Source organism: Nicotiana tabacum, unplaced genomic scaffold, assembly GCF_000715075.1.
Source record: "Nicotiana tabacum cultivar K326 unplaced genomic scaffold, ASM71507v2 Un00374, whole genome shotgun sequence".
Lineage (NCBI taxonomy): Eukaryota > Viridiplantae > Streptophyta > Magnoliopsida > Solanales > Solanaceae > Nicotiana > Nicotiana tabacum.
The window spans coordinates 1-58,040 of record NW_027438611.1 but is presented as its reverse complement, the minus strand read 5'-3'; the positions used below and the strand labels follow the sequence as shown (position 1 = coordinate 58,040).

The 58,040-nt window shown below is 40.7% G+C and overlaps 2 pseudogenes; one reads left to right on the top strand and one right to left on the bottom strand.

Moving 5' to 3' along the window:
- Positions 1–39,341: 39,341 nt before the first annotated feature.
- Positions 39,342–40,855, bottom strand: LOC142179114 (acetyl-CoA-benzylalcohol acetyltransferase-like; annotated as a pseudogene).
- Positions 40,856–42,441: 1,586 nt separating this feature from the next.
- Positions 42,442–43,397, top strand: LOC107804366 (epi-neemfruitin B synthase L1AT-like; annotated as a pseudogene).
- Positions 43,398–58,040: the final 14,643 nt, after the last annotated feature.

Sequence of the window (58,040 nt, the reverse complement as noted above, 5' to 3'; positions counted from 1 at the left end):
AAAGTATGACATTATGTGTTCAGAGTCCCTTAGTCGCAATTTGGTACGCCAGGTTAGGTGAGGCACGGGGTGCTTGTCTCGCTCCTAGGTTCGGGGCGTGACACATCTCTTCTCTCTCCCGGATTGGAATACGCTTCAATATCTTAGAAACTAACACCACCTGCTGGTATGCGATGTCCATCTCTAGTTCTCCGGCCATACTGAATCTGATACTAGGATGGAGCCCTTAATAAATCGACGAACCCGCTCTCGAACAGTAGCAACCAAGGCTGGTGCATGCCTAGCCAAATAACTAAATCAGACCGCATACTCTGACCCGGTTATAGAACCCTGGCACAACTGCTCAAACTCCATGCACCATGCATCTCTGAGTCTCTGAGGAACCAACTCAAAACATATCTGAAAACTGAGTCCAAGTGAGTGAAGCTGTCTCAACCGGACTATCCAAATCGTATGCTCGCCACCACTGGTAGGCCTCTCCTCTAAGCTGTAATGACATGAAAGAAACTCCACTTGAATCCAAAATACCCATAGTACGGAGGATACAATGACATTCCTCAAGAAAGCCCTAAGCATCCTCTGAAGCCAAACCGTTGAAAATGGGAGGGTGGTACTTCTTGTACCTCTCGAGCCTGTGCTGCTCCCTTTCTGAAACTGCTTCCCTAACCTCGGGCCGAACTGGAACAACTGGATGTACTGGTATAACCTCTATGGAATGGTCCACCTGGGACCGTGATTCTAGGGTACGGGCGGTGAGAGTTTGTGCTCCTCCCCCGGCCTGAGATGTGGCAGGAGCAAGTAGAATCAACCCTGCCTGAGCTAGACTGCCAAACATGCTCAAAAACTAAGCAAGAGTCTCCTGAGGTGCATGGGTAGTAATAGGCATCTCAGGTGCCTGCTCTCCAACTAGAGCTACTGATGGCTCATTTACAATAGCTCGTGCAGGTGTTCTGGCTGCACCACGTAGTTTTCCTCGGCCTCTACCCTGGCCCAGTCCTCTTGCGGCTCCAACAGGGGGCGCGAGTGTATGATCATCAGATCCAGTTGTGCGTGTCCTCACCATATGTGAGACAATAAAAAGACAATGGTTTAGAACTTCGAAGTCAACAAATGTGCATGATAAGGAATCAAAAAAGTGAATATTTTCCTAACAGTTCCATAGCTTCCCAAGATAAGTACAGATGTCTTTGTGCCGATCCACGAGACTCTACTAAACCTGCTTGTGACTCATAACACCTATGAACCTAGAGCTCTGATACCAACTTGTCACGATCCCAATTTCCCTTCGTAGGATGTCGTGATGGCACTTAGTCTCCAAGACTAGGTAAGCATATCAATTATGTGGAATACAAAACTGAAACTCAAATCTCAAAATATAAAATAAATCAAACCGCGATTCAGATAGTTACAACTCCCAAAACCCGGTAGAAATAAGTCACAAGCTTCTAAGAATTTATTCTAAGTGTCTCTATACATCATAGTCTAAAGAGAGTAAGGAAAACAACATAATAAGGATAGAATGGGACTCCGAGGTCTACGGATGCTGGCAGATATACCTTGAAGTCTCCGTGTATGGCTAGTTCACTGATGCCTGGTCTGATACAAAGTACCTGGATCTACACAAAAAGATGTGGAAAAGCTTAGTATGAGTACACCATAGCGGTACCCAGTAAGTTCCAAACCTAACCTCAGTAAAGTAGTGACGAGGTCAGGTCAGGCCTTACTAGAATAATAAAAGACAGAGTGAAAGGTTTAACAATATAATAATAATAATAACAATGGGAATGAATCAAGTAAGTAGTATGTCGCAATTTAACTATACAAAATAAGGGCAAATAACACATCGCAGAAGGAAAATAAAAATTTACAACTTGAAGGAAAACACCAAAAATAACCAAAGGCAATGCAACCATAAAGAAATATCAACAAGAGCACTCACGATGTACCGCCTCGTAGTCCCAAATCATAAATAAATTCACAATATCTCATTTCCTTATATCACCGCGGGAGCCTTCACATTTAATTTTAAAGAAAATATTTTTTTTCCCGGAATAACATCCCGCGTTTTAGCCACCCTTATCACACCGCGTGACTTCTAGTATTTCCCCTACTGTAACGACCTGGCCGGTCGTTTTAAGAGTAATAGCCCTGATCCCCTATATACTGCTTTCCCCGTATCTATTTCAGCTTATGTGACTTGCTGGGAGGTTTTGTTTTGGTGTTTGGGGTGTTTTGGGGTACTTAGTCCCTAAATAGAGGCTTAAGCCTTATGATTTTGACCGTAGCCGGAACTATATGAAGATGACACCAAAATGGAGTTTTGTCAGTTACGTTAGCTCTTTTGGGTGATTTTGGACTTAGGGTTGTGTCCGGATTATGTTTTGGAGATCTATAGCTCATTTAGGCGTGAAATGGCGAAAGTTAAATTTTTGGAGATATTGACCGGTAGTGAACTTTTTGATATCGGGGTCGGAATCCAACTATGGAAGGTAGAGTAGGTCCGCAATTTTGAATATGACTTGTGCGCAAAATTAGAGGTCAATCGGACGTGGTTTGATAGGTTTCAGCATCAATTGTAGAAATTGAAAGTTTCAAGTTCATTAAGTTTGAATCGGAGGGTGATTCGTGTTTTTAGCGTTGTTTGATGTGCTTTAAGGGCTCAACTAAGTTTGTATGGTGTTATAGGACTGGTTGGTATGTTTGGTTGAGGTCCCGGAAGCCTCGGGTGTGTTTCGGATGCTTAATGGATTGAATTTGGACTTACGCAAATAGCTGAAGTTTTTGGTTCCTGGTGTTTTCGCACTTGCGGTGGAGTGACCACAGATGCGGACTCGCACGTGCAAGAGGAGGATCGCAGATGCGGGCTAGAGGAGTTTGGCCTGGGGTCATAGGTGTGACATGAAGTCCGCAGGAGCGGAGTCGCTTCTGCGGAAGCTTGAACACAGAAACGGAGAGGACTGGGAGGTTTGGGATTGCAGGAGCAGAAGGGTCTCCGCAGAAGCAAGATCGCAGGTGCGATCCCTTGTCCGTAGAAGTGGAAACCTTGGACATAAGTGGAATCCTCACCTACGATGATTTTTCCATAGGTGCGGCATCACATGTGCGACTGGTGGTCCACAGATGCGGGAATGCCTGGGCAGAACCCGTTTAAGCGAGGCTTCGAGATTTTTGGCCAGTTTGTTCATTTTGAGCTTGGGTTTGGCGATTTCTTGAGAGCATTTTCGAGGGATTTCTTGAGGTAAGTCCCTTGTACTTATTTTTGATCAATAATCTTGCTTCCCCATTTATTTTCCCACCTAGTTAGTGTGTATTTAAGGTGGAAATTGGGAGTTGGAGGCTAGGGATTTGAAGAGTTTGATTTTGGGTTTTGAGTGGCCATTTGAGGTCGGATTTTGATAAATTTGGTATGGTTGGACTCGTGAGTGAATGGGCTTTCAGATTTTATAATTTTTTCCTGATTCCAAGATGTGGGCCCGGGTCAAAATTTAAGGACGGATTTCGAAATTTTTGTTAAAGTCAAGATTTCATTAATTAGATTAGTCTATTATAGTTGTATTTATGATATTCAATTGTTTTTTGCTAGACTTGGGCTATTCAAAGACAGATATTCATGGAAAGAGCATTGCTATCGATTGAGTGACCTTGGTTCGAGGTAAGTGGCTTGCCTAACCTTGTGTGGGGGAAATCCCCTTAGGACTTGGTACTATTGTGATATGTGAGCGCTATGTACATGAGGTGACGAGTACGTACACGGGCTATTTGTTGAAAACCCCGATTTATTTTTCTGAGTAGTAACCTGTTTTTCCTTTAATTTGAGTTATACCGTTGAAATGAGTATTAGTCTGTTTTCATTCTTAATTGAGCAAATTCCAATGTGTGTAGTTATCCTGCTTAGTCTAATATCGCATGTCTACGTGCTTTAACTGCTTATTTGAACTCTGTGAAGCATGCCTAGTTGATTTCCTGTTTTCCTTGTCCTTTATCAGTATTGACTGTAGAAATCTTGCTGTTAATTATTGTATTTACCGGTTTGAGCTGTGTGTTTACTTTTGAGACTATGAGGCAGTTCCTCGGGAGTTCTCCCTGCATATTTACTTTTGAGACTACGAGGCGGTTTCTCCCTGCATATTTACTGTTGAGACTACGAGGAGGTTTCTCGGGAGTTCTCCCTGCACATTTACTTTTGAGAATACAAGGCGGTACCTCGGGAGTTCTCCCTGTATATTTACTTTTTAGACTATGAGGTGGTTCCTCGGGAGTTCTCCCTGCACATTTACTTTTGAGACTACGAGAGGGTTCCTCAGGAGTTCTCCCTGCATATATACTTTTGAGACTACGAGGCGGTTCCTCGGGAGTTCTCCCTGCATATTTACTTTTGAGACTACAAGGTTGTACCTCGGGAGTTCTCCCTGTATATTTACTTTTGTTACTACGAGACGGTATCTCGAGAGCGCCCCTGTTGTTATATCATTTTGCGGTGTCGTTATTGCTTTGTGAATACTTGTTGTTGTCTTCTCCGTTTTACTTTATTTTTTTTATAGCATATGTCTTATTATTATATCCCCATAGGGCCTGGATCTGACCTAGTCACTACTCCACCGAGGTTAGGCTTGGCACTTACTGGGTACGGTTGTGGTGTACTCATGCTACTCTTCTGAACATGTTTTGTGTGCAGATCCAGGTACTTCTTATCAGCCCCGCTACGAGCTGAGAGTGCTTGCTGCTGTACGGAGACTTCAAGGTATATCTGTCGCGTCCGCAGACCTCAGAGTCCCCCTCTATTCCCTCATATGTCATTTACCTTCCTTACTTCTTTTATTAGACTCTGGTGTATAGAGATACTAGTTTTCTCCTGTAGCTTGTGACTTATGATGTTTCGGGTTTTGGGAATACTGTGTATTATTAGAGTGTTGGTTATTGTAAATGCCGAGCAACATTATTATCAGTTATTTAGTTATCTGTTACAGTTAGTTGTTAAGTTTTGTTTCCATTTTTGTTATTTTCGCATCTTTGTTAGGCTTACCTAGTCGTAGAGAGTAGGTGCCGTCACGACATCTTACGGAGGGAGAATTGTGTCGTGACACGTTGGTATTAGAGCAATAGGTTCATAGGTGTCGTGAGTCACAAGCAAGTTTAGTAGAGTCTCATGGATCGGTACAGAGATATCTATATTTATCTTCGGGAGGCTATGGAATTGTTAGGAAAGATTACACTTCTTTAATTCCTTGTCGTGCGAAATTGTTGACTTAAAAATTTTTAAACTTCTATATTCTATTCTCTCACAAACGGGTCTGATGACCAGGCACCCACACCCCCTACTAGAGCCGCGAGTGGAAGGGGCCGGGGTAGAGGACGAGAACGTCCACGCGGTGCAGCTAGAGCACCCGCACGAGCTGTTACAGAGGAGCCCCCAGTAGCTCCAGCTGGAGGGCAGACACCTGAGATACCTGTTGCTGCACCAGCCCTCCAGGAGACTCTAGCCCAGTTTCTGAGCATGTTCAGCACCTTAGCTCAGGCTGGATTGATTCCACTTGTTCCTGCCACATATCAGGCTGGGGGAGGAGCACAGACTCCTGTCACCGATACTCCAGAGCAGCGGGTTCAGGCCGACCTGGTTCTAGAGATTTTACCGATGCAGCCGGTAGCTCCAGTTTAGCCTGAGGTTAGGGCAATAGTTTCTGAGGCGGAGAAGCTCATACTTGAGAGGTATAAGATGTACCACCCACCTACCTTTAGCAGATTGGCTACAGATGATGCTCAGGGTTTTCTGGAGGAGTGTCATCATATTCTCCGTACTATGGGCATAGCGGAGACGAGTGGGGTTTCTTTAACCACCTTCCACCTTAGAGGAGCAGCCTATCAGTGGTGGCGTGCTTATGAGTTGAGTAGTCCGGATGAGGCAGCTTCACTTCCATGGACCCAATTCTCGGACATGTTTTTGAGAGGGTATGTACCTCAGAACCTCAGGGACTCATAGTGCACGGAGTTTGAGCAGCTGCGCCAGAGTACTATGATTGTGCCAGAATATGCAGTCCGCTTCAGTGATTTGGCCCGACATGCATCGACCTTGGTTGCCACAGTTCGAGAGAGGGTTCGTCGGTTTATTGAGGGACTCTACCGCAGTATCTGGATCAGTATGGACAGGGAGTTGGAGACGGATATTTCTTATCAGCAGGTTGTGAGTATTGCCAGGAAATTGGAGGGCATGCTTGCCCGGGATAGAGAGGAGAGAGAGACCAAGAGGTCTCGAGAGACTGGTTCTTCTTCTTGTGCTCGTTCCGGTCCCTTCTAGGCCCCAGGAGCCTTATTATGCACTGCCAGTATCTAGTGCACCTCCTGCACGGGGTGCTTTTAGCGACCAGTCCAGCAGACCTGGCCCGAGCCAGTCACGCCCTCTGAGAGCTTATTTTGTGTGTGGCGACACCCGGCCATATGGTGAGGGATTGCCCCAGATTTAGAAGGGGTGCACCTCCACAGACTTCTCAGCTACATCGTGCTCCACCGGGTCCTCAGGCTATGATTCCAGTACCCGCTACTGCCCCACCTACTCAGCCAGCTCGATGTGGAGGTCGGGGAGGTCGAGGTCACCCTAGAAGGGGAGGCCAAGCTAGATATTATGCTCTTTCTTCTCGTACAAAGGTAGTTGCTTCCGACTCTCTCATTATAGGTATTGTCTTGGTCTGTCATAGAGATGCATCAGTATTATTTGACCCAGGCTCTACATATTCCTATGTGTCCTCTTATTTTGTCCCGTATTTGGGCGTATCTCGGGATTCTTGGTAGACTCTTGTGGGAGATTCTCTTGTTGTGGACCGCGTGTATCGGTCGTGTTTGATTGCTCTTAGTGGTTTTTAGACCAGAGCCAATTTGTTATTGCTTAGCATGGTAGACTTTGATATTATTTTGGGCATGGACTGGTTGTCGCCCCATTATGCTATTCTTGATTGTCACGCTAAGACTGTGACGCTGGATTTGCCAGGATTACCATGATTAGAGTTGAGAGGTACCTTAGAGTATACTCCCAGTAGAGTTATTTCATTTCTTAAAGCTCCACGAATAGTTGAGAAGGGGTGTGACGCGTATCTAGCTTATGTGAGAGATGTCAATATTGATACCCCTACAGTTGAGTCAGTTCCAGTAATGAGGGACTTTCCTGATGTGTTTCCAGCTGATCTTCCATGCATGCCGCCGCACAGAGATATTTATTTTGGCATTGATTTATTGTCGGGCACTCAGCCCATCTCTATTCCTCTGTATCGTATGGCTCCTCCTGAGTTGAAGGAGTTGAAGGAACAGTTACAAGAATTGCTTGATAAGGGCTTCATTCGGCCCAGTGTGTCACCTTGGGGTGCTCCTGTCTTATTTGTGAAGAAGAAAGATGGCTCTATACGGATGTGTATTGATTACCGCTAGCTGAACAAAGTCACAGTGAAGAACATGTATCCTTTGCCTCGTATTGATGACCTATTCGATCAGTTACAGTGTGCCAGCGTGTTTTCTAAGATTGACTTACGTTTAGGCTATCATCAGTTAAAGATTCGGGAGCCAGATATCCCAAAGACTGCTTTCAGGACTCGGTATGGGCACTACGAGTTTCTTGTGATGTCATTTGGACTGACCAATGCCCTAGCAACATTTATGCACTTGATGCACAGTGTGTTCCGGCCCTATCTTGACTCATTCATCATTGTTTTTACTGATGACATTTTGGTGTACTCCCGGACTCGGGAGGATCATGAGCAGCACCTGATGACTGTGCTTCAGACCCTGAGAGAAAAGAAGTTATATGTAAAATTCTCAAAGTGTGAGTTTTGGCTAGACACCGTGGCATTCTTGGGTCATGTAGTATCGAGTGATAGGATCCAGGTGAATCCAAAAGGGATTGTAGAGGGATTCTCATCCATTACAGCACCTATGACCAGGCTGACCCAAAAGGGTGCTCCGTTCAGGTGGATAGAGGAGTGTGAGGAGAGCTTTATGCAGCTCAAGACAACTTTGACTACAACCCCAGTATTGATATTGCCTTCAGGTTCGGGGTCTTATACAGTATATTGTGATGCGTCGCGAATTGGTCTCAACGCGGTGTTGATGCAGGACAGTAGGGTGATTGCCTACGTGTCCAGATAGCTGAAGGTATATGAAAAGAACTATCGTGTCCCCGACCTTGAGTTAGCAGCCATTGTTCATGCCTTGAAGATTTGGCTGCACTATTTATACGGTGTTCCTTGTGAGATCTTCACCCATCACCGGAGTTTGCAGCATCTGTTCAAGCATAAGGATCTTAATTTGTGTTAGAGGAGGTGGTTAGAGCTGCTTAAAGATTATGATATCACCATTTTGTACCACCCCAGGAAGGCCAATGAGGTGGTCGATGCTTTGAGTCGCCGGGCAGAGAGTTTGGGGAGTTTGGCATATCTACCAGCAGCAGAGAGGCCATTGGCATTGGATGTTCGGGCCTTAGCCATCCAGTTTATGAGATTGGATATTTCTGATCCAAGTCGAGTATTGGCTTGTGTGATCTCTCGGTCTTCTCTTTATGATCGTATCAGGGAGCGTCAGTATGATGACCCCCATCTGCTTGTCCTTAAGGATACGGTCCAGCACGGTGATGCTAAGGAGGTCACTATTGGGGATGATGGTGCATTGAAGATGCAGGGCAGTTCGCGGTACTCCATTCATCCGGGTGTCGCGAAGATGTATCAGGACTTGAGGCAGCATCACTGATGGAGGAGGATGAGGATGAGGAAAGACATAGTGGAGTATGTGGCTCACTATCTAAATTGCCAGCAGGGCCAGGTGGATCGCTTCAGAAGATAGAGATTCCAGAGTGGAAGTGAGAGCGGATCACTATGGATTTCATTGTTGGGCTCCCACGGACTCAACTCATTTCATTCCTGTGATGACTACCTATTTTTCGAAGAAGTTGGCTGGAATTTATATCCGCGAGATTGTCAGGCTTCATGGCGTACCGGTATCCATCATCTTTGACTGGGGGTACGTAATTTACATCACGGTTCTGGAGGGCTGTGCAGCAAGAGTTGGGTACTCGGGTTGAGCTAGGCACATTATTTCACCCATACACAGACAGACAATCTGAGGGCACTATTCAGATAATGGAGGATATGCTCCGCGCTTGTGTGATAGATTTTGGGGGTGCTTGGGATCAGTTCGTGCCACTTGCAGATTTTGCCTACAATAACAGTTATCAGACGAGCATTCAGATGGCACTGTATGAGGCTCTGTATGGTAGGCATTTTCGGTCTCCGGATTGTGTTTTGGAGATCTGTAGCTCATTTAGGCTTGTAATGGCGATAGTCGATTTTTTGGAGATTTTGACCGGTAGTGAACTTTTGGATATCGGGGTCGAAATCTGATTCCGGAAGTTACATTAGGTCCGTAATGTTGAATATGAATTGTGTGCAAAATTTGGGGTCAATCGGACGTGGTTTGATAGGTTTCAGCATCGGTTGTAGAAATTGGAAGTTTCAAGTTCATTAAGTTTGAATCGGAGGGTGATTCGTATTTTTAGCATTGTTTGATGTGATTTAAGGGCTACACTAAGTTCGTATAATGTTATAGGACTGGTTGGTATGTTTGGTTGAGGTCCCGGAGGCCTCGGGTGTGTTTCGGATGCTTAACGGATTGAATTTGGACTTATGCAAATAGCTGAAGTTTCTGGTTCCTGGTGTTTTTGCAGGACTCGCATGTGCGAGAGGAGGATCGCAGATGCGGGCTGGAGGACTTTGGAATTTGTCGCAGGTGCAATATGAAGGCCGCAGGAGCAAAGTCATTTCTGCGGAAGCTTGAACGCTGAAGTGGAGAGGCTTGGGAGGTTTGGAATCGCAGGAGCAGAAGGGTCTCCGCAGAAGCGAGATCACAAGTGCGATCCCTAGTCCGCAGAAGCGAAAACCATGGGCATAAGTGGAATCCGCAACTGCGATGATTTTTCCACAGGTGCGGCGTCGCATGTGTGACTGGTGGTCCGCAAATGCGGGAATACCTGGGCAGAACCTTTTCAAGCGAGGCTTCGAGATTTTTGGCCATTTTCTTCATTTTGAGCTCGGGTTTGGCAATTTCTTGAGAGCATTTTCGAGGGATTTCTTGAGGTAAGTACCTTGTACTTATTTTTGATCAATAATCTTGCTTCCTCATTTATTTTCCCACCTAGTTAGTGTGTATTTAAGGTGGAAATTGGGAGTTGGAGGCTAGGGATTTGAAGAGATTGATTTTTCGTTTTGAGTGGTCATTTGAGGTCGGATTTTGATAAATTTGGTATGGTTGGACTCGTGAGTGAATGGACATTCGGATTTTGTGATTTTTTTCCAGATTCCTGGATATGGGCTCGGGTCGACTTTTTAGGACAGATTTCGGAATTTTTGTTAAAGTCTTGATTTCATTAATTAGATTAGTCTATTATAGTTGTATTTATGATATGCAATTGTTTTTGGCTAGACTTGGGCCATTCGGAGTTGGATATTCGTGGAAAGAGCATTGCTATCGATTGATTGAGCTTGGTTCGGGGTAAGTGGCTTGCCTAACCTTGTGGAGGGGAGTGGGGGTGGGGGTGGGGAGGAAAACCCCTTAGGATTTGGTACTATTGTGATATGTGAGCGCCATGTACGTGAGGTGACGAGTACGTTCACGGGCTATTTGTTGAAAACCCTGATTTATTTTACTAAGTAGTAACCTGTTTTTCCTTTAATTTGAGTTATACCGTTGAAATGAGTATTAGTCTATTTTCATTCTTAATTTAGCAAATTCCAATATGTGTAGTTATCATGCTTAGTCTAATATTGCATGTCTACGTGGATTAACTGCTTTTTTGCACTCTGTGAAGCATGCCTAGTTGATTTCCTGTTTTCCTTGTCCTTTATCAGTAATGACTGAAGAAATCTTACTGTTAACTGTTGTAGTTATCGGTTTGAGCTGTGTGTTTACTTTTGAGACTACGAGGCGGTTCCTCAGGAGTTCTCCCTGCACATTTACTTTTGAGACTACGAGGCGGTTCCTCGGGAGTTCTCCCTGCACATTTACTTTTGAGACTACGAGACGGTTCCTCGGGAGTTCTCCCTACACATTTACTTTTGAGACTACGAGGCGGTTCCTCGGGAGTTCTCCCTGCATATTTACTTCTGAGACTACGAGGCGGTACCTCGGGAGTTCTCCCTGTATATTTACTTTTGGGACTATGAGACGGTATCTCGGGAGCACCCTTGTTGTTATATCATTTTGCGGTGTCGTTATTGCTTTGTGAATACTTGCTGTTGTCTTCTCTGTTTTACTTCTTTTTTTATAGCATCTGTCTTATTATTATATGCCAGTAGGGCTCGGACCTGACCTTGTCACTACTCTACCGAGGTTAGTCTTGGCACTTACTGGGTACCGTTGTGGTGTACTCATGCTACTCTTCTGCATATATTTTGTGTGCAGATCCAGGTATTTCTTATCAGCCCTGCTACTAGCTGAGAGTGATTGTTGCTGTACAGAGACTTCAAAGTATATCTGTCGCGTCTACAGACCTCAGAGTCCCCCTCTACTCCCTCATATCTCATTTACCTTCCTTACTTCTTTTATTAGACTCTGGTGTATAGAGATACTAGTTTCCTCCTGTAGCTTGTGACTTATGATGTTCCGGGTTTTGGGAATACTGTGTATTATTAGAGTGTTGGTTATTGTAAATGTCGAGCGACATTAATATCAGTTATTTAGTTATCTGTTACAGTTAGTTGTTAAGTTTTGTTTCCATTTTTGTTATTTTCGCATCTTTGTTAGGCTTACCTAGTCGTAGAGACTAGATGTCGTCACGACATCTTACGGAGGGAGAATTGGGTCGTGACACCTACTAGCCACGTGTATCAAGCCACCCTTATCTCACCGCATATGTTTCAACATCCAGACCTTATACCACCGCATGCGTATCTGTTTCACAATATATCATAATTTACACCTCAAGTGCCCAAATATTTCAACTTGGCAAAATAAATAAAAAACAACATTATTTCAACATTAATGAGCTCACGGCTCAATTACAATGAATACAAAAAGCTCACAAAATATTCGGAAGTGAATAACTCAATAAAAATAATATTTCACAAATTTAACACCTTGCCTCAATACCAAATTTTTAATGTCAAATTCTTCATATTAATAATAATTCAATTATGAAATTCAACTTTCAAATGATGAGCACATAATAAAAGAAACAAAGTTTTAACTAAACAGGTAAAATAATTAGCAGGAAAATGTTAGGAAAATTTAAAATAGAAAAATAGATCAATGATGATGAATATAACCGGATAAAATAATTTAATTAATGTGTAACAGAGATCTATAAAATTTAAAACTAGAGTTTTTCCACATTTATCCCATGTAGACACACGTTACCTCGTGTACAAGACTTTCAACACGTCACAATTATCATATCAATACCAATCCTAAGGGGAATTTCCTCCACACAAGGTTAGACAAGTCACTTACCTCGACTTTTGTAATTCTTTACTCTGCTATGCCTTTGCCTCGTGAATTGGCTTCTGAAATCCTCGTTTCTCGTCATAATTAATTCAATTTAATCAATACAAATAAATGAAATTGATTCCATATGAAAATATAAATTTTCCAACAAAATCTGAAATTTAACTCAAAAATTGCCCGTGGGGCCCACGTCTCGGAACCCGACAAAAGTTATAAAATATGAACGCCCATTCGACCACGAGTTCAACCATACATATTTACTAGATTAGGATATCAACTTGACCCTTAAATCTTTAGATTTAACCAAGAGGGTTTCCAAAATTTTCCAACTTAATTCACCAATTAAATGTTAAAAACTACCATAGGTTCGGGTGCTTTAACCAAAATTGAGTTAAGAACACTGATCCCTATATTTTCCTTGAAAATCTCCCGAAAAGCGCCTCTCCGCGAGCTCCAAAATTGAGTTAAGAACACTTACCCCGTTGTTTTCCTTGAAAATGCCACCAAAAATTGATCTGTTAACCCTCTGAAACTCACCCGAGGCCCCTGGTACTTCAACCAAATACACCAACAAGTCCTAAAAAATCATACGAACTTAGTCAAAGCCTCAAATCACATCAAACAACCCTAAAATCACAAATCATACCTCAATTCAAGCCTAATAAAACTAAGAAATTCCAACTTCTACATTCGATGCCGAAACCAATCAAATCAAGTCTGATTGACCCCAAATTTTGCACACAAATAAATGACATAATGGACCTATTCAAATTTTCAAAATTGGATTCCGACCCCGATATCAAAAAGTCAACTCCCCGGTCAAACTTTCAAACTTAAATTTCTATTTTAGGCATTTCAAGCCTAATTTAACTACATACTTCCAAATAATTTTCCGAACACGCTCCTTAGTCCAAAATTACCATACAAAGCTATTGGAATCATCAAAATTCTATTCCGAGGTCGTTTACACATAAGTCAACATCCGGTCAACCTTTTCAACTTATGCTTTCAACCTTGAGACTAAGTGGGCGTTTGGACATAAGAATTGTAAAATTTAAAAAAAAAGTAAAAATGGTATTTGAAAATTAGAGTTGTGTTTTAACATGAATATAATTTTGGGTTGTTTTTGAAGTTTTGTGAGTAATCTAAGTGAAAATTTTTAAAAATAGCTTTTTGGAGTTTTTCAAAATTTTGAAAACTTCCAAAAGGCATCTTCAAGTGAAAATTGAATATTTTTTGAACAAAACGCTGATTTCGGAAAAAAGTGAAAGGGAAATATTTCTTATGTCTAAACGGGCTCTAAGTGTCTCAATTCATTCCAAAATCTCTCCGGACTTGAACCGACTACCCCGACAAGTCACATAATAGCTATAAAGTACAAAATGAGCAGTAAATGGAGGAACGATGCCACAACTCTCAAAACGACTGGCCGGGTCGTTACAGAAAATATACTCATTACATGTTTCTTATGTATAGGAACAAACTTATGCGGAAAAGGATCAAATAGGAGAAAAATTGGTGAAAAAAAAGATGAAGAGAAAAGTCCTGGAAAACCAAGTGAGGTTCACTTCGCTAGACCGGGACCAGAGCAGAAGATACCAGAAAAGTCCCGGACAGCGAAGCGAGGTTAACTTTGACAGACCAGGACCGGAGTAGAAAAATCAGCTTTTCCAATCTGAATTAAGAGAAGGAAAATTCTCCCCATACAAACCCTAGTCGCTATAAATACATCCTGAAACGTGCTTTTAAGGGTGAGCCACTATTTTGGGCAAGAGCACACTTGGAGTAAGGAGAAGGATTCAACTTCATGTTTTTCCCTCTTTCTTCCTCTATTTCCATTATTGGTTTTGAATTCTAGTATTGTAGTTTTGCATACTATTATGAATAGCTAATTTGTTATCTAGGGTTTTGATAGAACATGTTGGATGATGAATTCTTGTTATGTTTTTATATAATTGAGCTGGTGGATTTCTCTACTTGTTCAACTACGTGTTTGTTGATGTTGATTGAATGGCTATCAATTGATTGTGCCTATTTAGTGAGTACTGCTCGAGAGAGAGTATGCATGTAGGTAGTTTTTGAATAACATCACTCCTAACGTATGTGAGAGATCAATACAGAGATTTTAAAGGCGAGATTAGAGATAACAAAACCTTGGTGCGATAGTAGAGAGCGGTGAATTACTGCCAACTAGCTTAGTTCGAGAGAATACGTCTAGTAAATTGTAGTAGTTGTTAGAGAGAGAGCTACAACACCCAAAGTACTCACGATCGGTAGAGAATACTTAGGCAAAATTATAGAAGACTTAGCGGAAAGGATTCCGACAATTGGGAAAAGCATAACTCTAGACCTCCATAATCTTTAATCCAACACTTAGTATCTTTAGTTGTTAATTCGTTACTTTAATTTGTTAGTTAGTTAGACATAAGAATCTTTATATTTATAACTTAGAAATTATTTGATCTTTTCATCTTAGTGATCGAGAACAGTTGTAGCTAAGCCTTAGTTCTCTGTGGGATTTGACTCCGGACATTTAGACCGGATTATATTTGCAGCGACCGCTTATCCTTTTTAGGACTAGAGTTGGGCGTGATCAAATTTTGGCGCCGTTGCCGGGGAACTAACGGTGTAGATGTAGGTGTACATATTTCTAGATTTAAAGTTTTAACTTTTTTTTTTTTTATTATTTGATTTTTTTAATTTTTAGTTTTACTTGTTTATTTGAGAAACATGGCATCTTAGAATTATGTGAGTTTCGATGTTGGTAATTCTACTATTGATCTTCCTAATGCTTATTATGGAAGAAACCACCCATGGCAAAATTATCAAAATATTTCCGAGAGTGAGTTATGTGCACCAACTCAATCTTATGTGTGGAATGTGTGGTGGTCAAGATGGTCACTTTTATGGTTATGCTTATATTTCTTATCTTCCCCCAACCCATTACTTTGATGGTCTTTCTTTTTCTTGTGAAGTTAATAGGAACAAAGAACTCAGGAATGATGACCTAAAAGAGATCAAGGATACGCTAAGGTGCCTTGTGGAACAAAATAATTAAAAACAATTGCACATACAAATGCAATATTCTACTATTCGCAACTTGGAGGCACAAGCGAGTCAACTTGTTAAAGCATTTAATGCTCAACAAGCCAATATTGTGGATAGTAGCCAAGAAGAGCATGAATTAGATACCGAAATTGAGGTGCTAATAGAGGAGTTCAGAGTAGAACACTAACAATCTATCCAACTAGAATTTGAGGATGCCGATGATGAAGAAGTAATACTAGAGTCAGCCAAGGACATTGAAGATACAAATTTAGTTGACTCTAGTGTGATTTGAGTTGAGAGGTCAAAAATCATGAAGTTCATGTATTTGAGCGCGTTGGACCTCATTCCAAATACTTCTCTACATTATGTTCAGATGGTGAAATGGGAATGGATCCTTGCGAGCATAAAAAGGAGTCTAGGCAAGAGGTAGATAAGCCTTATATTTTGAAATTTTCAAGGTCGTCTAGGAAAGGTGACACTCTTCGTTCGAGAGCCAAAAAGTGCATGAGACTTTATTTAATTTTTAGCTCGCAAGAATTTGTACCTCTAATGACCCGGATGATTGTTTTGAGTATTGCAGGCATGTTCCCCCATTTAATGCTTAATGTATGCTTTACAATTATTATATGACTTGTCGGGGTGATTAATTCGGGTCCGGTGAGGTTCTGGAATGAATTGGATCATATATTTCCAAGGTTTAAAACTTAAGCCGAAATAGTTGACCGGATGTGGATTTATGTGTAAACGACCCCGGAATAGAGTTTTTATGATTCCAATAGCTTCGTATGGTGATTTTGGACTTAGGATCGTGTCCGGAAAATTATTTGGAAGTCCGTATCTAAATTAGGCTTGAAATGGCTGAAATAGAAATTAAAGTTTGGAAGTTTGACCAGGGAGTTGACTTTTTGGTATCGGGGTCAGAATCTGATTCTGGAAATTGGAATAGGTCTGTTATGTCATTTGTGACTTGTGTGCAAAATTTGAGGTCAATCGGACTTGATTTGATAGGTTTTGGCATCGAATGTAGATGTTAGAATTTCTTAGTTTCAATAGGGTTGAATTGGGGTATGATTCGTAGTTTTAGCGTTGTTTGATGCGATTTGAGGTTTCGACTATGTTCGTATGATGTTTTAAGGCTTGTTGGTGTTTTTGGTTGAGGTCCCGGGGGCCTCAGGTGAGTTTCGAATGGTTAACGGATCAATTTTGGACTTGGTGATTTGCTAGAATTGTTTTGGTGCACAGGTCTGGTTTTCTTCTACGCGATCGCATGAGAAGGTCCGCGATAGCGTAGGTTTAGCTGGGCAGTAGATTTTTTGTGCTATGCGATCACGTGGGGATATCCGCGATCGCGTAGGGTTAATTGGGGGCTGCTGAGTTTTTGTTCTATGCAATCGCGTGGGGATGACCGCGATCGCGTAGCTAGGAAGAGGAAATGCATCACGAACGCGTGGATCAAGCCGAGTTCGCGAAGAGGAGGTGAGGTAGCTGGGTTCGCGGACGTTGTTCTATTTGAACGCATTGTCTATACGCGATCGCGTACACTTGGGAAGCCTGTGCTCCGTGTTCGCGGGTGGCTTTGTGCGATCGCATAGAGGAGTTTTGGGGGGAGTTAATTTTGTATTTCATTATAGCGGGACTTGGTCCGCGATCGCATAGAAGAAATGACTGGGCAGAGAGTTTAAGTTCTGAAAATCCCATTTTCCATTTTTGACGAATTGGAGCTCGGGAAGAGGCAATTTTCGGGAGACTTTCAAGGGAAACAATGGGGTATGTGTTCTTAACTCAATATTAGTCGAATTACCCAAAACCATGATTGTTTTTAACATTTAATTGGTGAATTAAGTTGGAAAATTTAGAAAAACCCTCTTGGTTTAATTTGAAGATTTGAGGGTCGAGTTGATGTCGGAATTTGAAGTTTATACGGTTGGACTCGTGGTTGAATGGGAGTTCATATTTTGTAACTTTTGTCGAGTTCCGAGACGTGGGCCCCACGAGCGATCTTTGAGTGCAATTCGGATTTTGTTGGAAAAATAGAATTTTCATATGGAATTAATTCCTATAATTTGTATTGGCTGAATCGAATTATTGTGACTAGATTCGAGGCGTTTGGAGGCTGATTTGCGAGACAAAGGCATTGCAGAATAAAGAACTACACGGTTTGAGATAAGTAACAATTCTAAATTTAGTTCTGAAGGTATAAAACCCTGGATTATGTGTTATGTGATTGGTTTTGAGGTGACGCACATGCTAGATGATGTGCGTGTGGGCGTGCACCATAGGAATTGTGACTTGATAAAATTCCATGGAACTGTATAGTTGAATACTATGTTGTTATCCGTACATTTCCCATGTATTAGAGAAATCAAACTATAAATCATATTTAACCATACGTTGACACTGTGGGACCCACAGAGGTCGTGTACATGTTGAATTATCTGCTAATTGTTATTTTTAACTCATTCATGATTTTACTTGCATATTATATCCTAGTCTCTATTGTTCATTAATGATGTATTATATCATTGCTGTTTGGGCTGCTTATCATTATTTCTGAGAGCCCGAGAGACTAGAGAGATTGATAACTGAGTGAGTATGAGGGCCTGATTGTGTGGATATTTATGGGATCGGGCTGCACGTCGTAACATGTTTCATTGTTATATGCCATGATTGGCTTGTTATAGCGCTTGGGCTGAAGGAGCCCCTCCGGAATCTGTACACACCCCCAATGAGTGCAGGTACCTACTGAGTGCGAGTGCTGAGTGCTGAGTAATTGAGAAGAATGAGTGAGTGTGAGGAAAGAGTGATTGTGAAGTTGGAGTGAATGGGAAGACTGAGTGATAGTTGCTTTGAGAGGATGCGTTGATTTCATTATTGCTGCACTTCAGCTGTCATATATCACTGTTTTGGAAATTTTTGAAAGACATTATCTTCTGTTCCAATAGAATTTGATATGAAATTATTGTTTGAGTTTTAAATGTTGAACTTGAAAGCATGCCTTCCCTCTTATGTTGGAAATTACTGTAATTGGACTTAGCTGTAAAGCTCGTCACTACTTTCAGTTCTTTATTTAGTTTTTTTACTTGCTGAATTGGTTGTACTCATACTACACCATGCATTTTGTGTGCAGATCCAAGTGTTCCCGGACACAGTGGGTGTTGATTTCTTCACACAGCTGATTTTCCGGAGATTCTGAGGTAGCTGCTTCACATCTGCAGACCTGGACTCTCTTCCTTTCAATTTTTGTACTGTTCTATATTTTCAAACAATGTTTTTATCAGTTAGACTTTGTTACCATTTAGATGCTCATGTACTCAGTGACATTGGGATTTGGGAGTGTATTTATATCCACTATTTGTGATATTTTCTCTTAAACTTAATTATTATATTTTCAGTATTTAAAATAAAATTGTGGGTTATTGAAGTTGTCGGCTTGCCTAGTATTGAGATAAGCGCCATCACGACATGTGTGATTTTTGGGTCGTGACAGTACCTCCCTAAGAGCATAATCATAAGCTTGAAGGAAAACTTGGGGTTCAATCCATAAGCTCGAGGTGGAGGCAAAAAGTGATTCGCGTCGTGCCGCGACATTAAATCAAGCACTTGCTGGGAGGGAACCCATCTTTATTGCTTTCTTTTATTTTTATTTTTATTTTTATTTTTATTTTTTATTATTGTATTATTCTTGTAGTGTTGTTTTTTTAAATTTATTTCTCTAGGAGAATGGGAAACAAGGCCATTGGAAGAAAGCATAAGCAAGTGAGATGGTTAGAACTAAGTGTGGGGTGCCGCATAAAGAATTAAGTCTGGGAGAAGTCTGGGTAGCCTACCAGGGAGTTTCTTTTACTCTCTTATATTTATGGGTGTGCATTGGAGACAATGCATAATTTTAAGTGTGGGGGTGAAGTGACTGTTTGGGTATTCCTATGCTATTTTGGTTGTGTTGTTTTATGTGTGTTGAAAAAAAATAAAAAAATAAAAAATTAGGTAGAAATAATCCCTTTTGTTTTTTCTTATGGCCACGGTTCTTTTCCAAGGGATGACTTTTGAACTGGGTAGTAATTGTTTTCTTGTAGCTAGAATTTTCAAAACGTTTTGGGCTTTTCCTGACGATGAACTTTCTAGACAGTTTTCTTGAGGGTTTAAAGTCCAAAGAAAAAAAAGGATTTTCATTTTTTTTTTTCATTTTGAAATGATAATGGAATAGGGAGAACTTGAGTATCTATGCTTTTTGACATATTTTATATTGGGGCTTAGAGGTGGAGCATATGAACTAAGTACTTTCTTTATGATCTTTGTAATTACATGCCTTGAAAATATGTGTGGCTTTCTTTTGACACCGAGGCTCATCTTTTGACTCTTATGATTAATTCTCATGTACTTCAATTTTATGATGACTGTACTAGTTGCTTTAACTTGAGAGTCAGGTCCAAGCCGTCCTTAGTGAGTCGTGTGCATTGTGTGAGGTGAGATTGGTGTATTTCTATGACATCCTTGCTAGCCTAGAACTTTCCTCAAAACGAAATGATTAAGTCTTGTAAGTTTGGGAAGTGATATAGGCTTTCATTGATTGACCATTTGTCACGAACCAAAAATCACGCCTGTCGTGATGGTGTCTATGTCAATACTAGGCAAGCTGACAACACCAATAACCCATAATTTCTTTTAAATACTGAAAACATAATAATTAAGTTTAAGAGAAAATCCCACAAATACTGGAAATAAATACACTCCCAAAACCCGGTGTCACTGAGTACATGAGCATCTATACATCACTAGTCTGAAAAATACGGTCTATAATAGTATGAGACCAAATACAGTAAACAAACGATAGGGAAGGAGAGACAAGGTCTGCAAAACACGGCAGCTACCTTGGAATCTCCAGAAAATCAACTGTGCGAAGGAATCAACACCCACTGTGTTCGGGATCACCTGGATCTGCACACGAAGTACAGGGTGTAGTATGAGTACAACCAACTCAGTAAGTAACAATACTAAATAAGAACTAAATATAGTGACGAGTTTCACCGATAAGTCCAAATACAGTACTTTCCAACATAAAAAGGTAGGCATGCTTTCAAGTTCAACATTTAAAACTCCACAGTAATTTTATATCAATTTTGACTAAAACAAAAAAAATGTCTTTCAGAAATTTCTAAAATAGTGATATATGACAGCTGGAATGCAGCAATAATGAAATCAATGCATTCTCTCAGAGCAACAGTCACTCAGTCCTCCCATTCACTCCAACCTCACAATCACTCTTTTCTCACAGTCACTCTTTCCTCTCAATCACTCAACACTCTCCACTCGTACTCAGTAGGTACCTGCGCTCACTGGGGGTGTGTACAGACTACGGAGGGGCTCCTTCATCCCAAGCGCTATATTAAGCCAATCATTGCATAAATTAATAAAATATGATGCGGCATGAAACCCGATCCCATAAATATCCTCACAATTAGGCCCTCAGCCTCACTCAGTCATCAACCTCTCCAGTCTCCCGGGCTCTCGAAAATCATGATAAGCCGCCCAAACATCAATGATATGATGCATCAATAATGAATAATAGAGACTGGGATGTAATATGCAAGCAAAACCGTGACTGAGTACAAAAAAGTAATTTAACAGATGATTCAATATGTACACGACCTTTGTGCGTCCCACCAGTGTCAACACATGGTTTGATCATGATTTATAGTTCAATTTTCTAGTACATGAAAAAATGTACGGATATCAACAGATTATTCAACTACACAATTCCATGAAATTGACTAAGTCACAATACCTACGGTGCATGCCCACACGCCTGTCACCTAGCATGTGCGTCACCTCAAACCGTCTAATTCTTTATTCTGCAATGCCTTTGCCTCGCGAATCGGCCTCCAAATGCCTCGAATCTAGCCACAAATGATTCGATTCAGTCAAAACAAATTATAGGAATCAATTCCATATGAAAATACTAATTTTCAAACAAAATACGAAATTGCACTCAAATGTTGCCCGTAGGGCCCACATCTCGGAACCCGACAAAAATTACAAACTATGAACGCCCATCCAACCACAAGTCCAATCATACAAATTTCACCAAATTCCGACATCAACTCGACCCTCAAATCTTCAATTAAATTCTTTGAAGATTTCTACTATTTTCAGCCCAACCTTTACCCATTTGAACTCAACAATCTTTCTACAAACCTTATTGGTACGTGTATGTATAAATAATACTCTTACACTCAAGAATCATACTCTCAATCACCCATCTTTACCCAAACTCGAAATTGAAGACTAGGGTTAGAAATTCTTACCTCTTTGAAGCCCTAGCAAGATCCTTGTGAAATCTTCAAACCTTGAACAAGAATTGATGGACAAATGGCTAGGTCTTCACTTTCTCTCTCTAAGATGCTCTCACCTCTCTCTAAAATATTAGATGAAACCCTTTAAAATGACCCCTAATAGTATTTTATAAGAACGGGGCCGGGTTTATAAAACAAGAGAAATGAAGCTCCGAAACACACTCTGCGGTCGCATATGCGATCGCATAATGCTCCTGCGGCCCACGAAATGGCTTCTCGGAACTGGGAACTCGTGGGCTCCTGCGGCCCGCATAATGCTCCTCCTGCGGCCCGCAAATTTCTCAAATACGTAAGCCTAGTTCGGCACCATGAAACCTTAATTTCCTTAGCAAAATTTTTCTAGGGTCGTTACACATAAGTCAACATCCAGTCAACCTTTTCAACTTAAGTTCTAAACCTTGGAACTAAGTGTTCCCAATCATTCCAAAACCTCACCAGACCTGAACCAATTACCCCCGGCAAGTCGAATAATAACCGTACAGCACAATTTGAGCAGTAAATGGGGAGACGATGTTGTAATACTCGAAACGACAGGCCGGGTTGTTACATTCTCCCCCTCTTAAACAAATGTTCGTCCTCAAACAGGTTTAGAATTATACCTAGAGTCTCAAACAGGTATGGATATTTGCTCTGCATCTCCCACTCAGTCTCCCAAGTAGCTTCTATGATTGGCTGGCCTCTCCACTACACTTTAACTGAAATTATGTTCTTTGATCTTAGCTCTCGAACCTGCCGGTCTAAAATGGCCACCGGCTCCATATCATAAGTCAAATTACCATCCAACTGCACTGTGCTGAAATTCAAAACTTGAGACGGATCCCCGACATACTTCCGAAGAATAGATACATGAAACATTGGATGAACACCCGATAGATTAGGTGGCAAGGCAAGGTCATAAGCCACCTCTCCAATCTTCTTAAGTACCTCGAACAGCCCAGTATACCGAGGGATCATATTACCCTTCTTCCCGAACCTTAACACACCCTTCATGGGCGAAATCTTGAGCAGAACCTTCTCCCTAACCATGTAAGCAACATCACATACCTTCCTATTGGCATAACTCTTCTATCTAGACTGCGCCGTGCGAAGTCGCTCCTGAATCAATTTAATCTTCTCCAAAGCCTCCTAAATTAAATAAGTACCCAATAGCCTAGCCTCACCCGCCTCAAACCAACCCACCGGAGACCAACACGGGTCTCTCATATAAAGCCTCATACCGAGCCATCTAAATGCTCGATTGGTAGATGTTATTGTAAGCAAACTCTACCAGTGGCATAAATTGATCCCAAGAACCCCTAAAATAAATGACACAAACGCGTAGCATATCCTCCTGTCACGACCCAAATCTCCCTCTGTATGATGTCGTGATGGCACCTAGTCTTAAGAGACTAGGTAAGCCTAACATTTACTGAAATAATAACAATATTAATTAACGACTGACAAATACGAAATATGAATCTCTATACAATACTTACAATCCCAAAACTCGGTAGTACAAGTCATAAGCTCTACTGAGTTACTAGAAAGCCTATAAATACAACTGCTTTCAAATAGAGACAAAACAGTGCAAGTACAATATCAGAAGGTGACTCCGAAGCCTGCGAACGCAGTAACAGGTTTATTTTGAGACTCCACAGCAAGATCTGTACTGCTAGCGATCGATCAACTGACTCCACATTACCTAGCTCTGCACAAAAATATGCAGAAGTGTAGTATGAGTATATCACAGTCGGTACCTAGTAAGTATCAATACTAACCTCGGTAGAGTAGTGACAAGGTACAGTCAAGACACTCACTAGTCAAATAACCTGTGCAATATAGCATACAAAATAATAGGGAACAAATAGCAGTGATAGCAACAATAACCAACTAGTGATATAAACAGCAAGGCAGCAAGAACACCATAATTATTACTCAGATGATAAGAAACACAAGAACAACCAATTAAACAAGCCCTTCAAATATAAATCTTTCACATATAATTCTTTCGAATAAATACCCTACGAATATATTTCTTCAAATAAATAATCCTTATGTAAAAATCATAAAATACGGGTCTCAGCCCCCTTTCATATTCTCATGGTACCTCGTGCCAATATTTCTATCACAAGAAGACGGACAACTCTCGTGCCAAATATATCAATACATAAAATCTGCACGATCAATTTATTTTCAATAAAGTAAGATTACAATTTTTAAACCAAGTAAATATTCAACAAAGAAATGAGTTTATTTTTGAAATAGTTTGAGTAAGGAAAGTGACATTTCAGTTTAACAAAAAGCATAAGATAAGCTACTAATTTGGATATAAAACTTATTAAATTAAAACATAATAGTAATTCTTTTATTTAAAGCAACTCAATCATTAAGAACAAGTACAAACCAGAAATACAAATCTTCAGAGTCTCGTACGAAAAAGCCAAAGCAAACATAATACTACAATAAATACAAAACACTTAATATTAAGTCAAATAATACATCACGGAGAATACAAGAATTTACGTATTATAGAAAAATAAAATAACCAAAGGCAAGTGCAGCCATAGAGAAATATCAACAAAAGGGTACTCCCGAAGTACCGCCTCGTAGTCCCAAATCATGAATAAAATTTCAACAACAATGCTTCCAGGCCATCACACGTCATCACAAATCAATCCCCGACATAGCCCACCTTGTCTCGCCACGTGCGCAATAATAAAGTAAATGTCCGCCTTATCTCGTCGCACACGCATAATAATATTCCCACCTTGTCTCGCCACATGCGCAAACCCACAAATATATATATAGCCCACATTATCACGCCGCATGTGCATATATCAATAGTAATAATAGCAGAACATAAACCTCAGGCAAACACCCGAACAAACCTCCCTACAATATCACGACATCTCATTAATTGCACCACAAGTGCTTAAATATTACAACTTGCCACAGAAATCAACATCACATTATTTTCCACAATAAAGAACCCATTGCTCGACCATAATGTGCACAAAATCTTAACGAAAATATCTGGGAGTGAACCACTCAACAGAATAATATTTCAAAATGTAACACTTTGCCTCCTTTTAAAATTATTAAATAAATTATTTGCAAATGAAAAATCCATAATGAAATTATCTCCAGAAAATATCAACTCAACAAAAACACGATATTCATATAACAATCAAGGTGGCAATCACATCAAATCATCATATAAAAACAAATTCGACAACAAGGATTGAGGCACTGCAAATAGAGGATTTAACAAATGCCAACAATTATCCATTTTACTACATAAAATACTTAAGACTTTAAACCAATAAGATTTTCACATATAAGCCCCAGTACATACTCGTTACCTCGCGTACACGGTTCTTTTTTATTTTTCACATTTCACAAATGGCACTGAAGACTCGATGCCTAAGGGGTAATTCCCCCACTCAAGGTTAGGCAAGATACTTACCTTTTTGAAGTTATGCCGATATTCCAAAATTGCCTTCTTGCTTGAATTGACCTGCAGATAGCTCAAATCTATCCAAATTAATTGTATAACTTCATTAAAATTCATCGAAATTAATTTCGGATAATAAACCGTCGACTTAAAATTTTATTCTGAAAAGTCAACCAAAAGTCAACGCGGGGCCCCGCCGCTCGAAACTTGACAGAATTTTCACGGAATACGAAAATCTATTCCGATACAAGTTCAACTATACCAATTTTATCGAATTCCAATAACAAATCGTCCTCCAAATCTTAATTTTCTTTTTTGAAAAGTTTAACAAAAATGCCAATTTCCTCCATTAAAACTCGAATTAAATGATGAATATAATAATCGATTCATGAAATATAATTACTTTCGGATATAGAACACTTACCCCAGTCGAAGTCGTGAAGAAATCCTCAAAATCGCCCAAAAACCGATCTCCAAAAATCCCAATCGAAAATAAAATAACAGATTTTCAATCCTTAAGTTTCTGCCCAGGTTCGGATTTGCGGACAAATTGTTCGCAATTATGAGTGAACAGTGTTTTTGCAATTGCGAATGAACAGTGTTTTTGCAATTACGATAAATGGTTTGCAATTGCGAATGAACAGTACCTCACCAGAAACCAGTAAACTTCTCTGAAATGATCCGAAACCACCCTGAAACTCATCCGGAATATTCCGGACATAAACCATATATGAATTTCAATCATAAAATATGCTACGGACCTGCTCGCGCACTCAAAACATTGAAAAGAGGTCGTCTTGACCCGATATTGACCATGGTCAAACTCCCAAATTTCTTAACATTACTAGTCTCTCATCCAATGATCCAAAAATACACCAAGCCCCTCGGGACCCCGACAAATCATAACAACAAGTCCCAAAACATGATAAAAACTTAGTTGAGGCTTCAAATCACATCAAACAATGCCGAAACAATGAATCGCGCCTCGAATCGAATTATGAGTTATGAAATTTCCAAATTCTATAATTTGCGCCGAAGCGTATCAAATCAATCCGGAGTGACTTCAAATTTTTCACACAAGTCATAAATGACATAATGGATCTGCTCCAATTTCCGGAATCAAATTTCGACCCCGATATCAATAAAGTCAACTCTCGGTCAAACTTTCTAAAAATCTTTCATTTTCCAACTTTCGCCAAAAAGCGTTAAATTGTCCTATGGACTTCCAAATCTAAATCTGGACACATGCCTATGTCTGAAATCACCATACGAAGCTATTGACAGCATCAAAATTCTATTCCGGAGTCGTTTACTCAAAAGTCAAACTCTGGTGAACTCTTTTCATTTTAAGCTTCAAAATGAGAATTGTTCTTCTAATTAAATTCTGAATCTTCCGAAAATTAAACTCGACCACACACGCGGGTCATAATACATATTACGAAGCTGCTCGAGACCTTAAGTAGCTGAACGGGGCGTTAATTCTTAAAATGACAAGTTGGGTCGTTACATTTACTGAAATAATAACAATATTAATTAACGACTGACAAATACGAAATATGAATCTCTATATAATACTTACAATCCCAAAACTCGGTAGTACAAGTCATGAGCTCTACTGAGTTACTAGAAAGCCAATAAATACATCTGTTTTGAAATAGAGATAAAACAGTGCAAGTACAATATCAGAAGCTGACTCTAAAGCCTGCGAACGCAGCAACATGTTTACCTTGAGTCTCCACAGCAAGATCCGTACTGCTAGCGATCGATCAACTGACTCCGCATTACCTGGATCTGCAAAACAATGTGTAGAAGTATAGTATGAGTACACCACAGTCGGTACCTAGTAAGTATCAAGACTAACTTCGGTGGAGTAGTGACGAGATACAGTCAAGACACTCACTTGTCCAATAACCTGTGCAATATAGCATACAAAATAATAGGGAACAAATAGCAGTGATAGCCACAATAACCAACTAGTGATATAAACAGCAAGACAGCAAGAACACCATAATTATTACTCAGACGATAAGAAACACAAGTACAACCAATTAAACAAGTCCTTCAAATATAAATCATTCACATATAATTCTTTCGAATAAATACCCTACAAATATATTTCTTCAAATAAATAATCCTTATGTAAAAATCATAAAATACGGGTCTCAGCCCCCTTTCATATTCTCACGGCAACTCGTGCCCATATCTCTATCACAAACACACGGACAACTCTCGTTCCAAATATATCAATACATAAAATCTGCACGATCAATTTATTTTCAATAAAGTAAGATTACAACTTTTAAACCAAGTAAATATTCAACAAAGAAATGAGTTTATTTTTTGAAATAGTTTGAGTGGGGAAAGTGACATTTCAGTTAAAATAAAGCATAAGATAAGCTACTGATTTGGATATAAAACTGATTAAATTAAAACATAATAGTAATTCTTTTATTTAAAACAACTCAATCATTAAGAACAAGTACAAAACAGAAATACAAATCCTCAGAGTCTCCTACGAAAAAGCCAAAGCCAACATAATACGACAATAAATACAAAACACTTAATATTAAGTCAAATAATACATCACGGAGAATACAAGAATTTACGTATTATAGAAAAATAAAATAACCAAAGGCAAGTGCAGCCATAGAGAAATATCAACGAGGTACCGCCTCCTAGTCCCAAAAGAAAAATAAAATTTCAACAACAATGCCCCCAGGCCAACACACGTCATCACAAATCAATCCCCGACATAGCCCACCTTGTCTCGCCACGTGCGCAATAATAAAGTAAATGCCCGCCTTATCTCGCCGCATGCGCATAATAATATTTTCACCTTGTCTCGCCACATGCGCAAACCCATATATATATATATATATATATATATATATATATATATATATATATATAGTCCGCCTTGTCACGCCGCATGTGCATATATCAATAGTAACAATAGCATGGCATAAACTTCGTGCAAACACCCGAACAAACCTCCCAACATTATCACGACATCTCATAAATTGCACTACCAGCGCTTAAATATTACAACTTGCCACAGAAATCAACAACACATTATTTTCCACAATAAAGAACCCATGGCTCGACCATAATGTGCACAAAATCTTAACAAAAATATCCGGGAGTAAACCACTCAACAGAATAATATTTCAAAATTTAACACTTTGCCTCCTTTTAAAATTATTAAATAAATTATTTGCAAATGAATAATCCATAATGAAATTATCTCAAGAAAATATGAACTCAACAAAAACACGGTATTCTTATAACAATCAAGGTGGCAATCACACCAAATCATCATATAAAAATAAATTCGACAACAAGGATTGAGGCACTGCAAATAGAGGATTTAATAAATACCAACAATTATCCATTTTACTATATAAAATGCTTAAGACTTTAAACCAATAAGATTTGCACATATAAGCCCGAGTACGTACTCGTCACCTCGCGTACACATTTTATTTTTTCACATTTCACAAATGGCATAAAAGACTCGATGCCTAAAGGGTAATTCCCCCACTCAAGGTTAGGTAAGATACTTACCTTTTTGAAGTTATGCCGATATTCTAAAATCGCCTTCTTACTTGAATTGACCTCCAGATAGCTCAAATCTATCCAAATTAATTGTATAACTTCATTAAAATTCATCGAAAATAATTCCGGATAATAAAATGTCGACTTAAAATTTTGTTCTAAAAAATCAACCAAAAGTCAACGCGGGGCCCGCCTCTCGAAACCCGGCAGAATATTCACAGAATCCGAATACCCATTCCGATACGAGTTCAACCATACCAATTTTATCGAAGTTCAATAATAAATCGTCCTCCAAATCTTAAATTTTTATTTTCGAAAAAGTTTTACAAAAATTCCAATTTGCTCCATTAAAACTCGAATTAAACGATGCATATAACCATAGATTCATGAAATATAATCACTTTTGGATATAGAAGACTTGCCCCAGTCGAAGTCGTGAAGAAATCCTCAAAATCGCCGAAAAACCGAGCTTCAAAAATCTCAATCGAAAATGAAGAAATGACAGATTTTCATTCCTTATGTTTCTGCCCAGGTTCGCATTTGCGGACAAATTGTTCGCAATTGCAAGTGAACACTATTTTCGCAATTGAGATAAATGGTTCGCAATTGCGAATGAACAGTGTTTTCGCAATTGCGATAAATGGTTCGCAATTGCGAACGAACAGTGTTTTCGCAATTGCGATAAATGGTTCGCAATTGCGAATGAACAGTACCTCACCAGAAACTAGCAAACTTCTCTGAAATGATCCGAAACCACCCTGAAACTCATCCGGAACCTCCCGGACACAAACCATATATGAATTTAAATCATAAAATATGCTACAGACCTGCTCGCACACTCAAAACACTGAAAAGAGGTCGTCTTTACCCGATATTGACCGTGGTCAAACTCCCAAATTTTTTAACTTTACTAATCTCTCAACCAATGATCCAAAAATACACCCAAGCCCCTCGGGACCCCGTCAAATCATACCAACAAGTCCCAAAACATGATACAAACTTAGTCGAGGCTTCAAATTATATCAAACAATGCCGAAACAATGAATCATGCCTTAAATCGAATTATGAGTTATGAAATTTCCAAATTCTATAATTTGCGCCGAAGCGTATCAAAACAATCCGGAATGTCTTCAAATTTTGTACACAAGTAATAAATGACCTAATGGATCTGTTCCAATTTATGGAATCGAATTTTGACCCCGATATCAATAATGTCTCCAAAACTGTGATGTGAATTGTGTGCCCCGATCTGAAATGATGGACACTAGCACACCGTGTAGGCGAACAATCTCACGGATATAAATCTCAACCAGCCGCTCCGAAGAATAAGTAGTACTGATTGGAATAAAATGTGCGAACTTGGCCAGTCGATCTACAATCACCCAAACAGCATCGAACTTCCTCACAGTCCGTGGGAGCCCAACTATGAAGTCCATGGTAATACACTCCCACTTCCACTCCGGAATTTCAAGTCTCTGAAGTAATCCACCCGGTCCTTGATGCTCGTACTTCACTTATTGACAATTTAAACATCGAACTACAAACCCAACCATATCTTTCTTCATTCTCCTCCACCAATAGTGCTACCTCAAATCCTGATACATCTTTGCGGCACCTGGATAAATGTAGTACCGCAAACCATCTATATTAGGCACACATGGCCTGCCCTGCATCCGTAACCCCAGGAATTAAATGAGATGACTTGGTCAATCTATCCCCAATCACCCAAACTGTATCGAACTTCCTCTAAGTCTGTGGGAGCCTAACAACAAAATCCATAGTGATCTGCTCCCATTTCCATTCTGGAATCTCTAACTTCTGAAGCAATCCACCTGGTTGTTGATCCTCATACTTCACCTGCTGACAATTTAGGCACCGAGCTACATATTCCACTATGTCTTTCTTCATCCGCCTCCACCAATAGAGTAGTATCAAGTCCTAATACATCTTCGTGACACCTGGGTGAATGGAGTACCGCGAATTGTGAGCCTCCTGAGAATCAACTCACGCAAACCATCTACATTAGGCATACATAGCCTACCCTGCATTCGTAATACACCGTCATCCCTAATAGTGACTTCCTTGGCATTACCGTGCTGAACCGTGTCATTAAGGACAAGTAGATGGGGGTCATCATACTAACGCTCTCTAATACGATCATAAAGAGAAGACTGAGAAACCGCACAAGCCAAAACTCGGATCGGGTCGAAAATATCCGATCTGACAAACCGGTTGGCCAAGGCCTGAACATCCAAGGCTAAAGGCCTTTATACTACCGGTAAGTATGATAAGCTACCCAAACTCTCCGCCTTACGACTCAAGGCATCAGCCAACACATTGGCCTTTCCGGGATGATAGAGAATGGTGATAATATAATCCTTAAGAAACTCCAACCACCTCCACTGCCGCAAATGCAGATCCTTCTATTTAAACAGATGCTGCATACTCCGATAATCGGTATAAACCTCATAATGGACACCGTACAAATAATGCCGCAAAATCTTTAAGGCATGAACAATAGTTGCTAACTCAAGGTCGTGGACCGGATAATTCTTCTCATGTACCTTTAACTGTTTGAACGCATAGGCAATCACCCTACCGTCTTGCATCAGCACTGCGCTGAGACCAATACGCGATGCGTCACAATACACAGTATAAAACCCTGAACCTGTAGGCAACACCAATATTGGGGTTGTAGTTAAAGTTGTCTTGAGCTTCTGAAAGCTCCCTTCACATACATCCGACCACCTGAATGGGGCACCTTTCTAGGTCAATTTAGTCAAAGGCGATGCAATAGACGAGAAACCCTTCATAAAGCGACGATAATAACCGGCCAAGCCGAGAAAACTTCGAATCTCAGTAGCTGAAGATGGCATGGGCCAACTTTGAACTGCCTCTATTTTCTTCGGATCCACCTTAATCCCTTCACTAGGCACTATGTGCCCCAAGAATGCCACCAAACTAATCTAGAACTCTCACTTAGAGAATTTAGCATAAAGTTTCTCCTCTCTCAGCCTTTGTAATACAATACCCAAGTGTTGTGCATGCTCCTCTTAGCTACGTGAGTATACAAGGAAATCATCAATAAATACTATGATAAATGAATCAAGATATGGCTGGAATACACTATTCATCAAGTGTATAAATGTTGTTGGGGCGTTGGTCAGACCAAAAGACATCATGAGAAATTCATAGTGACCGTAACGGGTCCTAAACGTCGCCTTTAGAATATCTGAATCCCGAATTTTCAACTGGTGATACCCTGATCTCAAATCAATTTTTGAGAATACCCTCGCTTCCTGAAGCTTGTCAAATAAATCATCAATACGCGGCAAAGGATACTTATTCTTGATTGTAACTTTGTTCAACTGCCTGTAGTCAATGCACATCCACATAGTACCATCTTTCTTTTTTACAAACAGAATTGGTGCACTCCAAGGTGACACACTAGGCCTAATAAACCCCTTATCAAGGAGTTCTTGAAGTTGCTCTTTTAATTCTTTTAGCTCAGCTGGTGCCATATGATATGGAGGAATAGAAATGGGTTGAGTGCCCGGCACCAAGTCAATACCGAAATCAATATCCCTGTTGGGTGGAACACCCGACAGGTCTGCAGGAAATACATCTATAAAGTCTCGCACTACCGGTACAGAATCAACAGTTAGGAATGTCTGCATCAACATCTCTCACAAAGGCCAAATAGGACAAACACCCCTTCCAACTATACGTTGGGCCTTCAAATAAGAGATTAACCTGCTGGGAACATAGTTTAGATAATCTCTCCATTCAACCTTCGGCAACCCCGGCATCGCCAATGTCACAGTTTATGTGTGATAGTACATAATAGTATGACATGGAGACAACCAATCCATACCCAAGATTACATCGAAATCAACCATACTAAGCAATAAGAGATCAACTCTAGTCTCAAGACCCCCAATTGTTACCACACATGACCGATACACACGGTCCATAATAATAGTATCTCCCACCAGCATAGATACACGAACAGGTGAAACTAAGAACTCACGGGACATATCCAGATAATGAGAAAAGTACGATGATACATACGAATAAGTGAAACCAGGGTCAAATAATATAAAATCTTACTTGTGGCACAATAAGACAATAACTGTGATCACTGCATCTGAAGCAACAACATCTGGCCTAACCGCCACCTGATCGGCCCCCCTTCTTGGGCGACCCCTAGCTGACTGAGCCCTACCCCGAGCTGGCTGGGCGGGTGGCAAAGTAACTGGTTCTAAAGTCGTAGTATGACTCCTCTGCTGCACTGGACCTCCCGGGAGACGAGGGCACTACCTCCACATATGCCCAAACTCCCCGCACTCAATGCAATTCCCCGGTACTGGTGGTGGTGAGGACTGAATCGGGCTTCGAGAACCAAAATAACCGCTAGAAGCACCCGATGCAAATGAACCCTGAACTGAAGGGACACAGGACGAACTCTGGGCTAGAAGGGCGCTGAGAGATGACTGACCCTTATGAGAACTGTATGAACTATGGCTGGATGATGCACCAAGGTGAACTGGACGACCTGTCTGAGTGTGCCTGTAAGGACGAACCCTGTCGTGGTAAAACTGCCCCCTAAAGGAACACTACTGAAACCACCCGGTCCACGAGGCCTCTTGGCCTCCTTCTCTCCACGCTCCTGGCTACGGACCATCTCTATCTGCCGAGCAATGTCAACCACCTCGTCAAAAGTAGCACCAGATACCCTCTCCCTAGTCATAAGTAACTGCAGCTGATATGTGAGGCCATCAATGAACCTTCTAATCCTTTCCCTATCAGTGGGAACCAACCAAATTGCGTGACGAACCAACTCAGAAAATCTCATCTCATACTGCGTCACAAACATGCCATCCTGATGTAACTGCTCAAACTGTCTACGCATCTCCTCTCTGCGAGACTGGGGCATGAACTTCTATAAAAAGAGAACAAAGAACTACTACAACGTAAGTGGTGATGCGCCGACCGGCCTATGCCTCTCATAAGCCTCCTACCATCTAAAGGCAGCCCCAGAAAACTAAAAAGTAGTGAACGAGACCACACTGGTCTCCAGAATACACGTTGTTTGAAGCATCCGCTGGCACTTATCCAGAAAACCCTAAGCATCTTATGACTCAACACTACTAAATGATGGAGGTCGAAGCCTCCCAAATCTCTCAAGTCTCCTCTGCTCATCATCATCCATAACAGGAACTATCGGGGCTTGAGCAGCTGCAACCGGCTGGGCTGGTAGTGCCCTAGGAATCTAAAGTCCCTGCACTACATGTTTTGGAGTACGGACAACAAGGGTATAAGTACCTCCCCCGGCCTGACAAGAAACCACCCGAGCAAGGTCTGTGAAAATGGTCAATATCTTAACCAAAACCTCCTGTAGACCTGGAATCTCAATGGGCACAACTGGTGCCTGAGTTGGTCCCGCCGGCTCAACTACATCTGGAATCTGCTCCTAAGCTGGAGCAACTGGTGGTGCTACAGGTGCTGCTCCAACTGCTGTACGAGCGAAACCCCGACCTCTACCTCGGCCCCGGCCTCTACCACGGCCCCGGCCTATCGCGGGCCTAACCGGTGGCACAGGTGGCTGACCGTCCGATTTGGTAGTACGTGTTCTTACCATCTGTGAGAGAATAGAATAATAGAATTTTAGTTTCCGAAATCAACAAGTTCGCACGACCGAATACAAGAAAGTGAAATTTTCCTAAGGGTTCGACAGCCTCTCGAAGATAAGTTCAAACTTCTCCGTACCGATCCGTAAGACTCTACTAAATCTGCTCATGACTCGTGAGACCTATATAACCTAGGCCCTGATACCAACTTGTTACGACCCAAAAATCATGCCTATCGTGATGGCGCCTATCTCAATACTAGGCAAGCCGACAACACCAATAACCCACAATTTCTTTTAAACTGAAAACATAATAATTAAGTTTAAAAGAAAATCCCACAAATAATATAAATAAATACACTCTCAAAACCCGGTGTCACTAGTACATAAACATCTATACATCACTACTTTGGAAAACACGGTATATAATAGTCTGAGATCAAATACAACAAACAAAAGATAGGGAAGGAGAGACAAGGTCTGCGAAACACAGAAGCTACGTTAGAATCTCCGAAAAATCAACTGTGCGAAGGAATCAACACTCACTGTGTCCGGGCACACCTAGATCTGCACACGAAGTGCAGGGTGTAGTATGAGTACAACCAACTCAGTAAGTAACAATACTAAATAAATAACTGAAGATAATGACAAGCTTCACAACTAAGTCCAAATACAATACTTTCCAACATAAAAAGGTAGGCATGCTTTCAAGTTCAACATTTAAAGCTCCACGGTAATTTCTAAATTGAATGCAGCAATAATGACATCAATACATCCTCTCAGAGAAACAATCACTCAGTGCTCCCATTAACTCCAACCTCACAATCACTCTTTCCTCTCAATCACTCAGCACTCGGCACTCGCACTCAGTAGGTATTTGCGCTCACTAGTGGGTATGCACAGACTCCGGAGGTGCTCCTTCAACCCAAGCGCTATATCAAGCCAATCATGGCATAAATCAATAAAATATGTTGCGGCGTGCAGCCCAATCCCATAAATATCCTCACAATTAAGCCCTCGGCCTCACTCAGTCATCAACCTCTCCAGTCTCTCGGGCTCTTGAAAATCATGATAAGCAGCCCAAACAGCAATGATATGATGCATCAATTATGAATAATAGAGACTATGATGTCATATGCAAGTAAAACCGTGATTGAGTACAGAACATTAATATTGACAGATAATTCAACATGTAAACGACCTTTGTGTGTCCCAACAGTGTCAACACATGGCTTGATCATGATTTATAGTTCAATTTCTCTAATACGTGGAAAATTGTACGGATATCAACAGATTATTCAACTACACAGTTCCATGGAATTGTCCAAGTCACAATTCGTACGGTGCACGCCCACACGCCTATCACCTAGCATGTGCGTCATCTCAAAACCAATCACATAACACATAATTTGGGGTTTCATACCCTCAGGACCAAATTTAGGACTGTTACTTACCTCAAACCGTCTAATTCTTTATTCTGCAATGCCTTTGCCTCGCAAATCGGCCTCCAAACGCCTCAAATCTAGCCACAAATGATTCAATTTGGTCAAAACAAATTATAGGAATTAATTTCATATGAAAATACTAATTTTCCATCAAAATCCGAAATTGCACTCAAAAATCGCATGTCTCGGAACCCGACAAAAATTACAAACTATGAACGCCCATCGAACCACGAGTCCAACCATACAAGTTTCACCAAATCCCGATATCAACTCGACCTTTAATTCTTCAATTAAAGTGTTTGAAGATTTCTACCATTTTCAACCCAATCTTTACTTATTTGAACCGAACAATCTTTCCACAAACCTTATTGGTACGTGCATGTATATATAATACTCTCACACCCAAGAATCGTACTCTCAATCACCCATCTTTATCCAAACTCAAAATTGAAGACTATGGTTAGAAATTCTTACTTCTTTGAAGCCCTAGCAAGATCGTTATGAAATTTTCAAACCTTGAACAAGAATTGATAAACAAATGACTAGGTCTTCACTTTCTCTCTCTAAGATGCTCTCAACTCTCTCAAAAATATCAAATGAAACCCTTCAAAATGACCCCTAATAGTGTTTTATAAGAACGGGGTTGGGTTTATAAAACAAGAGAAATGAAGCTCTGAAACATACTCTGCGGTTGCATATGCGACCGCATAATGCACATGCGGTCCGCGAAATGGCTCCACAGAACTGGGTATTTTCTGCCCGGGTGTGCGGTCACTATGCGTCCCGCAGACCTATTCTGTGGTCACATAATGCACCGCAAAATAGTTCTGCGGTCAAATAATCGACCACAAATTTGCACTTACACATGTCGAGCTTCTGCCCACTATGTGGCCTGCAGAGTAATTCTGCAGCCACAAAGTGGACCGCAGAATTGCATCTTTCTTCCAAAAATTTTTCTTTAACTCCCTCGCGCATTGTTCAATCCAAAAGGTCCGAGCCGCATAAAATTCTCAAACATGTAAGCCTAATTCGGCACCACGAAACCTAAATTTCCTTAGCAAAACTTTTCCAGGGTCGTTACATATCAGTCAACATCCGGTGAACCTTTTCAACTTAAGTGCTAAATTCCAAATCATTCCAAAACCTCATCGGACCCGAACCAATTACCCCCAACTAGTTAAATAACAACCGTAAAGCATAATTTGAGCAGTAAATGGGGAGACGCGGTTGTAATACTCGAAACGACCGGGCGGGTCGTTACACCATATAGCTTATTTGTCTACCAATGCTAATACTATCCATAGTCACCCCTTTTGAGCCTGTAGACCTGTTCTTTGGCAACCACATTACAAGCCGAATCTCCTTTGTTGTTAATCAAATCTTGTTAAACCTTTACCTCCGAAAGCACTTAAGTAGCTAGAAGCGTAAAGAAACAGATTGGGTAGCTTTTGGGTGGAACCATATAAAGACCGACAAGGTGCACTTTTGTACAAACAAAAAAAGGTACTAGCCTAAAATACCAAATTAAGGAGAGTGAAAAAAAAAGAATAACTGGAAAAAAAAAGAAAAAAAAAATAACACCTCCATATCTCTAAAATAAACTCACTTATTTGTTAAATTCTTACTTGGTTTAAAAATTGTAAGCTTACGTTATTGAAAATAAATTGATCGTGCACATTTTATGTATTGATATATTTGGCACGGGAGTTGTCCGTGCGGTTGTGATAGAGATATGGGCACGATATGCCGTGAGAATATGAAAGGGAGGCTGAGACCCGTATTTTTGAATATGATATAAGATATTTAATTGAAAGGATTTTCTTCCAAAGAGTTTTATTCAAAAAACTAGTAGATGAAAGGTGTATATTTTGAAGGACTTGATTAATTGGTTGTGATTGTGATCATTGTTCATTTGGGCAATATTTATGGTGTTCTTGCTGTCTTGCTGTTTACATCACTAGTTGATTATTGTTGTTATCACTGCTATTATTTTCTATTATTTTTGTATACTATATTGCATAGGTTATTAGACTAGTGAGTGTCTGTACCTCGTCACTACTCCACCGAGGTTAGTCTTGATACTTACTAGGTATCGACTGTGGTGTACTGATACTACACTTCTATATATTTTTGTGCAGAGCCAGGTAAATTTGGAGTTAGTTGACCGTTAGCTAACTGTACGGATCTTGCTGTGGAGACTTAAGGTAAACCTGTTGGTGCGTTAGCAGGCTTCAGAGTCACCTTCTAATATTGTACTTGCACTGTTTTATCTCTACTTCAAAACAACTGTATTTGTAGGCTTTCTAATAACTCAGTAGAGCTTATGACTTGTACTACCGGTTTTGGGATTGTAAGTATTGTATAGAGAATTCTACTTCGCATTTGTCAGTCGTTAATTAATATTATTATTATTTCAGTAAATGTTAGGCTTACCGTGTCTCTAATACTAGGTGCCATCACAACATCCTACGGAGGGAGATTTGGGTCGTGACAAGTTTCGTAGCGCAAGAATGGGGAGGAAATAATGAAGTTGACATGTTCACAAGTTCAAGTTTGTGTAGGTTTTCTATACAAGAAGCTGATTTTGGTTGGGGAAAACCATGTTTAATGCATTTTGGTTCAAGGCATAATCAGTATTGTTGGTTGTATGATGCAGAATGTGGCAATGGGAATTGTGTGCAGGTGGATTTGAAGGAAAATAACATGCACTTATTTGAATGTGACAGCGATATCAAGGCTTTCTTTAAGTTTTAGGTTCTTATAAGAGTTTGGGGCATTGAATTTTGAATATCAATTCCTAAAAACAAAAAATAAAAATAAAATTGGGGCTTTTTTGATTGAAACCTTTTGTACTATCTATTTATTTTGTGTGCAAAGGACAAAAGTACAATAGCTTGTTCTTAGTAGACTAAGGGTTTTTAGGTCCAAAATTGTATACTACTGCTATGGTCTCTTTGTAAGCTGGTCAGGAGATCTTAATCTTTGTACGTGATATAGGATTTGAATTTTGGAATAAGAATTGGAATACTCATAACCTCCTAAAACTTATTTTAATTTTATAAACTTCTTTTTTCATCTCAATACCTCTTTGGCCGAACAATAATAAAAAGATTTCACAACATAATTGTTTTCAATAGACCATCCCTCAAGAAAAGCGTTTTAAAAAAACAGTTTAAAAAAGAAAAAAAAAACGAGTAAAATGTTGTGGTGAAAATACTGTAAAAAGAAAAGAAAAAGTAGAAAAAGTAGTAAAGATACCCAAATAAAAGTAGAAATAACAATAATAAATTTGAAGAATAAAACAGTAATAGGATAATAATAATGACACTGACAAGCACAGGGTTGAGCAAATAAGGTGCTCTAAACTCTAACCAAGTTTTCCCACGGAAGGATAAATTGCTCTACTGCCTACTAACCCTCAACCGTAACCCACAAAATAATTGACGAAAATAATATTTTTTTTATTAAGAACCAAATTCACGTCGTCCTGGATCAACAAATCACTTATAGAAGCTTTAACAAAAACCTAAATCTTGGTAAAAGCAAGGAAATCTTGGTCACGTTCAATGAAGTCCATGTAATTTTCCTTCAAATCCATTTGCACAGCAATACTTGTGCCACATTGTGTAGAATACAACCAAAACACTTGATTATGTCTTGATCCAAAATGCATTAAACTTGGATTCCCCCATCCAAAATCAGCTTCTTGCATATGAAATCTGCACAAACTCGAGCACGTAAATTCCTCAAAATCATCGTTAGCTCCCCATTCTCGTCCTCCATAACTTTCGTTATATAAATTAGCCACCATGTCAACAACATCGTCAGCTGAAGCTACGTCACAATAATTAATAATTTTCTGCACTTTCTCTCTAATCAATATTATAAAGTCTTGCAACGCCATATCAGTCACTTTTGGTTCAAATGTTATTGGAATTTCAATTATGAAATTCCCAAAAGGGTTATATGCTTCAGGATATTTAAGCTTACCGCGTAAATTCAATGGAAATGACATTAATGATGGCTTCCATTTCCCTGATATTGCCTGTGAAGCGCGAAGCAGAGCCCTCCATAAAATTGCTGTGATCATCTCAACTCGTGAATGTTTAAAACTTAAAACACCTGAATTGTTACAATTTGTTAATTTGCCTCTGATTTTTAATAAAGAGACTTCATCTATAGCAAACTTTTTGGAAACCAATTTAGTGTCTAGACGCTTTCCAGGGAAAATAGCAGAAGGCTTAAAAATCTTGGATATGTCTCTTGGTCCAAAAATGTTAACCAAATTAAAGCTCATGAAATTGATGCTGGAATTCCCAATTTACACACTTTTGACTACTCGTAAATGAACGTAAAACTCGTCCATCCATCGATAGCAAGGTGTGCAGTGCTCATAGATAACGCGAATCCACCACATTGAAAAATTGTAATTTGCACAACCATGAGTGGTGTGGTAAACAAATTAGTCGACGTTCTTAATTCCTTGTGGCCAAAAATGCAATGGAAGGTCGAAATTAGTACAGTGTTTGTTGGAGAAAATCATCCATTTGACAATTGACGTTGGCTTTTATGAATGTTATACCTTGATCTTGACAATTGATTGAACGTTTACTTTCAGAAAATCTACCAGCAGCTGGATAAACGTGAGTCATAATCCTGATTCTTCGAGTTGTTGTACCATATGATTATGGGTGTAGGAAGAGTTGATGGGGTTATGTGGATAAAAAAGAACAAGAGGCATATGTGTTTTCTCAGCTATTTGGTCAAAGAAAGATAACTTAAAATTTTGAAGGTGATTAGGAGTTGGAGAGGATGGTTTTATAAGCTTCTTGGAAATGATTTCAACTTGAATTTGGTCACTCAAATTAACACAAAGGCTACCCATTTTTGATGTGGTAAAAATATTATGGAATTAAGAAAAAGAGAGAATTGTAGAAAAATTGAAGACAATTTTTATATCAGAAGTTTCAGGTCCTATTTATATTCGGAAAATTCTGAAAAATCTTCAAAAGATGGGAAATTTCCATAACATTACCAAACATGGAACTGCTAATGCACTATTGCAGAAGTTTATTTATATCATTTGCAATTTTTACTTAGTTAAAAGGCTTATTTTGAACTACTTTCCTTACCAAACATGGAACTGCTACTTTTTGTTGTGATAAACATGTTTATAGGTCACCCTATCAATATAATATTAAACACTGGGTAGGTGGGGGAGCTAAAGTAAGGCAAGGGCATTCAATTGAATTTACTTCAGTGAAAAATTGAAATATTGTGCAAATAGAGTAAAAATGAGTACTGACCTCTCTATAACAACATCTTTATATAACAGTCATTCACTATATAAGTCAAATTTTCCTCAGAACCGATTTTTTAAGTTATATATTACCTCTCTATAATAGCAACGACCATATTTATAGCAGAACATTTTTTGTAAAATTACCCCTCTATAATAGCCATATAGAATCATTAAGATTACAAATAATAGTTTTAAAAATATGCACACAACCATTTCCATTAAACAAAGTTTCTATATTGCATAAGATAAACGGTTTGAAGATTTGCACATATTATCTTTTTCATGGAACAAATTCCAAAATATATTTAGATACAAAATTTAAATATTAATCTCTTAGATTGTCTTCAAAGGAAAGTTATTGGATACTTTTTTGCTGAAAATTTGGATACGAATCTTCGCCAATTCAAGCGTTATATCACTAGTAAGAGAATAAATCTACAAAACAAGCTACAATTACAAAGTTCGCCCATCAATCTTGAAAGAATTTTTTTTTTTGGTAACTTTAAAATGTCTGCCTTGGAGTTTAAATCTTTATACATTTAGTTATGAATTTATTAATAATGTATTAGCTTTCTTCAAATATTTAACTAGTGAAATATGCATATCTTTTGATATTTTAAATTTGAATAATTTTTTTATCTTTTGTATATAACAATAAAAAAGGAAAAATAATTAATTTTTGGATAAATTTTATCTATAATAGCCAAAAATATTTAGACGTCAAATGTTGTTTAAGTGTATAATAGTCATTCACTATAAAAGCTAAAAACTATCGGAACAAACGGGATTGTTATAGAGAGGGTTGACTTTATAAAGTTTTCCTTTTTACACAATGAGGTTTCTCAAAGGATTTCTGCAAATGAGCCTCTTTTTGTTTTTTTTAAAAAAGGGGGATTTGTAATAAATAATTAAGACAAGTTACATGCTATAACAAACAACAGTAAAATTCCTTATACCAATGATTTATATAATTTAAACTCTATATATAAACAGTTAAATTTTCTTGACATAAGAAATTTTTTAATTAATTAGGTAAGGGTGTTAACAATTGCTTCAAATCATGAGTTCAAATCACAAATATAACATGAATTATTTTTAAATCCCCTTCCGTAAATTCGTGGCTCTGCTAGGGTTGGCAGAACCCATAACTTTCCCTATATAAAGGGAAAGGCGTGAGATGTTGATGACATATTCTTCAAGAACCTCTAACTTCTTCAGTTCTTTAATTTGTTTTCCCTTTTTCCATTATCACCATATTTATATACCATGATTTTCCAAAAGGAAACCATGGAAGTTAAAATCTTGACAACAAAGTTGATAAAACCATCTTCACCAACTCCAAATTACCTTCAAAATTACAACCTATCATTCTTTGATCAAATAGCTGATGAGGCACATTTACCTCTTGTTCTTTTCTATCCTCCTTGCAACAACAACACCAACAATAATAGTACAGCTGAAGATCAGCTCGAGCAATCTTTATCTAAAACTTTAACCCATATTTACCTAGTTGCTGATAGATTTACTGAGGATAACTCCTCGATTCACTGCGCCGATCAAGGGGTTAAATTTGTTAACGCCAAGGTAAATTGTAAGCTCAATGGCTTTCTTGAGAAAGCACAAAAAGATGTCAATCATGCCTTATCTTGTTGGCCTCAAGATACTTGGGATGCTGATGAAAGTAATTTGTTCATAACACCAATTAGCATTGTGCAAGTCACAAAATTCAATTGCGGTAGCATGGCTCTTTCTATGAGCCCTGCACATACCGCGATGGATGATTTCACAACTTTCACATTCGTTCACGAGCGGTCAAACGTGTGCAAATTGGGGAATCCTATAGAGAAAATCCACTTTTTGAGCTTTAATATGGCTAAGATTTTCCCACCAAGAGATGTATCGTAAATTCTCTTGCCTCGTGTCCCCCTGGAAAATCGTATGGACTCTATACTAGATGCCAAGAAGTTATACATCAACCAAGATTCTATTTCAAGGATCACAGAAGAATTAACAAAATCAACGGATTCTAGAGCTTTATGCTTTAAGCCCTCAAGAGTTGAAATGATTATAGCACTTGATAAAGGATGACAAATGCATGTTTTGAGTGTGTTTACGTATTATTTCTTGTATGAGCTGTGGGAGTTCACACCGCTTTTGATGTGAAAATGTCACGACCCCAATTTTTCTCTGTAGGATGTCGTGATGGCACCTAGTCTCTAACACCAGGTAAGCCTATTAATTATGCAAAATGCAAAACTGAAACTCAAATCTCAACATATAAAATAAATCAAACAACGATTCAAATAGTTACAACTCCCAAAACTCGGTAGAAATAAGTCACTCGCTTCTAAGAATTTATTCTAAGTGTCTCTATACATCAGAGTCTAATGAGAATAAGAAAAATAACATAATAAGGATAGAAGGAGACTCTGAGGTCTGCGGACGCTGACAGATATACCTTGAAGTCTCCGCGTACGGCTAGTTCACTAATGCGTGGTCTGATAGGAAGTACCTGGATCTGCACAAAAATATGTGCAGAAGCGTAGTATGAGTACACCACAGCGGTACCCAGTAAGTGCCAAACCTAACATCGATAGAGTAGTGACGAGGTTAGGTCAGGCCCTAATGGAATAATAAAAGTCAGGGTGAAAAGTTTAACAAAATAATAAAAAGTTTAACAATATAATAATAAAAATGACAATAGGAATGAATCAAGTAAGTAGTATGTCACAATTTAACTACACAAAATAAGGGCAAATAATACCTCGCGGAAGGAAAACAAAAATTTACAACTTTAAGGAAAACACAAAAATAACCAAAGGCAAATGCAGCAATAAAGAAATATCAACAAGGGTACTCCCGAGGTACAGCCTCGTAGTCCTAAATCATAAATAAATTTACAATATCTCATTTCCTTATATCACCGCGGGAGCCTTCACATTTAATTTTAAAGAAAATATTTTTTTTCCGAAATAGCATCTCGCATTTTAGCCACCCTTATCACACCGCATGACTTCTAGTAGTTTCTCACTAGTCATGCGTATCAAGCCACCCTTATCTCAATACCAATCCTAAGGAAAATTTTCCCACACAAGGTTAGACAAGTCACTTACCTCGACTTGTGTAATTCTTTACTCTGCTGTGTCTTTACCTCGTGAATTAGCCTCCAAAAGTCTCGTATCTAGTCACAATTAATTCGATTTAATCAAAACAAATTATTGAAATTTATTCCATATGAAAATATAAATTTTTTAAAAAAATCTGAAATTTAACTCAAAAATTACCTGTGGGGCCCACATCTCGAAACTCGACAAAAGTTACAAAATATGCACGCTCATTCGACCACGAGTCCAACCATAAAAGTTTTACTAAATTCCGACATCAACTCGACCCTCAAATCTTCAAATATAACCAAGAGAGTTTCCAAAATTTTCCAACTTAATTCACTAATTAAATGTGAAAAACTACCATAGATTCGGGTACTTTAACGAAAATTGAGTTAAGAACACTAACCCGATATTTTCCTTGAAAATCTCTCGTAAATAGCCTCTCCCCGAGCTCCAAATCGGTAAGATCCATTTTCAGAACTTAAACATTCTCTCCAGACTTTTCTTCTTCGCGAATGCGACAGTTCTCTCGCGTTCGCGAAGCACAAAATTGTGCTGCCCAAAAATTGCCCTTCTCAAATGCAAGACTTTAGTCATGAATGACATGCTTTACCAGGTGAACGTTCGCAAATACGGCCTTCACTTCGCGAACGCGAAGACAAAAATCCTTACTAGCCATTTTCCCTTTCGCGAATGCCTAGCCTCACATCCTTGCCTTACGCGAACACGAGCCCCATATCGCGAACGCGATGAACAACCTCGCCTGCCTCCAGTTCCTCTTCGCGAACACGAGACCCTTCTAGCGAACGCGAAGAAGGAAACCATGTGCAGACATCAGAAAAATTCCAGCAGCATTCCAAGTCCAAAAATTGATCTGTTAACCCTCCGAAACTCACCCGAGGCCCCCAGTACGTTAACCAAATACACCAACAAGTCCTAAAACATCATACTAACTTAGTCAAAGCCTCAAATCATATCAAACAATGCTAAAATCACAAATCATACCTCAATTTAAGCCTAATGAAACTAAGAAATTCCAACTTCTACATTCAATGCAGAAACCAATCAAATCAAGTCCGATTGACCTCAAATTTTGCACACAAGTCAAAAATGGCATAACGAACCTATTCAAATTTACAGAATCGTATTCCAACCCCAATATCAAAAAGTCAACTCCCCGGTCAAACTTCCAAACTTAATTTTTATTTTAGCCATTTCAAGACTAATTTAACTACGGACTTCCAAATAATTTTTCGGGCACGCTCCAAAGTCCAAAATAACCATACAGAGCTATTGGAATAATCAAAACTCTTTTCAGGGGTCATTTACACATAAGTCAACATCCGGTCAACCTTTTCAACTTAAGCTTTCGACCTTGAAACTAAGTGTCTCAATTCATTCCGAAATCTCTCCGGACCTGAACCGACTACCCCGGCAAGTTACATAACAGCTATAAAGTGCAAAATGAGCAGTAAATGGAGGGACAGGGCTACAACTCTCAAAACGACTGGCTGGGTCATTTCATCCTCCCCATCTTAAACAAACATTCATCCTCGAACGGGTTTAGAATTATACCTGGAGTGGTGAGAAGATGAGGATAACAACTGCACATATCATGCTCGGTCTCCCAAGTCGCCTCCTAGACTGGATGACCCCTCCATTGTACTTTTACTGAAGCAATGCTTTTCGATCTCAACTTTCTAACCTGTCTGTCCAAAATGGTCACTGGATCCTCAACATAAGATAGATCCTTGTCCAAATGGACCGAGCTGAAGTCTAACACATGAGAAGGATCACTGTTATACTTCCGGAGCATGAAAACATGGAACACTGGATGAACTTCAGTGAGACTAGGTGGTAGTGCAAGTCTGTAAGCCACCTCTCCAAGTCTCTCAAGATTCTTAAAAGGTCTGATATACCTAGAGCTCAACTTGCCATTCTTTCCGAACATCATAACACCCTTCATAGGTGAAACCCGAAGCAAGACCCGCTCACCAACCATGAATGAAACATCACGAACCTTCCGATCCGCATAACTCTTCTGTCTAGCCCGACTCAAACCAACCCACTAGAGACCGACACCACCTCCCATATAAGGCCTCATACGGAGCCATCTGAATGCTCGACTGGTAGGTGTTGTTGTAAGCAAACTCCGCAAGTGGAAAGAACTAATCCCAAGCACCCCCAAAATCTATCACATATGCATGAAGCATATCCTCCACTATTTGAATAGTGCGCTCGGACTGTCCATTCTTCTGAGGGTGAAATGATGTACTCAACTCCACCCGAGTACCTAACTCACATTGTACGGCTCTCCAGAACCGTGATGTAAATTGTGTACCCCGGTCATAGATGATAGATACCGGTATACCTTTAAGCCTGACAATCTCGCGAATATAAACCCGAGTGAGCTGCTCCGAAGAGTAAGTAGTAACCCCAGGATTAAAAGAGATGACTTAGTCAATCTATCCACAATCATCCAAACTGCATCGAACTTCCTCTGAGTCCGTGGGAGCCCAACAACAAAATCCATAGTGATCTGCTCCTATTTCCATTCTGGAATCTCTAACTTTGAAAGCAATCCACCCGGTCGCTGATCCTCATACTTCACCTGCTGACAATTTAGGCACCGAACTACATATTCCACTATGTCTTCCTTCATCCGCCTCCACCAATAGTGTTGTATCAAGTCCTGATACATCTTTGCGGCACCTAGATGAATGGAGTACCGCAAACTGTGAGCCTCTTGGAGAATCAACTCACGCAAACCATCTACATTGGGCACACATAGCCTTCCCTGCATCTGTAATACACTGTCATCTTCAATAGTGACTTCCTTGGCATCACCGTGTTGAACCGTATCCTTAAGGACTAGCAGATGTGGGTCATCATACTGACGGTCTGATACGATCATAAAGAGAAGACTGAGAAACTACACAAGCCAAAACTCGGCTCGGATCGGCTCAAAAATATCCAATCTAACAAACTGGTTGTCTAAGGCTGAACATCCAAGGCTAAAGGCCTTTCTACTACCGGTAGATATGCTAAGCTGCCCAAACTCTCTGCCTTACTACTCAAGGCATCGACCACTACATTGGCCTTGCTGGGGTGATAGAGAATGGTGGAATCATAATCCTTAAGCAACTCCAATCACCTCCTCTGCCGCAAGTTAAGATCCTTCTGTTTAAACAGATGCTGCAAACTTCGGTGATCGGTGTAGATCTCACAAAGGACACCATACAAGTTGTGCCTCCAGATCTCCAAGGCATGAACAATAGCTGCTAATTCAAGATCGTGGACCGAATAATTCTTCTCATGTAACTTTAAATGTCTAGACACATAGGCAATCACCCTATCATTTTGCATCAACACTACGCCAAGATAAATACATGACACATCACAATACACAGTATAAGACCTTGAACCTGTAGGCAACACCAATACTGGGGCTGTAGTCAAAGATGTCTTGAGCTTTTGAAAGCTCTCCTTACATTCCTCGGTCCACCTGAACAGAGCGCCCTTCTGGATCAATTTGGTCATATGTGCAGCAATAGAAGAGAAACCCTCTATAAATCGGTGATAATACCCTGCTAAGCTAAGAAAACTTCGGATCTCTGTAGCTGAGGATGGTCTGGACCAACTCTGCACTGCCTCAATCTTCTTCGGATCTACCTTAATTCCTTCATACGAAACTATATGACCCAAGAATGCCACTGAATCTAGCAAGAATTCACACTTCAAAAAATTTGCATATAACTTCTTTTCTCTCAAAGATTGAAGCACAGTCCTCAGGTGCTGCTCATGATACTCTTGGCTCCGGGAGTACACCAGAATGTCATCACTAAACACAATGACGAAAGAGTCAAGATAGGGCTGAAATACATTGTTCATCAAATGCATAAATGTTGCTGGGGCATTAGTCAGCCCAAAAGACATTACAAGGAATTCATAGTGACCATACCGATGAAAGAAGTCTTCGAGATATCTGGATCCTGAATCTTCAACTGATGATAGCCCAAACGCAAGTAAATCTTAGAGAACACCCTGGAACCCTCAAGCTGATCAAATAGGTCATCAATACGTGGCAATGGATACATGTTCTTCACTGTAACCTTGCTCAACTGGCGTTAATGAATACACATCCGCATAGAACCATCCTTCTTCTTCTTCACAAATAAGACAGGAGCACCCCAAGATGATACACTGGGCCGAACAAAACCCTTTTCAAGTAGTTCTTGTAACTACTCTTTTAATTGTTTCAATTATGCTGTGGCCATACGATATGGTGGAATAGAAATGGGCTGAGTGCCCGGTAACAAATAAATGCCAAAGTCAATATCTCTATCGGGCGGCATACCCGGAAGATCCGCTAGAAATATATCTAGAAAATGCATTACTACCGGAACTGACTCCACGGTAGGAGTATCAACACTAACATCTCTCGCACAGGCCAGATACACATCATACCACTTCTCAATCATTCGTTGAGCCTTAAGAAATGAAACAACCTTGCTAGGAACATAATCTAAGGTACCTCTCCACTCTAGTCGCGGTAGACCTGGCATAGCCAATGTCACCGTCTTGGCGTAACAATCAAGGATAGCGTGATAGGGCGACAACCAGTCCATGCGCAAAATAATATCAAAATCCACCATACTGAGCAATAATAAATCATCTCTAGTCTTAAAACCACTGATAACAATCAAACATGACCGACACACACAGTCAATAATAATAGAATCACCCAAGGGTGTAGATACATAAACAGAAGAACTCAAAGAATCACGGGATATGCCCAAATATGGGGCAAAATAAGATGACATAAAATAATAAGTGGAGCCTGGATCAAATAATATTGATACATCTTTATGACAGACCGGAACAATACCTGTGATAACAGAATCAGATGCAACTGCCTCCGTCCTAGAAGGAAGGGCATGATATCTGGCCCGGCCTCCCTCTCTAGGGCGACCTCTACCTGTCCAACCTCCACTTCTAACCGGCTGTGCAGGTGGAGTAGAAACTGGTGTAGTAATCACGACTTGAGAAGCCTGAGGGCCCTGTCGAATGGGTGGGGCCTGAGAAATCTATGGAGGTGCACCCCTCTTAAATCTGGGGAAATCCCTCATTATATGATGAGTGTCACCACACTTAAAACAAGCCCTCGAATGATGTGGCTACTAGGACTGGCTCGGACCTGATCGACTGGACTGACCGCTAAAAGCACCCTGTACAAGAGGTACAATAGACACTAGCGATGCATAATATAGAACCTGAGGTTTGGGAGTAGCCGGAATATCACTGGCAGCTGGAAGTGCTAAATGAATAGGACCGCCCACATAGCCTCTACCATGACGGGCTACAGCTAGGGCACGAGAATTTTTATATGTGCCAGAATCTCGAGGCCTCTTAGCTTCTATCTCTTCTCTCTCCCGGATTGGAATACCTTTCAATATCCTAGCAACTGACACCACCTGCAGGTATGCGATGTCCATCTCCAGTTCTCGGGCCATACTGAATCTGATACTAGGATGGAGCCCCTCAATAAATCGACGAACCCGCTCTCGAACAGTAGCAACTAAGGCTAGTGCATGCCTAGCCAAATCACTGAATCAAACCTCATACTCTGACACGGTTATAGAACATTGGCACAACTACTCAAACTCCGTGCACCATGCATATCTGAGACTCTGAGGAACAAACGAAGAACATATCTGAAAACTGAGTCCAAGTGAGTGAAGCTGCCACAACCGGACTATCCAACCCTTATGCTCGCCACTACTGTTAGGCCTATCCTCTAAGCTAGAATGACATGAAAGAAACTCCACTTGAATCCACAATACCCATAGTACGGAGGATACAATGACATTCCTCAAGAAAACCCTAAGCATCCTCTGAAGCCAAACCGCTGAAAATGGGAGGGTGGTACTTCTTGTACCTGTCGAGCCTGAATTGCTCCCCTTCTGAAACTGCTTCCCTAACCTCGTGCCGAACTGGGACAACTAGATGTACTGGTATAACCTCTAGGGAATGGTCCACCTGGGCCCGTGGTTCTCGGGTATGGGCAGCGAGAGTCTGTGCTCCTCCCCCGGCCTGAGATATGGAAGGAGCAAGTGGAATCAACCCTGCCTGAGCTAGACTGCCAAACATGCTCAAAAACTAAGCAAGAGTCTCCTGAAGTGCATGGGTAGTAACAGGCATCTCAGGTACCTGCTCTCCAACTAGAGCTACTGATGGCTCATTTGCAATAGCTCGTACAGGTGTTCTGGCTGCACCACATAGTTTTGCTCGGCCTCTGGCTCGGCCTCTACCCCGGCCCATGCCTCTTGCGGCTCCAACAGGGGGCGCGAGTGTATGATCATCAGATCCAGTTGTTCGTGTCCTCACCATCTGTGAGAGAATAGAAAGACAATGGTTTAGAACTTCGAAGTCAACAAATGCGCATGATAAGGAATCAAAGAAGTGAACATTTTCCTAACAGTTCCATAGCTTCCCAAGATAAGTACAGACGTCTTTGTGCCAATCCGCGAGACTCTACTAAACCTGCTTGTGACTCATAACACCTATGAACCTAGAGCTCTGATACCAACTTGTCACGACCCCAATTTCCCTTCATTGGATATCGTGATGGAACCTAGTCTCCAAGACTAGGTAAGCCTATCAATTATGTGGAATACAAAACTGAAACTCAAATCTCAAAATATAAAATAAATCAAATCGCGATTCAGATAGTTACAACTCCCAAAACCCGGTAGAAATAAGTCACAAGCTTCTAAGAATTTATTCTAAGTGTCTCTATATATCATAGTCTAAAGAGAGTAAGGAAAACAACATAATAAGGATAGAATGTGACTCCGAGGTCTGCGGATGCTGGCAGATATACCTTGAAGTCTCTGTGTATGGCTAGTTCACTGATGCATGGTCTGATAGAAAGTACCTAGATCTGCACTAAAAGATGTGCAAAAGCATAGTATGAGTACACCACATCGGTACCCAGTAAGTGCCAAGCCTAACCTCGGTAGAGTAGTGACGAGGTCAGGTCAGGCCTTACTAGAATAATAAAAGACAGGGTGAAAAGTTTAACAATATAATAATAATAATGACAATGGGAATGAATCAAGTAAGTAGTATGTCGCAATTTAACTATACAGAATAAGGTCAAATAACACATCGTGGAAGGAAAATAAAAATTTACAACTTTAAGGAAAACACCAAAAATAACCAAAGGCAATGCAACCATAAAGAAATATCAACAACGGCACTCACGATGTACTGCCTCGTAGTCCCAAATCATAAATAAATTCACAATATCTCATTTCCTTATATCACCGCGGGAGCCTTCACATTTAATTTTAAAGAAAACATTTTTTTCCCGAAATAGCATCTCGCATTTTAGCCACCCTTATCACACCGCGTCACTTCTAGTATTTCCCCTACTGTAATGACCTGGCCGGTCGTTTTGAGAGTAATAGCCCTGATCCCCTATTTACTGCTTTCCTTATATCTATTTTAACTTATGTGACTTGTCGGGAGGTTTTGTTTTGGTGTTTGGGATGTTTTGGGGCACTTAGTCCCTAAATAGAGGCTTAAGCCTTAGGATTTTGACCGTATTCGGAACTATATGAAGATGACACCAAAATAGAGTTTTGTTCAGTTACGTTAGCTCCGTTGGGTGATTTTGGATTTAGGGTTATGTCCGGATTATGTTTTGGAGATCTGTAGCTCATTTAGGCTTGAAATGGCGAAAGTTAAATTTTTGGAGATATTGACCGATAGTGAACTTTTTGATATTGAGGTTGGAATCCGATTCTGGAAGTTAGAGTAGGTCCGTAATGTTGAATATGACTTGTGTGCAAAATTAGAGGTCAATCGGACGTGGTTTGATAGGTTTCGGCATCGGTTGTAGAAATTGGAAGTTTCAAGTTCATTAAGTTTGAATCGGAGGATGATTCATATTTTTAGCATCGTTTGATATGATTTAAGGGCTCAACTAAGTTTGTATGGTGTTATAGGACTGGTTGGTATGTTTGGTTGAGGTCCTGGGGGCCTCGGGTGTGTTTCGGATTCTTAACGGATTGAATTTGGACTTATGCAAATAGCTGAAGTTTTTGGTTCCTGGTGTTTTCGCACTTGCGTTGGAGTGACCGCAGGTGCGGACTCGCACGTGCGAGAGGAGGATCGCAGATGCGGGCTGGAGGAGTTTTGCCTGGGGTTATAAGTGCGACATGAAGTCCGCAGGAGCGGAGTCGCTTCTGCGGAAGCTTGAACGCAGAAACGGAGAGGCCTGGGAGGTTTGGGATCGCAGGAGCGGAAGGGTCCCCGCAGAAGCAATATCGCATGTGTGATCCTTGGTCCGTAGAAGTGGAAATTCTGGGCATAAGTGGAATCCGCACCTGCGATGATTTTTTCGCAGGTGCGGCATCGCATGTGCGACTGGTGGTCCGTAGATGCGGGAATGCCTGGGCAGAACCCTTTTAAGCGAGGCTTCGAGTTTTTTGGCCATTTTGTTCATTTTGTGCTTGGGTTTTGCGATTTCTTGAGAGCATTTTCGAGGGATTTCTTGAGGTAAGTCCCTTGTACTTATTTTTGATCAATAATCTTGCTTCCCCATTTATTTTTCCACCTAGTTAGTATGTATTTAAGGAGGAAATTGGGAGTTGGAGGCTAGGGATTTGAAGAGTTTGATTTTGGGTTTTGAGTGGTCATTTGAGGTCGGATTTTGTTAAATTTGGTATGGTTAGACTCGTGAGTGAATGGGCTTTCAGATTTTATAATTTTTGCCCGATTCCAAGACGTGGGCCCGGGTCGACTTTTAAGCACGGATTTCAGAATTTTTGTTAAAGTCAAGATTTCATTAATTAGATTAGTCTATTATAGTTGTATTTATGATATTCAATTTTTTTTGCTAGACTTGGGCCATTCAGAGCCGGATATTCATGGAATGAGCATTGATATCGATTGATTGAGCTTGTTTCGAGGTAAGTGGCTTGCCTAACCTTGTGTGAGGGAAATCCTCTTAGGACTTGGTACTATTGTGATATGTGAGCGCCATGTATATGAGGTGACGAGTACGTACATGGGTATTTGTAGAAAAACCCGATTTAGTTTTCTGAGTAGTAACCTGTTTTTCCTTTAATTCGAGTTATACCATTGAAATAAGTATTAGTCTGTTTTTATTCTTAATTGAGCAAATTTCAATATGTGTAGTTATCCTGCTTAGTCTAATATCGCATGTCTACGTGCTTTAACTGCTTATTTGAACTCTGTGAAGCATGCCTAGTTGATTTCCTGTTTTCCCTATCCTTTATCAGTATTGACTGTAGAAATCTTGCTGTTAACTGTTGTATTTATCGGTTTGAGATGTGTGTTTACTTTTGAGACTACGAGGCAGTTCCTCGGGAGTTCTCCCTGCATATTTACTTTTGATACTACGAGGCGGTTACATGGGAGTTCTCCCTACATATTTACTGTTGAGACTACGAGGCGGTTTCTCGGGAGTTCTCCCTGCACATTTACTTTTGAGAATACAAGGCGGTACCTCGGGAGTTCTCCCTGTATATTTACTTTTGGGACTATGAGGTGGTTCTTCGGGAGTTCTCCCTATACATTTACTTTTGAGACTATGAGGTGGTTCCTCAGGAGTTCTCCCTGCACATTTACTTTTGAGACTACGAGGTGGTTCCTCGGGAGTTCTCCCTGCATATTTACTTTTGAGACTACAAGGTTGTACCTCGGGAGTTCTCCCTGTATATTTACTTTTATTATTACGAGACGGTATCTCGAGAGCGCCACTGTTGTTATATCATTTTGCGGTGTCGTTATTTCTTTGTGAATACTTGTTGTTGTCTTCTCCGTTTTACTTTATTTTTTTTATAGCATGTGTCTTATTATTATATCCCCGTAGGGCCCGGACCTGACCTTGTCACTACTCCACTGAGGTTAGGCTTGGCACTTACTGAGTACGGTTGTGGTGTACTCATGCTACTCTTCTGCACATGTTTTGTGTGCAGATCTAGGTACTTCTTATCAGCCCCGCTACTAGCAGAGAGTGCTTGCTACTGTACGGATACTTCAAGGTATATCTGTAGCATCCGCAGACCTCGGAGTCCCCCTCTATTCCCTTATATGTCATTTACCTTCCTTACTTCTTTTATTAGACTCTGGTGTATAGAGATACTAGTTTCCTCCTGTAGCTTGTGACTTATGATGTTTCGGGTTTTGGGAATACTATGTATTATTAGAGTGTTGGTTATTGTAAATGCCGAGCGGCATTGTTATCAGTTATTTAGTTATCTGTTACAGTTAGTTGTTAAGTTTTGTTTCCATTTTTGATATTTCCACATCTTTGTTAGGCTTACCTAGTCGTAGAGACTAGGTGCCGTCACGACATCTTACGGAGTGAGAATTGGGTCGTGACACGTTGGTATCAGAGCAATAGGTTCATAGGCTGTCGTGAGTCACAAGGAAGTTTAGTAGAGTCTCGTGGATCGGTACAGAGACGTCTGTATTTATCTTCGGGAGGCTATGGAACTGTTAGGAAAGATTACACTTCTTTTATTCCTTGTCGTGCAAAATTGTTGACTTCGAAATTTTTAAACTTCTATATTCTATTCTCTCACAAGCGGATCTGATGACCAGGCACCCGCACCCCCTACTAGAGCTGCGAGTGGCAGGGGTCGGGGTAGAGGCCGAGGACGTCCACGCGGTGCAGCTAGAGCACCCGCACGAGCTGCTACAGAGGAGCCCCCAGTAGCTCCAGCTGGAGGGCAGACACCTGAGATACCTGTTGCTGCACCAGCCCTCCAGGAGACTCTAGCCCAGTTTCTGAGCATGTTCAGCACCTTAGCTCAGGCTGGATTGATTCCACTTGCTCCTGCCACATCTCAGGTCAGGGGAGGAGCAAAGACTCCCGTCGCCGATACTCCAGAGCAGGGGGATCAGGCCGACCTGGTTCTAGAGATTTTACCGATGCAGCCGGTAGCTCCAGTACAGCCCGAGGTTGGGGCAATAGTTTCTGAGGCGGAGCAGCTCATACTTGAGAGGTACAAGATGTAGCACCCACCTACCTTCAGCAGATTGGCTACAGATGATGCTCACGATTTTCTGGAGGAGTGTCATCATATTCTCCTTACTATGGGCATAGCGGAGACGAGTGGGGTTTCTTTTACCACCTTCCAGCTTAGAGGAGCAGCCTATCAGTGGTGGCATGCTTATGAGCTGAGTAGTCCGGATGAGGCAGCTTCACTTGCATGGACCCAATTCTCGGACATGTTTTTGAGAGGGTATGTCCCTCAGAACCTCAGGGACTCATGGTGCACGGAGTTTGAGCAGCTGCACCAGAGTACTATGATTGTGCCAGAATATGCAGTCCGCTTCAGTGATTTGGCCCGACATGCACCGGCCTTGGTTGCCACAGTTTGAGAGAGGGTTCGTCGGTTTATTGAGGGACTCTACCGCAGTATCCGGATCAGTATGGATAGGGAGCTAGAGATGGATATTTCTTATCAGCATGTTGTGAGTATCGCCAGGAGATTGGAGGGCATGCTTGCCCGGGATAGAGAGGAGAGAGAGGCCAAGAGCTCTCGAGAGACTGGTTCTTCTTCTTGTGCTCGTGCCCCAACAGCTCGCCATGGTAGGGGTTATGTGAGTCGCCCCGTTCATTCCGCACTTCTAGCCGCCAGTGGTATTCCGGTCCCTTCTAGGCCCCAGGAGCCTTATTATGCACTGCCAGTATCTAATGCACCTCCTGCACGGGGTGCTTTTAGCGGCTAGTCCAGCAGACCTGGCCTGAGCCAGTCACGCCCTCCGAGAGCTTGTTTTGAGTGTGGCGACACCTGCCATATGGTGAGGGATTGCCCCAGATTTAGAAGGGGTGCACCTCCACAGACTTCTCAGCTATAGCGTGCTCCACCGGGTCCTCAGGCTATGATTCCAGCACCCGTTACTGCCCCACCTGCTCAGCCAGCTCGATGTGGAGGTCAGGGAGATCGAGGTCGCCCTATAAGGGGAGGCCAAGCTAGATATTATGCTCTTTCTTCTCGTATAGAGGCAATTGCTTCCGACTCTGTCATTACAGGTATTGTCCCGGTCTGGCATAGAGACGCATCAGTATTATTTGACCCAGGCTCTACATATTCCTATGTGTCCTCTTATTTGTCCCCGTATTTGGGTGTATCTCAGGATTCTTTGAGTTCCCCTGTTTATGTGTCTACTCCTGTGGGAGATTCTCTTGTTGTGGACTGCGTGTATCGGTCGTGTTTGATTGCTCTTAGTGTTTTTTAGACCAGAGCCGATTTGTTATTGCTCAGCATGGTAGACTTTGATATTATTTTGGGCATGGACTGGTTGTCGCCCCATTATGATATTCTTGATTATCACGCTAAGACCGTGACGCTGACTATGCCAGGTTTACCGCGATTAGAGTGGAGAGGTACCTTAGAGTATACTCCCAGCAGAGTTATTTTATTTCTTAAAGCTCAACGAATGGTTGAGAAGGGGTGTGACGCGTATCTAGCTTATGTGAGAGATGTCAGTATTGATACCCCTGCAGTTGAGTCAGTTCCAGTAATGAGGGACTTTCCTGATGTGTTTCCAGCTGATCTTCCGTACATGCCGCCCGACAGAGATATTGATTTTGGCATTGATTTGTTGCCAGGCACTCAGCCTATCTCTATTCCTCCGTATCTTATGGCTCCTCCTGAGTTGAAGGAGTTGAAGGAACAGTTACAAGAATTGCTTGATAAGGGTTTCATTCGGCCCAGTGTGTCACCTTGGGGTGCTCCTGTCTTATTTGTGAAGAAGAAAGATGGCTCTATATGGATGTGTATCGATTACCACCAGCTGAACAAGGTCACAGTGAAGAACAAGTATCCTTTGCCTCGTATTGATGACCTGTTCGATCAGGTACAGGGTGCCAGAGTGTTTTCCAAGATTGACTTATGTTCAGGCTATCATCAGTTGAAGATTCGGGAGCCAGATATCCCGAAGACTGCTTTCAGGACTCAGTATGGGCACTACGAGTTTCTTGTGATGTCATTTGGGCTGACCAATGCCCCAGCAATATTTATGCACTTGATGCACAGTGTGTTCCAGCCCTATCTTGACTCATTCGTCATTGTGTTTATTAACGACATTTTGGTGTACTCCCGGACTCGGGAGGATCATGAGCAACACCTGATGACTGTGCTTCAAACCTTGAGAGAAAAGAAGTTATATGTAAAATTCTCAAAGTATGAGTTTTGGCTAGACTCTGTGGCATTCTTGGGTCATGTAGTATCGAGTGATGGGATCCAGGTGAATCCGAAGTAGATTGAAGCAGTGCAGAGTTGGCCCAGACCATCCTCAGCTACGAAAATCCGGAGTTTTCTTGGTTTGGCAGGGTATTACCGCCATTTTGTAGAGGGATTCTCATCCATTATAGCACCTATGACCAGGCTGACCCAGAAGGGTGCTCCTTTCAGGTGGACAGAGGAGTGTGAGGAGAGCTTTCAGCAGCTCAAGACAACTTTGACTACAGCCCCAGTATTGATATTGCCTTCAGGTTCGGGGTCTTATACAGTATATTGTGATGCGTCATGGATTGGTCTCGGCGCGGTGTTGATGTAGGACGGTAGGGTGATTGCCTACACGTCCAGACAGCTGAAGGTACATGAAAAGAACTATCCTGTCCACGACCTTGAGTTAGCAGCCATTGTTCATGC